This window comes from Bidens hawaiensis, unplaced genomic scaffold (assembly GCF_021521415.1).
Source record: "Bidens hawaiensis isolate Kalapana, Puna unplaced genomic scaffold, B.hawaiensis_p1.1 tig00001960_1, whole genome shotgun sequence".
NCBI classification, from domain to species: Eukaryota; Viridiplantae; Streptophyta; class Magnoliopsida; order Asterales; family Asteraceae; genus Bidens; species Bidens hawaiensis.
In genome coordinates, this window is record NW_027491108.1 from 1,963,865 (window position 1) to 2,035,953 (window position 72,089).

The 72,089-nt window shown below is 35.8% G+C and overlaps 5 protein-coding genes across 5 annotated transcripts; all 5 read right to left on the reverse strand.

Moving 5' to 3' along the window:
- Positions 1-13,589: 13,589 nt before the first annotated feature.
- On the reverse strand, positions 13,590-17,529 carry LOC143602099 (B3 domain-containing protein Os01g0234100-like). Its single transcript, XM_077079329.1, has 6 exons — positions 17,470-17,529; positions 15,482-15,565; positions 15,202-15,236; positions 14,951-15,107; positions 14,657-14,869; positions 13,590-14,251 (listed from the first exon to the last, which is right to left on the reverse strand). Exons 1-6 carry the CDS (start codon positions 17,527-17,529, stop codon positions 13,658-13,660), a joined length of 1,143 nt encoding a protein of 380 aa, XP_076935444.1. The 3' UTR covers positions 13,590-13,657.
- A 77-nt stretch (positions 17,530-17,606) lies between these two features.
- LOC143600650 (B3 domain-containing protein Os01g0234100-like) lies at positions 17,607-19,470 on the reverse strand. The gene is made up of 5 exons (XM_077078280.1): positions 19,408-19,470; positions 19,185-19,319; positions 18,637-18,843; positions 18,478-18,547; positions 17,607-18,366 (listed from the first exon to the last, which is right to left on the reverse strand). Exons 1-5 carry the CDS (start codon positions 19,468-19,470, stop codon positions 17,654-17,656), a joined length of 1,188 nt encoding a protein of 395 aa, XP_076934395.1. The 3' UTR covers positions 17,607-17,653.
- A 1,595-nt stretch (positions 19,471-21,065) lies between these two features.
- LOC143600658 (B3 domain-containing protein Os01g0234100-like) lies at positions 21,066-24,363 on the reverse strand. The gene is made up of 7 exons (XM_077078285.1): positions 24,313-24,363; positions 24,178-24,231; positions 23,385-23,419; positions 23,067-23,226; positions 22,779-22,985; positions 22,130-22,208; positions 21,066-21,821 (listed from the first exon to the last, which is right to left on the reverse strand). The coding sequence occupies exons 1-7, from the start codon at positions 24,361-24,363 to the stop codon at positions 21,112-21,114; spliced, it is 1,296 nt and encodes a 431-aa protein (XP_076934400.1). The 3' UTR covers positions 21,066-21,111.
- Positions 24,364-33,080: 8,717 nt separating this feature from the next.
- LOC143602110 (uncharacterized) lies at positions 33,081-36,386 on the reverse strand. Its single transcript, XM_077079333.1, has 7 exons — positions 36,217-36,386; positions 35,856-35,913; positions 34,949-35,029; positions 34,823-34,858; positions 34,506-34,745; positions 34,280-34,421; positions 33,081-33,621 (listed from the first exon to the last, which is right to left on the reverse strand). The coding sequence occupies exons 1-7, from the start codon at positions 36,384-36,386 to the stop codon at positions 33,140-33,142; spliced, it is 1,209 nt and encodes a 402-aa protein (XP_076935448.1). The 3' UTR covers positions 33,081-33,139.
- Positions 36,387-45,905: 9,519 nt separating this feature from the next.
- LOC143600666 (cyclin-dependent kinase inhibitor 7-like) lies at positions 45,906-46,795 on the reverse strand. Its single transcript, XM_077078292.1, has 4 exons — positions 46,512-46,795; positions 46,368-46,420; positions 46,110-46,289; positions 45,906-45,994 (listed from the first exon to the last, which is right to left on the reverse strand). The coding sequence occupies exons 1-4, from the start codon at positions 46,770-46,772 to the stop codon at positions 45,925-45,927; spliced, it is 564 nt and encodes a 187-aa protein (XP_076934407.1). The 5' UTR covers positions 46,773-46,795; the 3' UTR covers positions 45,906-45,924.
- Between the last annotated feature and the right edge of the window lie 25,294 nt (positions 46,796-72,089).

Below are 72,089 nucleotides of genomic sequence, written 5' to 3' on the forward strand. Positions count from 1 at the left end.
TTCTAAGACTAAAATAAATTAACTTAACAAATCAAATAACCAAAAACCCTTTTAATAAACCCAAAATACTTTTTCTTTATAAATTGTTTTGTCATAAACCGAGCGTCCTTGTCAAATTATTTTCTTTACGCAACTTCTTTTTAAACCTAGCTATTTATTTATCTAGGGTCGTTCGTTGAACCGAACTTTGTCGGTTCACTCGCTTAAAGCCATTTTTCGCTGTTGACTCGTTTACTTAACAAGTGAGTTTACATACCCCTTTTTCTATCTTTTATATTTTGGGTGTAGCATCTATACCTTATTCACATCATGTTTTTATTACCACATTTATTCAAAGCACAATTCAAATTATGTCTATGTGTGATGATTACATGATTTATGATTATGCTCTATGTGTTTAAATGTTTATTTTATGTTTGATGGTTTGTTATCACATCCTCATCTATTCTCATTTAATATGATCATAAATTTACCCAAGAACATTGATTTTGTATCAATGGGAATGGATCCACATCATTTAATTGTTTACATTTTCATAAGAATTGTAATGCTCATCATTAACATATGAATTGTGATTTTTATCTCTCTCTCTCTCTCTATATATATATATATATCAACTAAACTTATGTATTCTCATCAACATTCTTGTTGACAAACCATATTTTTATACATGCTACAGGTACAAGTAGTTGATATTGTTTAAGATCGAAATCATTAGTTTTACCTTAAGATATTCATTTTAAAATGCAAAATTATGATGTATTTGGTCTGATTATTGAATTTATGTACTTGTTTAATGTTAATGAAATTAAATAATTATTAACGCTTTAATTAGTGTCTTTTAAGTTACTATCCAATCAATACGTTATGCCCCGGCATGCTCTGCAGCCTTTGGTCAGGGTGTGACACTATAGGGATGTTCCAAAAATCCGAAATATCCGAAAATTCAGATTCGGATTCAGATGGCCATTCTGGGATATTTCAGACAATTCGGATATCCGATCTATCCGATAAATTAAATTTAATATTTTTTTTATTTTTTTTATGTACAACTATAACACTTACCCCATCTCAAAACTCCAGCCTCCATCTCTCTCTCTCTCTGTTTTTCAGCCCAGCAAGCAACACCGCAGCAGCTCGCCTCCACCTCCCTGTCGCCTCACATTCTCGGGCCCTCCACCACAACTCGTCTCAGACTCTCCGGTCACCAGTCACTAGTCACCAGCCGCTCAACGAATGAGTTTTACCATTGTCTGTGTTTTACCGACCTGCCTGGCGCAACATGCCGGGTAAAAGCTAGTTAACTACATATTAAAAACCAAACTATTTTTTTCCTCACACCTTTTATTAGTCAAAATATTTTGTTTTCTTTTTTCCTTTTCTTTCAATATACAAACAATAAAGGGTGAGAGTGTTGGTTCGGAACGGTCGCTAGAGGCGGATCCAGGCAATCACTACGGTGCACCGTCCAGCTGGTGGAGTGCCGCGTTTGGGAATACGCATTTAGTATGTTATGCCTCAACAAACAGTCCATGCCCACCGTTCGCTGCTGGTCCGTGCCCACCGTAGGTTAATATCATCACAGATTTACAAAGAGGTATCAACCTGCAGCAGTGGTCCGACGACACTGTTGAAATAGTGTGAAAACAAGAGAGAGAGAGAATTGGAAATATGAAAACCGGAGAATTTGTTTTTTTTTATTTCTTCAAGTATGCATACTTTATTATTATTTAATTATAAAGGCCCCACTATTATTTTATTATATTGTTTTTATTTTATCTAGCTTATTATAAACAATATTACATAAGGACCTAATAGCTCATACTAGGGGTGCAAACGAGCCGAGCCAAGCCCGAGCTCGGCTCGTTTAGCTTACACAGAGCTCGAGCTCGGCTCGATTCGAGCTCTATTTTCAAAGCTCGAGCTCAGCTCGTGAGTAGATTTTCAAGCTCGAGCTCGGCTCGTTTACTATATATCAACTATTTTTTATATAATTATAATTATTTTTATATGATTTTTTTCTATTATACTTTATGTATAAAATAATATATATTATTTAGTTATTTCTATTTATTTTTTCATAACATTATATATATTAATTAATAATTATTAAATATATATTTAAAAAAATTATAAAAAAGGTAGGCTCGCGAGCCGGCTCGAGCTCGATAAGTGAAGCTCGGGCTCGTTTATTAAACGAGCTTATTTTTAGGCTCGAGCTCGGGCTCGGGCTCGATTAAGCTCGGCTCGATCAAGCTTTTTAACGAGCCGATCTCGAGTAGCTCGGCTCATTTGCACCCCTAGATCATACGCCTATCCTCTGTTTAGTTTCTATGATTGACGACTTAATAGTTTTATTTTTGTCATTTTATTAACTTTGTTTAATATATTTATAGCATTTGGGTATGAGCTTTCTTCTTTTATGTTGTACGTTACAATTTTATAACAATTATATTATTTGGTTTGATAAATAGTCTTAGTTTGTCAAAAAAATATAATTATCATTATATGTAAAAACGAGTTTTTGAAAAATTAATTTGTGACCCTCCGATTATTATCAACTCGTGAAGTATATACAAACGAAAAATATATTATGACTCACCAATTAAAAGTTTCTTGCTCCATTACTGAAGGTCGCAATAATGATAGTGACCTGAAAACATCGGTTTACCCTCTCACTTGCCCCGAAAGTTCATTCAACTATGGGTCTCCAAAATGGTTGGTCGGCGTAGTTCTCTTTGACCCGACCCGTTTTTACCCTATCCATTTTGTGCCCACCATAGTGAAAATTTCTGGATCCGCCACTGACGGTCGCTGACCATCACACTGGTGGAATCATGGACCGGTTCGGGTTAATCAATACGGCAAACTTGGTTATGACCCGTGAGAGTTACACCGTGAGGTAACGAGCCATTGACCCTGCTTAAGTTAGTTAACAAGGTTAGATACTTTAACGAGATGAAATTACATGGAGCCGGCTTTGGAGCAAGAAGTAAACTTGTTGGCCCATTGGGTTTATAACTAAGTTAGTTAAACCTAATTATAGGTTATATAAACATATGATGTTATGGACATAACCTTAACCCTAAGCTAATCAACAAGTCCATCTCCTTTCTTCCTCCACCCCATCGCCGGCCAACCTGCACCACCGCCGCTGCCCGACCACCGGCGCTGTCCAGCCACCGCCGCCGATCACCGCCACTGCTCGCCGCCTGCCGCCGCCGCCGCTGCTGCCGCCGCCGCCGCTGCTGTCTGCGGGCTGCTGTCCGCACACCACCACCGCTGCCGGGTTGCCGTCGTGCACCGCACCGTTGGTCGTTGGATCTCGTTGTGTCACCTAGCTCGGTTCGTTAGCTTTCGGTGTCTCAACCGGTTAATTATTAACCGAGGTAAACTTAAATATGTTGTTAGTTTATATTTAATGTTTTGTCTCGTACTCGTATTGTTTGTAAACGGATCCTGTCGGGTTTAGTTTTCGGTGCTGCTTAATTGTATATATTCCGCTGCGTATAATTATTAATTAATAAGATTAATTATTATTAATCACATTTATTAAACCGGATTTAATAAACAAAATTTTAATTGATCACCACTGAAACCCATCAGTGGTATTAGAGCCTTGGTTACAACATACGAGTCGAATCCGGTATTTTCACCGGTTCTACATCATAAACTTCAAGGTAGTTGACGCTTTTTATCTAGATAAAATATTAGGGCAATTTTAGTTTGATCAAAATTTTATTTATTTTATTTGACCAAAATATTGCCCGACTTTTTTTCATTGAATATGTAAATATGGCCCGACCTTGTTTGTTTGGTTGAATGATTTTATTTTGGCCATATGGATGGTTCAAATGTTGTATTTAGTTTTCGGTTTTAGTTTATGGTTTTTGGCCACCTTGATGATTCAAAATTGTAATAGATAGGGTTTAGGTTTTCATTACTTGTATTATTGTAATTTTGTAATGAAGAAGACCCGAAGGAAAACCGAGGACGAGCTCATGAAGTCAGTGGGAGGTACCAAAGATGACGGGATGCGCCAAGAGTCCATCCTTGTGGTTGTTTTGTGTTGTGACCCTTGACCCGATTGATCTTGCTAATAGGCTCTAGCAAGATCAATCACTAATCTTGGCCATTTAAGATTTACATATTCTGTTTGCTACTTTGGTTGCTTGCTTGATTATAATAGGATTATAATACCACCAACCTAATACCAAACATATTAAAATAAATCAACCAATCAAGTTTTGCAAAATTAAACTATATTTAATTTTCCATAACTAATAACTTAATAGGTAAAACTACTAACTTAAAATTGGTTGGTATTATCGCAACAAACTTAGTTTTAATAGGCTATATAAAACTAAGTGTCCTGAGAGATGAAAGGGTTCATCAAGTTGTCTCGATCAATAAAGTAAAACTGGACTTTTACTCTATTCGGTAATATTTAAAATTAATCTCAATTTAAATCAATAGTCTATGCCATCCTACTATAAGTCACAATTGAGGCATACTGCGAAATTTCAAGTGTTTGGAGCTACAGCACCGCACTTGATTTCTAGCCTATCCCTTCAAGGTGAAAGGGTTTCGTTGACACATCCGGCTCTTTCACAAGTGACTATATTAGGGCGACTATTACTTTACTCTCTTGTTACGTGCTACAGCTGTCTGGAGACTAAGGTGGGTATAGATGAGGCTAAACGTATCTACTTAGGCAAATGTTGTCTTAATAGGCCTCATAAACGAGAGTTGTGCTCTATCCACAATTAGCAATCGTTATCTGTCTGCCTAACCACTTACTAATGTTGTGTGCTACAGCTACCATTAGTAACTGGAAGCCAGATTCTCAAGTTCCTATTTACTAATGTCATTGGGTTATTAATAATAGGATTAAAACATCGAAAATACTAATAAAATTTACTTTGCTTAATTGAACAGATGTCTACTGATAATAAATCCTCATTCACCCTCAAGGCTATCTTTGAGAAAGAAAAGTTGAATGGCACCAACTTTCTTGAGTGGCACCGCAACTTGGGACTTGTTCTCAAGATGGCAAAGAAGCACTATGTTCTCGATGGACCAGTTCCAACCGAGCCTGAAAACAATATTGCTGATGCCAAGAGGGTTCTTGACAAGCATATGGATGACTCGGCTGAAGTCGCCTGTATCATGCTAGCCACCATGTCTTACGAGCTTGCAAAAGGCTTGGAAGATTTTGGTGCCTATGAGATGCTTAAGCAACTCAAGGGCATGTTCTAGAAATAAGCCCGTCAAGAACGATATGACACCATGAAGCAACTCATCAGCTGCAAAATGGAACAGGGATCACTTGTTAGTGCGCATGTCGTCAAGATGAAAGGGTATATCGAACAACTAAGGAAACTTGATTATCCCCTGTCAGATGAAATGGCAGCGGATTTTATCCTGAACTCTCTTCCCAGCTCTTACGACCAGTTCGTAATGAACTTCAATATGAATGGCTGGGTGAAAGACAATGCCGGAGCTTCATGGAATGCTCAAGACGGCTGAGATGAATATTCCCGCTAAAAACAATCAACTCCTTATGGTTCGATTTGCTCGTATCGTCAAGCCTAAACCCAAGAACCGGGGTCATAACGGTAAAGGCAAGAAGAAGGTTACTGTTGCTGCCAGGAATCCCACCAACACTAACAAAGGTGTTGCAAAGGTACCACCGCCGCCTCCCGAGGAGCGCCAGTGCTACAAGTGCAACAAAATGGGACACTGGAAACGTAACTGTCCTGACTACCTTGCTGAGCTGAAAAGGCAGAGGACCAATGGTGAAAGCTCCTCTAAAGGTATTTCTATTTACGTTATTGAACTTTTCACTGTCTCTAGCAACACATGGGTATTTGATACCGGATGTGGTTACCACATCGTTAATGTCTTGCAGGAGCCTGAAAACTGGAAGAAGCTGAAACAAGGCAACATGGAACTCATCGTTGCTGATGGGAAGAGAGTCCCGGTTCTTGCAACTGGCACATATCGTTTTGCTTGTCCGTCTGGCCTTGTAGTTACTTTGGATAATTGTTTGTTTGCATCTGGTTTGACCAAAAACATTATTTTAGTTTCTTTACTATTTGAACAAGGATTTAAGTACGTTTTTAATAATATTGTTATTTCTGCCTACTTGAATGATATCTTTTATTTTGACGCTAAACCTCAAAAAGGTATTTATGAGGTTGATTTTCAAATAAACAATAATGTATCTAATCTTTCTAAACGTATCAGATCTGGCATCATTGATACATTTCTATGGCATTGCCGACTTGGCCACATAAGCAAGGCACGAGTTAAGAGACTCCAATCCGAATGGATTCTTGAATCCACAGGACCGAACTCTTTTGATGATTGCGAATCCTGCTTAGCTGGCAAACTCGCCAAAGGCTCCTTCACTCATAAGAATGAACGAGCAAAGGATCTGCTGGGAATCATACATACTGATGTATGTGGTCCCTTTAGAACCATGTCTAGGAATCATGAAAGATACTTCGTTTCTTTTATTGACGATTACAGTCGATATGCCTATGTGTATCTCATGAAACACAAGCATGAAACCTTTGAAAAGTTTAAAGAGTTTCAAACGAAGTGGAAAGCCAACTCAGGAAAACCATCAAAATGCTTCGATCAGATCGAGGCGGAGAGTATCTCAGCTCAGAATTCATACATCATCTGAAAGAGCGTGGAATTGTTTCACAGCTTACTCCACCCGGCACACCCCAACACAATGGCGTGAGCGAGAGGAGAAATCAAACCTTGCTAAACATAGTCCGATCGATGATGTGCATAACTAACTTGCCTCACTCCTTTTGAAGTTTTGCCCTTTTGACTGCCGCCAGCATTGTCAATCTGGCTCTAACTAAAAAGGTAAGCAAAACCCCATATGAGATATGGCATGGGCGAAAACCTAATTTGTCTTTCCTTGGAGTATGGGGATGTGATGCTTATGTCACTAGTGATTCTGACTATAAGCTCAATCCTCGCGGCGTAAAGGTTGTTTTCGTCGGATATTATAACCAAAGCGGATATTATTTCTTCCATCCTGATACAAATGTGATTTCTATCAAAAGGAAGGGCCACTTCCTCGAGAAGGAAATTTTCGATCGAGGAATTGAAGATAATATTGTCGATCTTGAAGAAATTCAAGAACTACAAACTACCGCTGAGAAAGTTGGAACGTCTGATCAACAAGTTGTTGTTGCTGATACATCCGACATGAACACAAACGTTCGCAGAAGTAATAGGACTCGCGTACCAAACTCTAAATACCTATGGAATCTACATGGTCCCGAGGTCCTCTTAGTAGCCGAGTCAAGCGACGAACCTACTAATTAAAAATCTGCTATCTTAGATCCGGAATCTAATAAATGGCAAGATGCCATGAACGCCGAGATGCAATCTATGCGTGACAATCAAGTCTGGAACTTGGTTGAGCTACCCCCCGAGTTTCGAGCAGTAGGGAGCAAGTGGATTTTCAAGAAGAAAACCAACATGCATGGAAATGTATACACCTATAAAACATGCTAGTAGCGAAAAGCTTTACTCAAACTCAAGGTGTTGACTTTGGTGAAACCTTCTCGTCCATTGCTATGATCAAATCGATCAAGGTGTGCAAACTGAATAAGTCCATTTATGGAATTTTTGTTTTGATTAGAAAATCAAAGAGGTTGGTTTTGTCAAAATGAAGATGAGTCTTGTATTCATTGAAAGGCTAGTGGGAGCACTATATCACTCCTCATCCTGTATGTGGATGATATACTGATCATTGGAAACAACATCCCTATACTTAAGGAAGTTAAGAACTGGTTGGGCTCTTGTTTCGCAATGAAAGATCTTGGTGAAGCTGCTTATATTCTAGGAATTAAGATCTACCGAGATAGGTCTAAGCGGCTTCTAGGGCTGAGTCAAAGTACATACATAGACAAAGTAATGACACACTTTTCTATGGTAACTCCAAGAAAGGAGCTCTCCCCATGGCTAAAGGAACCGTGTTAAACAAATCGCAACCTCCGGCAACGGACATTGAAACTAAGCACATGCAAGCGATTCCATATGCTTCAGCGATTGGTTATATCATGTATGCTATGTTATGTACTAGACCTGACGTCTCGTATGCGCTGAGCATGACTAGTCGTTTTCAGCAGAACCCTGGCATTGCCCACTGGACTGCTATGAAGAACATTCTGAGGTACTTGAAAAGGACGAAAGACATGTTCTTGGTGTTTGGAGGAGTGGAAGAAGAACTCATTGTAATGTGTTACACTGATGCTAGCTTCCAGAATGACCGAGATGCTTCTCGCTCACAATCTGCTTGGATGAAGAAATTCATAGCCCACCTCGATCTTGTTCCAAGTTTTCTGAAACCGATTGACGTAATCTGTGATAACACAGGAGCCATTGCTCAAGCCAAAGAGCTCAGATCTCATCACAGGTCCAAGCACATTCTAAGTAAGTTCCACTATATACGAGATATGTTGGAACAATGAGACATCATAATAAGCAAAGTAGACACAGATCAAAACCTAGCTGACCCATTCACTAAGCCGATGACTCAGGACAAGCATGATCATCACATAAATGCTTTCGGTCTTAGATTAGCTAGTAGTTTGTTTTGATTTAGTATTTGGATGTGTGAACATTTAAACAGTTATACTTTAAGTTCTCTTTTGATTTAATGGCTAAATGCAAATGTTGAATAATATAACTGTGTTCGATTTTAATACGTTTAATCCATAAATATTGTATTCTAAATTATCCGTAGTCGGTCAGACTCGTGGGAACGACTCTGAATTAAGACTATTTTGACTTTGGACTCAAGGAGTTGACTTCCAAACTCACAGACCTCATTATGAATGACATTGGATGTAACTCGCATCAAATCATCTTCATGGATCTTAGTCATAAGATGTTTAGATACTGGTATACTCATTTAGTATCCTTAGACCTAAGATACATATTAGAACTTTCGTTTACTAAAGGCTATTCTTTGATCAGTGTTAACCGCTGTCGCGTAACTGCCAGCTATAAAGGCATTGGTTGGGAATAATCTGAAGTTCAGTGGGAGTTGTATGTATTCAAGATGGAATTATGTACTATTACATGATATGTAACGGTTAGACATCTTGGCGCCCTCGTTGATTCAAACTGGTAAAGTGTGAGGCCTCACCCAAACTAACTGTGTGTTTGATTAGACCACTTTGATTCTTGATCAAGAACTATAATGATTGAACGCCATATGAGATTGAACCTGATCCATGTCTCATTGTTCAATTGATGTCTTAAACAGAAAGGATAGATGACAACGATTACCATAAATTCGTTATCTTGCAATAGCGTATTCCAAGATTATTTTGGTTAATGAATTTAAAATGTTATAACCTGTTGGGGGCAGCTATGTGTAGCTAGAACACCGCTGGCTGTCAGTATTGAGTAACTTAACCAGAAACCGTCCAAGTGGGAGACTGTTGGAATTATGGACCGGTTCGGGTTAATCAATACGGCCAACCGGGTTATGATTCGTGAGAGTTACACCGTGAGGTAACGAGCCATTGACCCGCTTAAGTTAGTTAACCGGGTTAGATACTTTAACGAGATGAAATTAGATGGAGCGGGCTTTGGAGCAAGAAGTAGACTTGTTGGCCCATTGGGTTTATAACTAACTAAGTTAGTTAAACCTAATTATAGGTTATATAATAATATGATGTTATGGACATAACCTTAACCCTAAGCTAATCAACAAGTCCATCTCCTTTCTTCCTCCACCCCATCGCCGGCCAACCTGCACCACCGCCGCTGCCCGACCACCGGCGCTGTCCAGCGACCGCCGCCGATCACCGCCACTGCTCGCCGCCTGCCGCCGCCGCCGCTGCTGTCTGCACACCACCACCGCTGCCGGGTTGCCGTCGTGCACCGCACCGTTGGTCGTTGGATCTCGTTGTGTCACTTAGCTCGGTTCGTTAGCCTTCGGTGTCTCAACCGGTTAATTATTAACCGGGTTAACTTAAATATGTTGTTAGTTTATATTTAATGTTTTGTCTCGTACTCGTATTGTTTGTAACCGGATCCTGTCGGGTTTAATTTTCGGTGCTGATTAATTGTATATATTCCGTTGCGTATAATTATTAATTAATAAGATTAATTATTATTAACCACGTTTATTGAACCAGATTTAATAAACAAAATTTGAACTGATCACCACTGAAACCCAACACACACCATGGCTCCTTCGCCCGCCTAGATTTAATCAGTCTTTTTTATTTGTTAATTGACGGAATATGACAAAAATACGGACCACCAACACCACCACCAAGTGTGGTCGCCACTGCCACTACTACCATCCATATACGTTCTGATATAGTTTTTTTTATATTAGCGTGTTGGAATGTGTGAGTTAACGCGGCCAACCCATATGCGTGGTTTAACGTTTTCACGTCTGTTTTATTATGGTTTAACTGTTCGGCGCAACACGCTGGCGTAAAAACTAATAATAATTCATCATCAATGTTTTGTATGGTTTTATATCACAATTTGCTAAAAATAATATGTAACTTTTTCATCGCTCTGTTTCGATGTGTAGAGGTGAGTCGTCGTCACAACGGTTTCATCAAATTTGTGTGGTACTTATAAATGTTTCACATAAGTACATAACTAATTTTTTTTGTATTCAAATTTTACAGCACGATTTCATCCTTCACGGCATCACACCAACTGTTTTGCAACCTTTGGGATCATCCATTGCAAATAAAACATAATGAATCAGAGTCTGCTTCGGAGCAAGTAAATCAAGAAAGGAATTTTCGAGGGTGTAGGTGTGTGATCAATAGCTAGCTGGAGGTGAAGGTGGCATATCCCAACATTGTAGTTGGTCGAATTAAATTTGGTTACATCAGGAAAGGAATTTTTTTCCAGAAAAAGGAAAATTAGACTCGTCAAGTCTAACATGCTTAGTAATGTAAACAAGAAGAGGGGTCTCATCATTTTTACTCTACTTTAAATATATGGACCGTTATATACCTTGGAAAATTATCTGCAGCAGCTCAAGTTAGTGCAGAACCGGGAAAAAGAATAAGGTGGTTTGTTTTATTTTATTTTATTTTATTAAACAAATACAACTAACATCTTTTCTGTTTTTTCTCAAATTCCTCAACAAATTTTTGCACATTAAAGCCCCTGCACATGTTATTTTTTAGCATAATAATGCTTTTCTTTTCTTTTTAATATAACAAACACTAACACTCACAAAACATTAACTTAAAAATATGTATAGCATCTAAAAAAGTATGGATACTAACTGATGTATGCGAAGTAAGGGCTGTTCACATCTTCATTAATATTAACACTGCCACTGCAGTATATTCATACAGAATAATTTAAAACCAATAATATTTTATGATGATGAATGTGGTTATTATATAAAACATGAAAACTAAATTATGACTTGAAACTCCGTTCCAAAAGATAAACTTATGCAGTAGCCACCACGTATCTCGATCCGAAATCAACATTTTTAACTTTCTTCTTATCATGTCAACAAACTATATAAAGCTAAAAGCCCCAACATTCTACGCCCCACAAACTACTCTTACTGTATTAAGGAAAATGGCAAAAAAATTATATTAGTTCTGGTTCTTGAATCTCATGGTTAAAGTCTAGATCCAACGATTTAAAGAATTTTCATGCGAGATTGATAAATAAAATTGCAGAATTATGAGATTGATATTGAAAAAATTACTTGTATCCTATCATTTGTAATTTTGAAATGATCTTTATGATTTATACGAACTTAGCGGTTAGTTGAATAAGTTGTCAAAAAAAATTCGCATTTGTGTTCAAAATTAGCATGTACATGGACTTTAATGTGCCAAAATTTGTTGAGAGACTTTTATGTAAAAAAACAAAAAGTATTTTAGTTGTTTGCCCTATTTTATTTTATAAACTAACGTTAAAATAACTATCATTTTGGGATATGAGAATGAGAAAAGGGAAATTTGATGTAGAAAATGTTGATCATCTCAATGGTTTAGAGTTGTAGTCTCACTTAGTTTGTCTTACGGAATCAGATGAAACAAAAAGAAAAAAGAGGCAAAAAGGTGGCGTAGGCGCCTACAGGTATTAATGTATTATGACTCCAACTCGAGTTTCAGAAGCTTTAATTTAAGATTGGAGACTTTATTGTCAAACAAACTGTACATGTCAAAGTTTTAATTTGTGTATCTGATAGCAGTAGATTGCAGAAAGCATGGTTTAAGCAGTTTTCATTGACGGGTCAAAGTTACATAATTTGACTATCAAGGACAATTCTGGAATTATTGATTTTGGGTCAAATTTCAGTATCTGGCAGGCTAAGATTTTGATTGTTCAAAACCCAAACTGAACAAAACTTTTAATCGGCAGTAAACAATTTATGTAAAACGTCATTCCATACAAATAATAAATTATAATTTAACTATTGTATTTTGTTTATAATTCTTCTGATAGCAAGACTAATGTGGATGTTAATTCTCAACAACCAAATTCCATGCATGCAGCATCACTTTACAATTGTATCACAAGGCCCACCACTTGAAGCACATGTTATCTTTTTATTATTATTATTATAGTACTATTTTATTTGTTTTGTTTATTTCCTTAAGTTGTAGTGCGTGCAAAACCGTTTTAGTTGGTTATTGTTTTTCCTCTATGTAATGGACCACTTAATGGAAGTAATGGGAGATCAGTTATCCTTGAATTTGGTCTACTTGTGTAAACATTTCCATTGCTAGTTCTTACCATGGCAGGTTCGGACGGTGATCTTTGGACTCCGATTCTTAATCCGGTGGTGTGTCTGTATCCGGGTTCGGTCTCGGATTCGCCCTACAAGTTGTTTGTGTGGTGAGTCTGTATCACATTCAATTTTGTAGTTCTATTAAAGATCCGGGAGTTGTAGTTTACCTACAACATCTTCCAATCTAACATTTCAATGCTTAATAACTATATGTAATTTCTTTCTTAGTAAATTCATGTAACACACGGGTCTCACCCAATTATTAGATACGTAGTAGTGGCGGTGGCGACCCTTGTGACATGAATATCCGCATCCACTTTACGTATCTAATAATTGGGTGAGACCCGTGTGTTACATGAATTTACTAAGAAAGAAATTACATAACTGTCTTTCTGAGGGGATATACCGCATCCACTTTGCGTATCTAATAATTGGGTGAGACCCGTGTGTTACATGAATTTACTAAGAAAGAAATTACATAACCGTCTTTCTGAGGGGATATATTTTATTCCCACGCTTACTGATTTTGCACCAATTATTCAAACACACGGGTCTCTCCCAATTATTAGATACGTAAAATGGATGCGGATATTAAGAAAGTTACGATACATCAAGAAAATGAGGGGAGACATGAAGACAGTTAATTCGTATAATAGCAATCTATTTTGAGATAACAAACTGCAAACATATAACACAGCCATACAATTTGTAACATTCATACTCTCATCCTAATCATGTACATAGAACGATCCACGTCATCGCCAACAAGCCGACCAAAATACCCATGCAACCAAATACCCACGCACCGCGTATACAGAAATGGGACCATTCCCACAGAAAGTTGTAAACACAAAACTAAATCTTTAAACAAAACTGTCACCAAGGTGCATTAGCCTCTTTACAAACAACTAATTCAAGATCCTTGCCTTTAAGCTTCAGAGTTTCAATCTCAACATCAAGATTCTTCATCACATCTTTAAGCCCATAAAGCTTTTCACTCATAATTCTCATCTCATCTTCTACTTTCACTTGCTCATTCTTTTTGGCTTCCAGAAGCTCGTTTGATTCAAACAAAAGCCCAATAAGCTTACTGATTCGGGCTCTTAAAAACCCGACTTTCATACCCAATTCTTCAAAGGCTTTAAGGGTTTTATCCCAAGTGTCAAAATCATCACGAGTAACACCGACTTTACAAGCTTTGATTGCATCAGCGATTGTAACAGTTTGAAGAATTACCCCAGCTGCTAGTTTAACATTGAGACCTTTCACAAGGTTTTCATGAAGATATGAGTTTTGACTATGACATAATTCATAGTATTTGACTTGAAAATCCTTTGGTATTTCAGAATCTATGATTAAATCGTCAACAACAATACTGAAATCATCAATGTTCATGTCACAAGAAACTATGTTTAGAAGGGCAAGAGCTCCGTCAATTTCATTTACACCATTTACCCTTACAACGTAGACCTGCAAATAACATATATATACATTTAAAAATAAAGCTTAAAAAAAAAAGGGGGCAGTGTAATAATATCTAGGGATTTTTTCCATATTTGTCAATGTTTACAACAAACAGGTATCACATTTATCAAAATTCAACAATAAAGTAGTAACTTTAGTCTCAAAGATGTAAAATTAATAGAAAAAACATGCGTAACAATTTCACCCGTGAAACTGTGAAAAGACAAAAACACCCTTAACGAGCTGTCAAAACGTTATCTGATGAAGCATGCCCGAAATGATACTTATGTAGATAGAAATTGAGTAATTATACATGTAATTATGTTTGTAAACTTTAGCAGACATGTGTGACCTATGTATGCATTATTCTAATAAAAAGCATGTTTATAATGGAATTTTTTGCACATTTACCTTAAATTTCCAATGGCCAACCAACTGAAAAACTAGAGCGTCTCCTTCAATCAATTTATGAGCAATAGAAAAGCCTCTCCAACCGCCACCTAATCCAGTTTTATTTTTACAAACAAGAAACTTTGTGTAAAATTCCTGTTCATCTTCATCCACCAACACAACCGTTTCATCATGTTTTGGCATATGAGCGTCACAAAATTTTTTGGGAAACCCCTGTCACATTTAGCACAGATAAGTATATGTGCACAAACTTTTGTCATTAATTGTTATTGATCATTAGATGGAAAAACCTACAAGCCAAAAGCTACCAGTAACATGTGATGGCAGCATAAGTTTAACAAAACTTGGTAATTCACATGGTAGGCTTGCTTGAACCTCATTGGCTTGCTCAATTGCTGACTTGACATTTAAATCAGGGGTTTGAGCCAAATAATCTGAGCTTGGGTCATACCTTAATTTTTGCACAATAAATCAAATGCATAGTTAGAAATAATCACTAGTAATAAATGAACATATTGGCGAGCATTTACAGACTATGAACTAACCTTACTATTGTGTTGCATGAAAGATCAAAATGCACCTGCTCAGAGAATAATTGAAGAGATTAGTTATAGTAAGTAGTATTTTTAATAGTTGGTATTCAGACAAGTCCAAGTATAATTTTCATTGTAACAAACTCCATTATCATGTTTCCTTCACCAAAAACACTCAAAAAGTAGTTATCTGGTTTCATAAAAGTAGATATTTATACTTATATAGCTTCCAGAGCACATGCAACAAAATGCTTGACAGCAAATAGCGAAGAAAAGAGATAAAGGGTCTCACTTTCTTATCCCTCTGCTTAACATTCGTAGCTTTTTTCTGTAATAACTTTCTCCTAGTCGTTGTCATTGTCTTTGTCTGCTTCCACTACAAACAGATCAAACAAACACATTATCCTAATATTACAACTTACAAGTTTAATACGTAACAGAATTCGCAGTTAATCGAAGACAAAGGTTTTGTTACATTTTTCTGTACCTGATCTCTCACACCTTATCAACCTTATTAAATCGATTATGTGATGTATCAGTAAATATCTAACACTAGCACGATTGATCATGATTAAAGACAAAAGATCAAAACAACTAGAACAATAATCAATTATCTTAATCAACAAGTAGCTTTGCTTTTACAAAAGCAAAAAAATCAAAACATGCAGCGGCAATGGAACGAGTAGAGTGCTCTTAACTCATACTAACAAGCAAATATCTTTCTAATTTTAAACCATTGTTAAATACGCAACAAAAACTCAATTGTAACATTTAGAAGATAAGATATATACATATTGAATCCACAGTCAAATCAATATGGATCTATCTACTCTCCACTTAATTTTGCTATAAATTGCCGATATAGGTTACTTTAGATATCAAAAGATGTTCAACCACATAACTTAATTCCACATTTGGGTTAAAAGTCAACGTAAGGAAAAATTCTTAAACTATTCGTGTCTGATTTGATGTTTCTCATGGCTATCAGTCACAACAGTATAGTATCATGATATTTTTATACTTGATACGGTTATTGTTAATCCCTAAATTTATGAAACCGTTTAGTAGTTACGACCATCCTACATTCGTGTTCGTTTACAAGCCTAAGTCCTGAATATGTACAAACTTAAGCACAAATGTAGATTACAATATAATGTAGTATGCACCAATATCATTAATACAATAAGCACACAAAAGCTTATCATACACATGAATATTAATCTGACATATCATTAAGTAAAAACAGGTCAGTCGTTGATGTACATTTCACATAGCAAACTAAATAAATCATGTATACTACTCATCTTCTGTAATTTATTCAATTCAACAATTGCAATAAGTAATTGTCGGAGAAAGAAGCAAATACAGTTAACTGATAAACATTCGAAACAGCTTAAACGAAGACGATATGACACTAGATCCAGCAAGTACGGAATTAAGAGCAACGGTAACATCGCAATGCTGAGTAATAATGCATATAGAAACCCTAATGTGACGGAGAAAACAAAAAATAAAATAATGTAATGGCGGATTGCAGTTACCTCTTCGTTAACAGTGGCGATCGAGTAGAGTACAACTGCTTTTTGCGATGGGATGATAATAGGGATTTTTACAAGCTAGACTCAAGGATTGAAAAGTTACACTTTTGCTCCTTCAAACATGTATTAGGAGTTCAATAATTCTTTTTTTTGCGGCTACGTATTATAAACAAGGCCCAAAACGTAACCAAACAAAACATTCAAAGAGGAAAAGAGAAAGTTGTTTTTTATGCTTACAAGTACTTACTGATTAAGCTACAATTACATTGTAGAAAATCTACTAATTAAATATGTTTACATCATGCACACACAACGACAACGACGAGTCATGTTGAAGACCAAAATATCATGATGTGTTAGTTAATATAATACATACTGTTTTACTTCGTATTCAATAACAGTCATTAGAAACATGGTGTTATTACATTGACTGATGTAATAGTTGATATTCATGGTGGAGGTGTGTACAGGTCAATTTGGTTTGGTTTTGCACTTAATCAAGCAAAAAAGCTTAAATTTAGCTTTTTAGTTTTTAACAACAGTTCGGTTTTGATTTTATTTATTTGAGGTTGGTTCGGTTTCGGTTTTCTAGGTGTTCGAGTTGATTTCGTTTTGCCTTTAGGAAATGAGAAGATATAACCACTTAAAAGAACTTAAATACCACATAATAATTAATTTCCCATAGTAATAGTACAAAGAAGGATTACCAACTTTAAAGTAACAAGTTGCAATTACAAAATACATCCATAGAACACTTGCAACACTCATAGTTCCATCCTAATGTACGATCAACGATCCACATCGTTGCCAACAAGCACGCCAATATATCCACGTCATTGTCAAGCAACCCGTGTATGCCAAAACTGGATCATCGCCACAAAAGCGTTCTCTTTCTAAACATAAAACTAAATCTCCAAGCAAGACTGTCACCAAGGTGCATTGGCCTCTTTGCAAACAACTAATTCAAGATTCTTTCCTTTTATCTTTAGAGTTTCAATCTCAACATCAAGATTCTTGATCACATCTCTAATCCCACTAAGCTTTTTACTGATAACCCTCATCTCATCTTCTGCTTTCACTTGCTCATTCTTTTTTGCTTCCAAAAGCTTGTTTGATTCAAACAAAAGCCCAACAAGCTTACTGATACGAGCTCTTAAAAACCCGACTTCCATACCCATCTCTTCAACGGCTTTCAGGGTGTTATCCCATGTGTCAAAATCATCACAAGTAATGCCAACTTTACAAGCTTTGATTGCATCAGCGATTGTAATAGTTTCAAGAATTATCCCAACTGCTAGCTTAACATTGAGACCTTTCAAGAGGTTTTCATGAAGATAGGTGTTTTGACTATGACATAAATCGTAGTATTTGATTTGAAAATGTTTTGGTATTTCAGAATCTATGACTAAATCGTCCCCCACGATGCTAAAATCACCAATATTCTTGATGTCCTTGAACTCAGGAACAGATTGTGAGAATCTGAGTCCTTCAGAAACTGGTGAATCTGCATAATCAATGCTGTCTTCTAATTGTTCAAACACTACTATACTGTTTTCTTGAACATTTTGTTTGTGTAAATCAATATCCATATCTTCAGCTTTCTGAAGATTCTTTGAGCCGTCTTTTATCTGATGTTCGTCTGATCAGGTTCAAGATGGAGAATAAAATAAGTAAAAGTATATTATTAGAGCCAATTGTTTATCGTCATGTTATACTCGTATTTAAAGAAACTTACAAACATTCATGCCACAAGGAACCAAGTTTAAAAGCCCAAGTGCCCCATCGATTTCATTCACCCCATGGGCCCTTACAATGTAGACCTGCAAAAACAATTAAAAAGGATAAAGCTTTAAATTTAAAACTTTTACATATTGATTAGTAAATGTTACAATGAAAACGAGTCATATACTCTAAATTTCCAGTGATCAATCAGCTGAAAAACTAGAGCATCTCCTGCAAGCAGGTTATGAGCCATTGAAAAGCCTCTCCAGCCACCACTTAATCCAGTTTTGTGAGCAAGAAACTTTGTGTCATATTCGTGTTCGTCTTCATCCAATAACACAACCGTTTCATCTTGTTTTGGCATATGCAAATCACAGAATCCCTTGGGAAGCCCCTGGTTACATGTTGCACAAATAATATTTCATCTTCATACTGCTTAAATAATATAGGATAACTGGATTTTAATAACCCAAACTATCACTTGTTGGCCAATAATAATCCTAACTTTTAACTTTGGTTGCCAAAAGCAATCCCGATGGCATAATCGTCAAGAATTTTACACTCAATTTACATTTCATTATACGCATTTCTCCATTTTTTTCTTAATCATTATTGTGAGAGAAATCAAGGTTTTTTTTTTATTTTGATCATGAAGTAACTTATCACATAGATCACTAGATTTTTTTCAAGTGAAAATCAATAATTATATTATGATCATAAAAATAATGAACTGACCAGCCAAAAGCAGCTACTAACATGTGAAGGAAGCATAGACTTAAGAAAACTTGGTAGCTCGGGTGGGAGGCTTGCTTGCACCTCTGTGGCTCGATCAATAGCAGTAGATTTGGACTGAGAATAACGATTTTCATCCTAATAATAGTTATACTTTTTTAAAGGATTAAGATATCTAAATGCACAGAAGGTGTTTGACTGAAAATAACAAGAAAAGGGATCTCACTGTTTTGACTCTTTGCTTAGGATTTGTAGCTTTGATTTTCATAACCCTTTGTTTAATCTCCATCGCCTACTGTAAACACCATGTATGAGGAGGTGAACGAATGGAAGATGGATGACCGTTTGTTTTTAAAATGAAACAAGTTTTGTCTTGCGAGTAGTGATGAAACTGTGATTGTGGAGCCAAAATTTAAATTTCTTTTTAAAAAATAAAATGTTTTTTAAGTCATTTTGGTAGCAGTCTAGCAGACCAGACCAAGGCATTCTCAATCCGTCCATCAAATTATGTGATTGGATTTTTTATAATTTAGGGAGTGTCTTAGGATTTATAAGTGAAGGAGAGAGAAACCAGTGATTTTTTCTATATATTTGAAAAGTCATGTAGCATCTTATAAATTTTTTAATATTTTTTTAAGTGGTTCTGAGTGAAACAAAGAGAAAATATATTGATACAAAAAATTATTATTTAATTGGAAAAAAGAGAGAAAATATAATATGTTTTAGTATAATTTTGGATTTGGAGCTAAGAAAAGGGATGAGAATACCCTTATATATGGAGAGTAATAGTGGTGATTAACCCGCACATTACGATGGGGGACGTAGCGGAAATCAGTCGGTATTGGTTTGGATTTCTAACTTCTAAACAAAAGGAAGGTTAGGGTTGTTTCTCTAACTTCATGAAAATTAATGTTTTTTATGTACGACATTTCAGTGAGGGATTGTATAACCTTAGACTATTAGTTATGGCTGAGATTTTAGCGCCCCTCGCCCATGACAAGGGTGCATTTCATTGATTTGTAGTAGTCATATGGAGAAATGGGGTGTTAGTACTTTGGCGAGTGAGAGGAAAAGAGAATGGCAGGCCGTTGGATGCAATGCAGGCATTGAAGCCCTTGTTTTTTATCATAAAAGTCTTACAGAGCTTTAAAATTACTATATTTTATAAAATATGATAGAAAATTTGTTTTCTTGAAAGATGAAAACATTCTGGCTTTATTTTTTCTAAAATGATTTGCAGTAGTCATATGAAGAAATGGGGCGTTAGTACTTCGGTGAGTGAGAGGAAAAGAGAATGGCAAGTAGTTGGATGCCATGCAGACATTGAAGCCCTTGTTTTTTACCATAAAAGTCTTACAGAGCTTTAAAATTACCATATTTTATAAAATATGATAGAAAATTTGTTTTCTTGAAAGATGAAAACATTCGGCCTTTATTTTTACTAAAATGGCACTTTGTATTTCAAAAATAATCATTTTAGTGTTCTCTTTATAGAACATAATACAGTCAAAGCCCCCCCCCCCCCCCCCCCCCCCTTCAATTACAAACACTAAAGTAACAAACAAAAGGATTTTAAAAAGTGCAGAAGAATTCTAACATTCACCCATTTATGATTCATGACCAAAAAAACAGATGAGAAGATATAAGCACTTAAAAGAGCCTTGGTACCCCTTAATAATTGATTTCCTATAGTAATAGTACAAGGATAACCTACTTTAGTAACAAGTTGCAGTTACAAAATACAACCATAAAACACTAGTAAGTAACACTCATAGTCCCATCCTAATGTACAAGCAACAATCCACATCATCGCCAACAAGCATGAAAAAATTCCCACGTCATCATCACACAAGCCGCGTATGCCAAAATTGGACCATTCCCACAAAATGTTCGCTTTCTAAACATATAACTAAATCTTCAAACAAGACTGTCACCAAGGTGCATTAGCCTCTTTACAAAAGGTTAACTCAAAATTCTTGCCTTCTGGCTTCAGAGTTTTAATCTCAGCATCAAGATTCTTGATCACATCTCTAATCCCACTAAGCTTTTTACTCATAATTCTCATCTCATCTTCTGCTTTCGCTTGCTCATACTTTTTGGCTTCCAGAAGCTCGTTTGATTCAAACAAAAGCCCAAGAAGCTTACTGATCCGGGCTCTTAAAAACCTGACATTCATACCTAAATATTCAAAGGCTTTAAGGGTTTTATCCCAAGTATCAAGATCATCACGAGTAACCCCAACTTTACAGGCTCTGATTGCATCAGAGATTGCAACGGTTTCTAGAATTATCCCAACTTCTAGCTTAACATTGAGGCCTTTCATGAGGTTTTCATGAAGATATGCGTTTTGACTATGACATAAGTCATAGTATTTGGTTCGAAAATGTTTTGGTATTTCATAATCTATGATTAAACTATCCACAATGATACTGAAATCATTAATATTCTTGATGTCCTTGAATTCAACTGCAGATTGTGAGAATCTGAGTCCAGAATTTGGTAAATCTGCATACCCATTATCTTCTTCTGATTGATCAGACGCTACTAAACCATTTTCTTGAACATTTTGGTTAGGCATATCAATATCCATGTCTTCATCATTTTGAACTTTCTTTGAGTCATTTTCAATTCTACATTGGTCTGATCAAGTTCAAGAGAGAAATCAAAAGGGGGAAAAAAGCATTATAAAGATGAAAACGACACGCTTGTTATTGGGTGAAATTATGAACTGCTAACATAGGAACAAGTCAAAAGGATTGAAAGTCATCAGTCTATTTTCAATGCATACAGCAAATGATTTCTTTTAAAGACCAAGAATAAATCGTGGAAGAATTAGTAAACACCTTTTTATAAACGATTGTGGGTGGGCCCAAACCAACCCGGCCCCGTTCTGACTTCTGACCCGTTTATCTAGAAAATAATAGAAGTCGTTAGAGGCTTACGAATACTCATGTTAGAAGGAACTAAATTTAGAAGGGCAAGAGCTCCATCAATTTCATTTGCATCATTTAACCTTACAATGTAGACCTGCAAATAGCACATATATAAATTATATATAATGTATAATAAGAAAAGGAACAGTGTAATATGTGTGAATGCCACCCATATTTGGCAAAGTTTACAGCAAACAGGTAACACATTTATCAAAATTAAACATTAGGCCAGCCCAAGTTTAAGATTGTTTAAAATTTAGCCAAATTCAACCAGAAAGTTGCCAAATCTAGTCTCAAATAGGTTATTTAAAGAAAAAATGATACAGATGTGTATAAATCCCACCAAAAGTTGACGGATGACAATCTTATCCTCAAATTGTTGAAAGACAAAAATATACTCTTATGACATTTCATGCCATTGGAAAAGAATCGCGTTTGTGTTGTGTTGTGACGTAATGATTTCACCCGTGAAACTGTGAAAATACAAAAAAAGAATTCTAACGAGGTGTCAAAGGCATACAAGAAATGACACTTGTGTAACTTGAAATTAAATTTTTATACATTGTAACTTATGTTTGTAAAACTTAAGCAGCCCCGAGTGACCTATGAATTCATCATTCTAACAAGAAAACAAATTTATAATGAAAAGTGTTTGCTTATTTACCTTGAATTTCCAAGTGTCAATCAACTGAAATACTAGAGTATCTCCTTCAACCAATTTATGAGCAATAGCAAAGCCTCTCCAGCCGCCACTTAATCCAGTTTTATCAACAAGAAACTTTGTGTTAAATTCTTGATCATTATCATCTACTAACACAATAGTTTCATCGTGTTTTGGCAAATGTGCATCACAAAACTTCTTGGACAGCCCCTTGAATATTGTTTAACCAGTTATATGCTTTATCATTAAGCTTTTTTGACAATATTTTTTCTTATAAGATGATAAACTTACAAGCCAAAAGCCACCAGTAACATGTGACGGGAGCATAGGTTTAACAAAACTAGGTAATTCAGATGGTAGGCTTGCTTGAACCGCATTGGCTCGCTCAATAGCTGCTGACTTGGCCTTTGAATCACGGGGTTGAGACAACCTAGCTGATTTTGGATCATACCTTTAATTGTGCACAACAAATGAAATGCATAGTTAGAAAAAATGAACAATCACTAATGAAATTGCATATTAAAACTAGTTTTTTGCTATTTTCTATAAGTATTCCCAGACAACCCATAAAAGAACATTCTGAAGAGTATTTACAGACAATGAGCTAACCTTACTATTGTGTTGGATGGAAAATCAAAACTCACCTGCTCACACAGCAAGTACTTGAGGATTAGTTGCAGTGAGTGGTATATTAAAAGATCATATGAGTACATGATATACATGGTCCAAAAGTTTGACTTTCCCCAACTCAAACCATTTAAAATAGTAACAATAATGGTTTGTTGACTTAATAAAAATTGAATTGACTTTGTGTCAATTGGAAATGCAAAGAAATTAAAAAACTAAAATTAAAAAAGCACAACAAGTTTGGAAATAAAAGAAGTTTTGAAATCACTGGCTAATTGAGCACCTCCAGGCCTTGCTTTTTCGCTCTGTTCTCTTACTCGTTATCCGAAAGAAATCGGCTCGTTTAAAAACGAGCCACGGCAAGCTGGCTCGATTTGAAACAAGCCTAGCTCCAGAGAAGGTATGTTGACTCTTTGGCTAGCTTGTTTGGATAACTTCATGTCAGCCCAAATTCTAATGCATTTATTACCCAAATCCATATAGAATAAGCCCACATAATATGGTTTATGAACCCACTAAAAACCTTAAGAAATTAATTTAATATTTAAAAAACAAATCAATATCAAATACTAGTTCAAATTCACAAGATGATGACTCAAGCTCTTTACGAGCTGAGCTCGAACTCAAATTTCAGATCCTAAAGATTAAACAAAGCCGGCTCGTTTGATCTAAAATAGCTCATAAAAGTAGGTATTTATAGTTTGTGGTGCGCGCACAAGGTGTTCGACAAAATGCTTGAGAGAAAATAACAAAGAAAAGAGGCTAAATATCTCACTTTCTTAACCCTCTGCTTAGCTTTTTTCTTAGTCACTGTCTTTGTCTGCTTCCACTACAAACAAGACGCATTTAATTAATAACATTACAAGCTTAATACCTACGTATTAACAGAATGCGCAGTGTAAATTAATACCTTGGAAGACAAAGAGGGTTTGCTGGGGGGTGAAGAGTGTGGAATCGCCATTAAGCTGCTGTTGTTGAAAGATTACCGTTTGAATAATAGGAAGTGGATAGAGATTTAAACGGTGAGGTGATTGATGGCAGTAAATCTTGGGAGATGAGACGATGATTTTGGAGCCAATTTTTCAAACATGGTAATAAAAATAATGTATGCTTAATCTAATCCTTTTAATTTTAATTTTTTGACAATTGGTAAGTTGAAAACTTAATGTTGGTAAAAGTTTCTATAAATAATCCTCCAGGAAAAGGTTTTCAATGTGAAGATTAGGGATTAGCAAAACGGGTACTATCTGGTATTGATTTGGTATCGAATCGGTGTTGAGATTTGAGTTTTCACTACCGGTACAATACCGATATTTCTCAAATTTTGTATAAAATACCGGTACCATATCGGTACCGAAGTGAACATTTCGGTGCCGGTATTTTCAAATTTTAGGATAGGTGCCGGTCGGTACTGGTACCGTCCCAAGCTCATCCCTAGTGAAGATGAATTTTGTTTCATCGGTCTATCATGAATATGCAATTTATAGGCATTGAAAATTTAATCGTTGAAAAATAGCAGTTAGAAAGTATGATCGTTGATAATTATAGCCACTGAACAAATAGCCGTTGAAATTAATGAAATTTTATTTTAGTGATTCTAACTTGATAATTTGTTTTGATTATTTACCAGATATTTTAATGTCTTCTTATTTCACAATTTTTTAAAAATAAACATTTAATTTCTTTAACAACATAAGTTAAAACATAATTGAAGATTAAAAATAGGGGAAATCCTAGTATGTCCATTTTTTTTTTGTTGACAATTCAAACAAATGCCCACAAACATTAAAACAAAGGTATTTGGTATCTGCAAAAAGGGATAAATCCATAGGAAAGTAACTAGGTGTTCTAATTAGACCATTTATTTTTTTTGACAAAACGGTAAAAGACGTCCTTTATGTTTGAACGTTTTTTTAATGGACGTCCTTTCGTAAATGAAATGGCAGAAGTCATATTTCATGTTTCAAATCTCTTTTACGTTACATCATTTGATACTAACCCAGTTAAATTTTTTCGTTAAATATGATCATATGCATTGCACGTAAGGGTAATTTGGTCTTTTTATTCTTTAAGAGACTATCTATGTAATTAACAAGAACAATAATATCTATCTTCTGCTCTCTTTTTCACCTCTTCCTCCCCATCACCATACCAACACCCAACACAACCTTCAAGCCATTAACACCTAAATACAACCACCACACCATATACCTACTTCTCTCTTTTTGCCGACATACCCCAACCACCACACAAGATACCTACTTCTCTGTTTCTACCAGCGAGCCCTAACCACCACACCATTTAGATCTGAAAACGAAAACCCTAATCGAGCTTGTGCAGTTCGAAGTGTTTAAATGCTATATGGCCTGCAATTGTACCAACCACTGGCCACCAACATCAACAACGCCGCCGACAATTAAACCAATAGCGCCGAAGAACGGAGCTATGGCGTCAAAACCCTAGCCTTTGCTGCCGCCGACAATTATACCAATCGGTATAATTTCAGTTTTGTGACTTGAAATTGATGTGAAAACCAAAGTGTTAATTACACCGGTTGAGATTCTCGAGGTCGCCGGAAAACGAGATTAAGAACTGCGGCTTCTCAAGGTCGCCAGAAAACGAGAGGGTTTGGTGGCGGCGATAGGATATGGTGGTGGTTGGGTGTGTGTTTGTGGCTGGAAAATGCGAGAGATATGGGAGTGGTGGCTGGAATCGACCGTCGTCTCGCCGGCTAACCCCTCACCCACTCTGTATTACCGGCAACAGTAAGAGGTTATTGCAGGTGGGAGGTTGGTGTGGTGGTCATGTGAAGAAGAGATGGTGGTGGTTCGGAGTGGCGGTTGTGTAGTGGCAGTTATGGTGGCTTAGTTCGGGATGGTGATGGGGCGTTGGAGATGGCCGCTGTGAAATTGAATCTGGCGGTGGTGGCGGCGGTGGTGGCGGCTAGGGAAGGTGAAACAGATTTGTGTATAAGAGAGAGAGAGGGGTTTTTATTTGTTAGTTTTAGTTATAAAATAAATTATATATAAAATTACAAAACCACCTCATGTGCAATGCATATGACTAGATTTAACAAAAAAATTTAACTGGGTTAGCATTAAAAGACGTAACGTAAAAGAGATTTGAAACATGAGATATGATTTCAGCCATTTCTTTTACGAAAGGACGTCCACTGAAAAAACGTTCAAACATAAAGAACGTCTTTTGCCGTTTTGTCTTATTTTTTTCTTTGAACTAATTAGATCACTTAAGTTTAAATATATAGTTTAATCCTGAGTTTTTTATACCTATATAACAAGTTACCATGTCTAGCAATTTTTTCTTTTTCTTTTTTTTATATGCTATGTAAATTATCATTTTCTTTTATTTGTTGCAAATTATAAAATTATTTATTAGTTAAATAATATTGTACAAGAAAAGGCTTGTTCTATTTCATGCCCCTATTCAACTTTGTGAAAACCCAGCACCAATTTACATGCTTCTGCCGTAGATCTTTAATTTATAGCACAAAATGAATGAATTCTAGCATTTCTTCTTTATTATTCACCATAGAACGCCATCATCAACGCCTTTCTTCTCTTGCCACTAGGGGTGGCAAATGACCCATTGGTTGAATGGGTTGTCATAAAATGTATATAATGGGTCATAATGGGTCAAGCTAAACAAAGAAAAGGATTGAAATTGGTCAAAACGGGTTGACATCTCTTGAGGTTCTTTTTTTTATGTAACGAGAAAATCGGAGGAAATTTTTTAGTTTTTTTTTACCTTTTTAGGTTTTGATTTATATTTCGAGTTATAATTTTTAATTATTTTTTTAATATTTTAGTGAGGGGTTTCTGAAATCTCAACCCATTTTGACCCATTTCAAAAACTCCTCATTAAAAAATAAAAAAAATAATTAAAAAATCATAACTCGAAATATAAATAAAAAACTAAAACGTTTACTCCGTTTTTCTCGTTCCATTAAAAAACACCACTCAAGAAATGTCAACCCGTTTTGACCCGTTTCAAACATTGTCTTTTTTTAGCTTGACCCATTATATACATTTTATTACAATCCATTCAACCCATTGGTCACATTTGTCACCTCTACTGGACACCATCGAGCATTGCCTTTCTTCTCTGGCCACCATCGTCACCCACCACATCGCCACTCTCCTGTTATCTCACCTCCCAAACAACATCTCCAGCCACTGCTCCTATTTCCCTCTGCCATTGTCTTTGTGGGAAACTCCATCTTCTTTGGCAACTGCTCTTTTTCTCCCAATGGCTCATTTAACCCCTTTCTTATGTGGTTGAGACAGCGTAGACAATCAAAATCCACCTTCTTCTTGCTCAGCCGCGAAATGTTGTAAAACTCCCGACTAGGCGCCCGAGTACTCCCCGATTACTCCCCGCCTAGATCGAGTACTCCCCGCCTCGGCCGAGTACTCCTCGGGTATTTTCCAAGTAATCCCCGAATACTCCCGAGTACTCGCGACTCCCCAGTCGACCGCCTAGGACCACCTAACGACTTTTACAACCTTCTCTATCCACGATCGCGACATGGAAGGTAGTTCATACAAGGCTTCGGGAAGGGAAAATTACATATCAAAGTCCGTTATCGCCGATTTTAATTCTTCAATTTCGATACAGGAGTGTCTCCTCTTTTTGGGCTCAGTAGTGTCTCCTCTTGTTGGGCTCAGGGACTGTGGGTTTGTTAACGGTTCAATTTTTGTTAATGAATCAAATAAATTGAATAATTCAAAAGTTAATCGAAGGCAATACAAAAGGCCTCATGATTTTTACTTCGCTTTAGACCTCCTAAATGGTTGGGCCACCATTGGTTGTGGGTCAGCCTAATCAGGCAAAGTTGTCAAACACAAGAAAACTTGTTTAGAGAATCAACATGTGTTTCTCCCTTTTGCTTTTGATACATTTGGGTTTCTGTCTCCTGATGCCGTGAATTTTTTGAGCAGGGTTTAGCGTGTCGTACATGGTAATTTTTCGGCTCCGAAGTCCCAAAGCTTTGTTTTAGTAGGGTGGGCTTTGCTATTCAAAAAGGGGTTGCAGTGCAGCTTGTTACCCGTTTGTCTGCCACTTTACTATAATCGTTTTGAGTTTAATGAGAAATAACAAGCATTTCGTTGGGAAATGTTCTTAAGCCTTACGTACCATTAATTCGCTTGAAGTCATGTATGAATTAGGATTTTGAAGATCCTGTTGTGAGTATCTGGAATTTTTGCCGGAAACTGAAGAGAGGGAGGGAGCAGAAGCGTCCCGGTGGACTTACGGTACTGGCCGTGGTGCAAAAATTGGGAGCTGTATTGTGGGTTAGAGAAAATTTTTAAGATTCAAAAGATAAAAGAAAATAATTTACACAACATATAAAAAAGAAAAAGAAATAAAAATGCCACATAGACATGGTAACTTGTTATATAGATATAAAAAACTCAATATATCTTTAAAATTAAGTGATCTAATTGGTAAAAAAAAAAAGAATAAGTGACTAAATTAGAACACCCATCAAACTTTGTTGCTACTCTATGGATTTTCCCCTTGCAAAAAGGAGGTCGCCGGAATACACAATGCAAAATTAATAAAAGAAAGAACTTCGGTTTTGGTCTTTGTGATTTTTTATTTCATTTTTTGGTCTAATAGTTTATTTTATGCTTTTATGATACGATAGTTTCAATTAACTATCAGTTTTACTCTAACTCAATAACATCGTCCACAAACCGTTAGTTAACACAACGTTGAGAGGCTTTTCTATATTTTTCACAATCTTTTAATTCATATGAATATTTGTTCTTTCTACTAAATATAAATTTTATACCTTTTGTTATTTTATAACTATTATGTTTTATTATATTTATTTATATATAAATATATACTTTCCTTTTTTTAAAATATTTTTCTTTAAAGCAAAGCTTTTATGCAACTGTATTTCCTGATACTTCCTAAGATACGGTGAAAATACACATTTTATGATTTGGCTGTATTAATAAAGAAAATATCTCTACAAATGATGGTAAAATCTGATAATCAATGAAAACCCTAAATTTTGGACCGACCCCCATTCTTTGGATTTATAGACGTTGTGATCGATAGCTAGTTCATAATCTTAAACCCTATTTTATTTTTGACAAACATAAAAATTTTGTCCTTTAAACATAGCCGATTTATGAATCAGATCCTTTAAAAAGTTTGCCTTCATGTGGTGTCCTTTATACGACATGTTTCTTTGCCTTTTGTTCTTTTAACTAACCGCCATCCAATTCTCCCGTTAAATCCTGAGCCCATGAGGGTATAAAGGTAATTTCAACCATTTATTATTCATAAATATAATAATATTAATTTATATTATAATTACAATATTAATTTATACTATTAAACAATCTGAACCAAAACTAATACTCAGATCAAAGCCGCCACGGCCACCACCACTACGTCTCATTCCACAACCACCACTACCGTCGGAATTCACAGCCCCCACCATTAACCTAAAGTTTCAAAACCTAATCTCTCTTTCTCTCTCTGTTGCCGGCAACCACCACACCTTCGCCGACCACGCTATCGCTAAGCACACTATCACCGGCCACACCGTTTCCGGCATCGAACACACGCGGCAGTGGGTTTGAGAACCAATAGCAGATCGAATGGAGATCTTAATGACTAATGAACTCGATGGCTTCTTGTGGAATTTGGACAGGTGTCGGCCATCGTTTTTCCGGCCATCCTTCACGGCGGACCAACTTGAGTGACGACAAGTAGCAAACTCCAACCATAGAGGGTAGCGGTTGTGGTTCCAAGGTAAATATCGGCGGCGGTGTAGTGGTTGCGTTCGTTCCACATAGTGAAAGAAGAGTCGGAATCATTTGAGCTTTGAATATTGAACCATGAAGAAGATGGGGTTGGTTGGGTACAGGTATTGGAAAAGGTTGTCTGGTGGGTCTCATCTACAAAAATTATATAGTCCATGACTTAATTATGTTGTAGGAATGGTCCTTTAAAGGTATAAAGACTAAAAAGCTCTCACATACCTTGCATATGTTAAGATTTAACGGGAGAATTTGATGGCAGTTAGTTTAAAGGACAAAAGGCGAGGAAACATATTGTACAAAGGACACCGCCTGCAAGTAAACTTTTTAAAGGACATATCCATAAATCAGTGATTTTTAAAGGACAAAATTTGTATTTCTGTCTTTATTTTTATTCAACTCCAATTTCAACCTGCCTTCCTGTTACAATTAGTTTCTTTCTTAATTTCAGTTGTTCTTCCGATTGACTCCATCAATGGTGATGACGAAAGAAGAAACAGGCAGAATATACATTGCTCAGTTCTTGGCTGCCATGACGTATCACGATCCAGACCTTCAAAACACCATCAAATTCATGCGCAACAGACTCCTTGAAATCCAACAAAGGGAATCCGTGCTGATCAAGAAACCCATTCGTAAGATTGTCATCAAGTGCCGTGGTTCCGAACCGGTCGTTCTTCGTAAGCGTACACACTCCGAAACCCTAGCTGCTGTTAATAATACTAATGATGCCGTTGAAAAAGATTGTAAGCGACAGAAGATGATGATGATCAAGAAGACCAATGGCTGCACGCAGTCAACAAAAGTATGCGATCAGAAGACGAAGGAGAGCCTGAATGTGTTGGATTTCATAAAGAGCGTGGGCGGGTTGGAGGCTGAGCTGGTCATCGAGAAGAGGCTGACGGTGTCGGATGTGAGTGGGAATCTGGGCCGGCTGTTGATACCGGTGTTACAAGTCAAGAACCCGGGTTTCTTGACGGGAGAGGAGAAAACAATACTCGGAGAGAAGCAAAACGTAAGCGTCTTCGTGTTCGATCCAGAAAGGAGAAAAGTGGCGTTGAATCTTGGCAAATGGAAGATGAGTAAAGAATATTATGTTCTGAAAACCAAGTGATACACACAAATGGGTTCAAGGAAGAGATGGTGATAAAGGGTTTTGTCATTTAGGGATGTTCATCACCAACTGTGTTTTGCAATTGATCGTGTTGCATGATGACGTAATCAAAGAACAGCAATATTATGTGATTAAGATGGTATCTAACTAGGAAACTTACACTATTGTGATGGTTTTGTTTATTCAAACTCCTATTGAATATATGCATATGATTCTTGAATGTTGTCTAAGTCTTAATTTCTTTATATTATATTCTTGTTGCCAGGTTTTCTTTAGTTTCCACGTATTGAACATGGAATTGTTGCACTAAAATGAATATTGGTGCTATTAATATCATTTGATTTTTTTAATAGTTCAAAGTGTTAAGTGTTTTAATGGTGACTTTGCTCATTAATTATGAGTTATAATATACATTCAATAATCAGTATATGGAAATTAACCATTAGAACAATGTGAGTAAACTTGAAAACTCCATTTTTTAATCACACCAGCCACCATAATTCACTACTGAGGTCCTCTTCTTAATTAAACCGTCATTCTGTTATTTTGTTCTTTATAACAGTCAACAAGGTTTTACTTGCAAAAAGTTTAATGACCAAGAAACATTTGGCAACAATTTTGATCGGCGAGACAAATGAGGAGGCTAGAATCGTTCAACAATATTTATTGTCGTGATCTACTCGAGATCCGTTTTTCAAGTGCGAGTTTTATGGTATTGATTTGGTATCGAATCGTTGTTGAATTTTGAGTTTTCAGTACCGATATTTTCCGAATTTTGCATGAAATACAGGTATCATTTCGGTATCGGTATTTTCAAATTTTGGGATTGGTACCGGTACCATCCCAAGCTCATCATTTTGGGATCAGTACCGGTACCGTCCCAAGCTCATCTAGTGGTATGAAGATGAATTCTGTTTCGTCATCTATCGTGAATATGCAATTTATAGGCGTTGGAAATTTAACTGTTGAAAAATATAGCAGTTAGAAAATATGGTCGTTGGAAGAAATAGTTGTTTGTAAATATAGCCACTGAACATATAGCCGTTGAAATTAATGAAATTTTATTTTAGTGATTCCAACTTGATAATTTGTTTTGATTATATGCTAGAGATTTTAATGTCTTCTTATTTTCATAAGTAAAAAAAAATATTTAATTTCTTTAACAACATAAATTAAACATAATTGAATATTAATATTAGGGGAAATCCCTAGTATGTCCATTTTTTTTTTTTTTTTTTTTTGCGATTAGTGTTCTAGTAAGATCACTCATTCTTTTCTTTGTATCAATTAGATCCCTTAAGTTTAAAAAGACGGTCTAATCCTACGTCTTTTAGCTATATGACAAGTTACCATGTCTATGTGGTATTTTTATATGCTATGTATTAGCATACTTAAAACTTTTCTTATGAAATGGGCTTAAGATTACAATAATATGTTTTTTCAATTATACTTTTAAAGTTTGTAAGTTCTGTTTTTTCAATTATGTAAGTTCATCGTGATTGTATCTTGATTGATGGGGCGTGCAAATTTAACCATAGTAACTGCCTCAAGTACTATTTTCACCTAAGGCTTAGCTACTTAGGGTAATAACCAGATAAATCGAACTATAAATTGATTTTGGTGTCGCTCACTCGCACGCACATGCCACTACAACATATAGAGAAACATCCACAAGTGGTTTTCTATATAAACTTGAAAAGGTCATATAACATAGCATCTACTGCAATAAACACACATACCTATACATTTTCATGCCGGCTCCTTCCAAAATTAATATATACATGATCATACAAAGTTAAAAACTCACCCTTAGATTCATTGTTTCACAATCTTGACCGTCTCATTCGCTTTAAAGGCCATGACCGCTTACTCCTGGTCTCTAACTTCTTTCTGTTTTCAAACTTAATATCCCAACCTTCAATGTTTTTAGGTACACACACATCAAACAACACTTGACCAAGAACACTATGCGGGCTCAGACCCGGTGGGCTTGCTAAATGGACCATTGTTTTCCGTTCATTTTCTTCATCTTGTAAAGAACCCGACTCTTTTGTGGGCCGAGACTCGGCTGAACTGGGCAAGAAAAAGTGGTCATTTGGCCCAGTTGCAACTCTTCTAAAACTTTCATTTGAATCAACTGCTGCGTTTTGAAGATCACAGATTAATTCACATATTGTATCGTGCATTCCCTCCATACCAGTTCGTTCGCCGAGGTTTTGAATTTTTTGGTCAAATATTGAAATTGACTGGTCAAGAAATTCAGTTACAGCTGCTCTGTATTGGATGGGATTGTGCATGTAGTGACCTATGGCAAAGCAAAAGATAAGTGAAAACTCAAAAACAGGTAAATTTTGGAGCCAGTCCACACGGTTCAATTTGAGAACCATTTGGCAGAAGGTTCGTGTGTATTTAAGAGATGAACGAACATCGGAACATGAACAACTTTTTGTACACTTAGTTAAACAAACGGACATGAACACAAGCCTCGTTCATTCGTTCATGTTTGTCAGCTTTCATATATCTAAATTCGTTTATGTTCATTCAAATATGGTTGCTAGTTTACAATTGTTTAAGTTTGTTCGTTAATATACTTTTTGGCCAACTACCAGTCTACCACTTAGTTTAGTTTTAATAACTTTTAGGCCCAGGCCCAAGCGCCCAACACAGTACTTTTAAGAGGTTTTAGCTCACTTATATTCGTTCTTCTATGCTCAGTTATGTTCGTTTATACTGTTAATAAACGAGCATAAACAGGCTCATTTTCTTAACGGACGAACACGAGCAAGAAAACCCCATTTGTTTTACTGCCCATGTTCGGCTGTTCGTTCGCTAGACTGCTAGAGACTAGAGTTAACAAACGAACACAAACAGGCTCCATTCATGTTCAATAAACGAGCTTGAGCCTAAATGGGTCTGTAATAGGAATAGTAATGAGTCATACGAGTTTAAAAGTCAAATCTAACCTAAATGAGGAGAATCCTTCCATCCAAAAAGTCGAATATGCCCTCCTAATTCTTGCACTTGTTGAGCAAATGAGCAAATAACTGGATAAGGGGCTAGATCATCATTTTCCGAACACAGTACGAGAAACGGTGCCCCTAAACCCTACAAATTAACATCACAAAAAGCAGTGTTACAATAAATGATACGAAATACATGTGTATAAATTTTAATATGCAAAAAACTTACAACTGAGGAATAAAGCGTTTGCCAATATTCAGAGCGGTGGGACCCGAATCTGGTTAGAAACAAGGCATCCAAACCAGATGTGACACCTTTTGCAACCATTGATAATAATTTTGATGAACCGGGCACATTCAGAACAGAGGAATTAAGGGCAAACCGGGCACCCAAATCACCGGTCACATTGACCGGACCAGAGTCATACATTTGACCAGAGATGCACGCCATAATTAAACGATTATCATCCTTCACAAAAAGAAAAAAAAAACAAATAAGAAAATGAAAATAGACAAAAGTAATAAATTGTAGGTGTGCATACGTACCAGGTTAAGATGTGCTTCACATGTACCTTCAATAATCTGAAACATAAGTAGAAATAATATTTACTCGTGTGATCATAAAACTTATAAATTAAAAATTACGTTTGTTATAAGGTTAACAAAACTCACTTGTAAAACCTTGTACATACAAGCTTGTGAACCACCGGAAAAGGATGCAAAGACTAAAGGGCATGGTCTAGCCCTTAACTCCTACACCCACAAAAACATAGTAGGCTTAGTTAATAAACATATACAAGTTAGAGAAAATTGCATAAATGGTCCCTGTGGTTTGCCCATATTACAAGTTTGGTCCCTGGATTTTAAAAATTGCAAACTATGTCTAAACATTTGTTAGAGGGTTGAACGTTTAGTCCCCAACATTAATCCCAGTTAGTTCTGAACGATACACAAAATTACTCTCACAAGAATGGCACATGACATCATTTTTCCATTAAAAACGAACTGAGATTAAAGGTGGGTACTGAACATGCAACCCTCACAAAGGTTTGGACTAAGTTTGCGATTATTAAAACCTAAGGACCAAACCTTTAATACATTCCAACCACAGGGACCATTTGTGCAACATTTTCTAAAAGTTATATTAAGGGGATGTTTGGGATTGCTTATATCGTGAGAGTAAAATTTCCATAAGTTACACTTTTGTAACTTATTAACTTAATAAAAAGTTACAAGGAGGTAAAATAAGGAATCCCAAACACCCCCTAAACACACCTACTTAGGGCACTAGGGGCGCCTGCGGGTATCCCCTCACGGGTAAGGGTTGCCGAGCAGGTACAACGCCGCCACCTATGCTCGGGTAGCAGTCGCCAACAAAAAAACTGAGGAGGAAGAGATGTGTTTGTGCACGGAGAGGGAGAGAGAGATGGGTTGAGCTGGTAGGCGGTAAAACTGTCGCCTATTGATGGATGTGAGCGGGTTCCTTCGGTTTGCGATGAGTTGCCGAAAGATGGTTGATTTTGGGGAGGGTTCCCGAGAGGAATGCCCGAAAATAAATTAAAAAAAAAAAAAAGTGTACCTCTAAAAGCTCGTTGAGGATGGAAAATGCAAGTGATGTGGCTTGCTGTGGAAAAAATCTACACAATAATTGGATTGGTAAATTAGAAAATCCACATAACACAAACTGGTGAATCATGTATATCCTAAACCAATAGCAGAAATTGTAACATAAACTAAAGCACTTTTAACTCAAAGAAGCCACAAATCAAACCCCATTAATAATCAAAAGTCCCAATTTGAAAAAGGCAAATTACTATGTTTTATTATTATTTTAGATTTAACATTCCAGAATAGAATACTATCCCACACAGAATCTACACTCTTCAAATACTAGAGGTAAAAGTAAAACTCAAAATTGAGTAGAGTAGAGATGAGCTTACGGGTTGAAAAAATCAGCAACAACAACGAGAGAATTCCAGCCACGAGACGAATACAGATTCACGTAGTCCTTCAATTGGGACTCTTGAATCGAACCCCAAGCAAAAACCAAAACGATTCCTTTCGTATCTTCATCGTTTCTGAACCAGTAGAAGCTTCCGCTACTGAACATTTGATGAAACCCTAATTGAGATTCACAAAAGAAATTATTCTTCAATAATGGGGAATTGAATTGGGTTGAGTATTATTATATTGGTGGTGGTGGATGCTTGGGTGTGGCTTTCACGAGCGTTTTGTATCTTATCGTTGAAGAAACACTAAGTGGCCCCGGGCAGATTACGGATAATCTGGGGGTTATATAGATGTTTCCCACGAGGATGAGGTCCAGCAAAGAAAGTTGTTCTTAAGGTGACCTGCAAAACAGACACCGTAAGCTCGTCACTGAGAAGGGGGGTTCCTCCTTGTGACCACCCTCCGGCGTGAGAATCAGACTAGATTGCTCTGAATATAAGTGTATATTAAGAGATTGCTAGAGAAGATAAGATAATGAGATATCAGATGATGTCCTTACCATTCCAAGGTGTTGGAGTATTTATAGCCGAAGGTAGGTTTCCAAGAAGGTACAGCCGGCTGAATAGTATTCCTGTTCTACCAACAGTGGGCTACGCACAAGCCATGCTGGTTGGTGGATAGGCTGCGGCCGATAGTGACAAGGCCGGCTGTATACTGTTCCTTTACTGCCGGCTATGCACTGTTCCACCAACTGTAGGCTACGCACGTCCCATAGTAAGGGTTGGTGAGTAGGCAGCGGCTAATAGTGACAAACAGTACTAGAGGTTGCTCCTCCTCGTACTGTTGTCGGTGAGCTGTCACCCTGTGATTGGTTCATGGGCTGTTTTGGTCAGATCGTCTGTTTTGCCCAAACCTTGGCAGGTATAGTACAAAAGATCTTCCAGAAGCATATGGACTGGCTCATTTGGGCGGGAGTATTCCCGCCTTGCTCATTTCTTCAGGTGACATTACTGAAGTATCAAGAGTTAGTGCCTTGTGCGTGTAGCCTTGTTATCAGTGCGGGTAGCCTTCCCTGATGGCTTGTATCCGCAGCTGCGGGAACAAGCGGGGTACTTTACCATTGGGAGGCTTTCCCTGCGGGAACAGCTGGCGTACTGCGCGTAAGGTCTTCATCTCTGAGCATGGTGGGTCCTGCGGAAGCAGTTGGTCGTTGCGCAGACGTCCCTCTTCAAGGTGAGTCTTGCGGGTCCAACTGGGCTCTGCTGGGACCTACCTCTTCAATCGTGCAGGTGAGGTGTGCGGTCCGGCGAAGACGACGGCGATGCGGCAGCAAAAAAATTGCTTGGTGGAGACGTGCTTTGGGTTTTTATTTCATCCGCGTGGCAATATGATCCATTAATGTCAAATAATGTTACCACAATAATACATTCAACTATATTGTTTTTGTCACATTTAGAGCATTTCCTTCCTGTATCTTATCATATCCATATAATTACATTAAAAATTAATACACTACAAACAGTAGAAACCTATATTTAACTTTTTCGTATAACATTTTCCATTTTTTCTACTAACAATCACTCATAACCATATCATATAATTTATAAATATCACTTACATAAATATAAGAAACGGACTAATAATGCTCTTACAACTATATAATATATATTTATATGGTGTATTATAGTGTTACATGTTATCGTTGTATAGTATATAAGTATAAACCTATAGTATCATAAATTTGTAATCTACGTTTGTTTTAGACCGATAATATGTTAGAAATAATATATATGATAATTATAAATAGTGGAGAAAGAAAAATATGAATGATTATATAATTATCTTGTGCATCGGATTATATATTAGCTCAGGGTTTATCGCATGTCTTTAGTGGTTGAAACAAAACGTTTATCTATATCATACATATGGCAAATATGTCACGTAGGACATTGAAAGTATGAAACTAGACGAGTTACAAGTTGTTTTAATACCAAACTATCTTGATTAGTTAAATTGGTAGTGAGTTATGTTCGTTTTTGAGTCAAATGATTATTGGGATACACAATGTATAAATAAAATGAATAGTGTTTAACTATATGCAAACAAATATGAAATCACAAACGAACATATGTTCTTTTGTTTGTTTATGTTTGTTCATTGACATGCTAACTTAACTCAAACAAACTTAAATGAATTTAATCCTATTGTATGTGCATTACATTTATGCTAGTATCTATGCAACCAAGCATAATAAACTTTTTTCGTCTAACCGTTCACTGAAAATATGATTTCCCTCCTAGAAATATATATATTCAAGATGATTATAAAGTTTAAATAAAATCCTAAAAGATTATTAAAGGTGATTGTCACTTGTCAAGATTTTTCTTTAAAGTGAGCCCACGAAACTTAAAAGCAAAATAATCAGCAACGTGATTCATGACTTCACTTGCTAAAGTTGTAAGAGATATTACAAGTAATTTCATTATCGAATATATATTTCCTTTTTTTTCGGTTTGAATCTTAAAATGTTATTCGGTCTATTTAACTAGTTAAAACTCATTGAATTTTATTAATTGGGCTTTGAACATTCCCGGCAATATAAGCCTTTGTCTCCTCTAATACTGGCTCAAAACAACTTGAAAAGGTCCAACACCGAAACCACTTGTCAAGTGCGAATTGGCGAATCACACATAAAATATTTAAGTGTTTTCGATGTTCGAATTGTGTGTTTGAAATGGACAAAGTCGCGATAAACTTTTGGAAAAGATATAAAAAACCAACCGATCCGGTAAACAAAAACCCTTTAGAACATAAAGCTCATCAGTGGGCCTCGATCTAGTATGGGCCGTTTACATAAAGGACGACTGAATCACTTACTTCAAGTAAGTTCATACTTGGGCCGGCCTGTTAGTTGTCAAACATTATATTAGATGACCAACGATCTAATGGTAAACGGAGTTACATCATTCTCATCCAACCCCTCATTTAATGTGAGAGGTGTTTTTATAATTTAGAGAGTGATTCAGAATGTTGTGAGTGAAGAATTTTTATATTTTAGAAAAAGTAGTGATTTTTCTGTATATTTGAAAAGTTACTGTTTATCCCTATAATTTTTTAATATATTTTAAGAGTGGTTGTGAGTGAAGAAAAGAGAAAAGGTAATGATAAAAGGTATAAAAAGTATTATTTAATTGAAATAGATATAGAAAATGTAGTGAGTTTTAGTGTAATTTTTGGTTTAGAGATAAAGGGTGGGATGAGAATGCTCTAACGGAGACAAATTTATGGGAATATACCTTTATATCAATTCACATACATATATTCAAAGTTTCAAACTTACCTACGTGGTGTAGGCAGGTATGGCGTATGGGGAACGGGCTACAAATTTTTTTAGTACCATATATTCATGTATTTTGATATCGCATCTGTAGAAATTTTGACACCGAACCTGTAGAAACCTTTACACTGAACCCTTAGAAACTTTGACAATAAACCTTAACCCAAATTTCAATTTAAAACAACTTGTTAAGCCAATAATATTTATTTGATAAACATAAACCCATAACCATCTAACATAACCCATAGCCATTTAAACCTAATTGAGTGATTAAAAAAATATGGGCTTAGCGCGCACTTTCACAACATCGACAAACTCCACGGCACCAGTGCGACGGTTGTTTGTTGAAACCAAAAAAAATACGGGACTCGCACTTAAGTTGGTTTATTGATTATTAAAGTTAGCTCTCGTTTACATGTCGCAATTGCAATTGTTGAGAGATGTATTTCAGCAATAAAGTACGTCAAATCCGATTTGTGTAATCGGATTATTGATAAACATTTAACTGACAGTTGCATTTGTTTTATTGAAAAATATTTATTTAGAAATGTTTCAATATGATGTACCAGATAGATTTTAAAAAATGAAACTCCATATAAGGCAACTTTAATGAATTTATATTATTGACTTTTCATATCGATTGACATAATATTTTCATTACATGACTTGACCCGAACCGCTTAACTAGACCGGAAAGAAAAACCCGAATGAAAAAAAAACAGTCATTCGTTCCTCGAAAATTTTCAAACCCGAATGAAAACGATCATGGCTAACAGAGACAAGTTGGCAAGATAAGGGGGTGGCGGCGATGCCACGACGATCGACTGTGTTACAATGTGGTGGCGGAAAACGAATAAGTTACGTGATGGTGAGAGGCAGAGCAGAGGTTTGCAATGATCAGTGAGTGTGATGTGTGTCTACATCAATGATGTTTTTAAGGTTTATGCATGATTGTATAGATAAAACTGGGAAAGGTAAGGTAAAAACTGTGGGACCCAATTTACACCTTTTAAATTATTGATTTTATTTTTTTCTTATTTATAATTATAAATACTGATAAGCACTGTATAATGATAGATTGATAATATAGTTTCTATTTGGTTTCGTTACTTGGTTTTCGTCCTATCGTGTGTTAAGCCAGATAGTTCTGTTTTTTTGTTGGCATAACAGCTGTCAAATGGCAGCCGGCAATATAGTTTTTTAGGGCAATGCCCAAGCCAAACTAAGCCAAACTCTGAAAGCTAATGTGTGTCCAGTTAAGACAACATATTCTGACCAGAGTAGGGGCAACGGGACTCTCCAAATCTAGAGAGTGCGGTAGCCTAAATACAAAAAAGGTCGTTCTAAAAAAATAATTAATCATCAAAATATTACTTGCTATGTTTACAACAAATAACAATTGGCTATTTCATTTTTATTATTTTGTGATTGCAAAAACAAGTAATTGATATTTTTTGATATATAACCATATCACTTTTCTATCCTTAATATATAAAATCTCATTCGACAAATTCATCTGGCTAACACGAGCACTGCCTGTTTTACTAAACGTGTTCATAGGTTTGACTATAAACTAAGTTGGCCCGGTTTAAGCTAAAAATTCAAACCCATAAGTTTAAAGTCAGATTCATGTCTGTATTAGAAATTCATGCTATTACATATAGCATGCCCTTGGTGAAAGCTTAAAACCATTACTCTTGGAATTAATGAATACTCTACGTAATATATATAAATAAATAGTGAAAGTTAATAACCAATATGGTTTTGTACTTTAAACATATAATGGACTTAAAGATCACCACGATGATATAATTAACGAAATATTTCATGTGTGATGTAACTCTATATCAATTTACAACATGTTTCTAAAATTTATTTATTAAGAGATTTCATGAACTATTAAGAGATATATTTCAGTTAAACAAGCCGACTTGCTCTGACCGATTTAGAGTAAGCTCTTAATGAAATTATTTAAAGACTACAAAACTACGCCTTAATTTTATTAAAATAATAATAATAAAAAGAAACATGATCAAATACATTTTATTCTTAACATGAAAACAGTGAGAACCAATTTGCTGTTATTATTAAGTTTATTTTATAAGTGTTTGTTGTTATTTTTTGTTCGTATTTGCTAATTTTCGATTATGAGACATTATAAGTATTTGCTTATTTATATTTTGTTGTTATTATTAGATTTTTTCTTTTGCTGATATAAGTATTTGTTGGTATTTGCTGTTATTATTTTGTTCTTGATTTTGATTCTTTTGTTGTAATTTTTAGGTTTTTTTCTTTGTTATTATAAATAATTGTTTATGTAGATTGGTATTGTAGTTGGTATTGTTTCTTACGTTCTTATTTTTTTATAAATTGGTATTATTTCTTACGTTCTCATGTTAAGACTAAAATGCACATGAACATTCCCCATAATAATAATAATAATAAAACACGAGTGGAATGACCAGCTAGTGTGATGATTTAATCAAGTAAAGGAACTCATATCATGTGTTCATCCCAATTTAACCCAGGTCACATGAACTATGGATTATGTATGAATATGTTACATTTTGTTAAGAAGAAAAGAAAAGGACAAATTATATTTTCTTTTTAAAAGATAAGTCGTGATGTCTAATCCAAGTGAAAAGCAATGGCATCTAAAGGGCAACTTTTGTGTAATTTTAGAATGCGATCTCTGTGTTTTTATATAGAAAATCCTGAATAAGCTACATTCTACAAACTAGTAAACAAAAGCAACAACGGGTATTCGAGTAATGGTTTATGAAACTTGTAACGGCTTTCGAATAAAACGAAAAATTCGTAAATTGTGTTGGACATCTTTATAAATCAGCATGCATTAATTAATTATACATGTAATCATAAATTGAAAAGCTTGTAGCATAGATACAAAGACGTGTTAGACAGGTGACTCCTTTCACGAAGTTGAAGGTCCAAATATTAGAGTAGATAAAATGTCTGAATTTACGAGTAGTATTAAATGGTACGTGCTAATTAAATTATCTATAAATTGATGTATAATACCTATCTAAAAAGTTATTCTTATGATTAACTTTGTATAATAGTAATCTACTTTTCTATATTTCCTATTAAAATCCTATTAGGGTGACAAAGGTCAATAGCGGAATCAGAAAATTTTCTTATAAAGTTTGAAAAATTTTTAGGTCAGTACTCGGTTATATAAAATTTTTTGGGTCCGGTTAGATCGTTCCGGTCAGGTCGGTTATATAAAAGATAGATGATCAAACAAAATCTCATATAATAAAGTGTGTAAGACGTCATTCGAAAATGTATAATTAAAATACCATATATCTAATGTGCACTAGAGTTTGGGCAAGAGGGAAGCCGATATAGGCGGAGGATGGGAGGATTGACACCGACAAGTAGGTCGCAACATGAGTGATTGATTTATGAGATTAGAGGTCAGGTCGACGGACAAAGACTAACTAGCCTCAGACAAGTTAGAATTTGGACCCCACTTATTCTAATTAGGTTAAATGTGGATTAGGTTGGGTATTGAGCTTAAAAGTTGGATAGAAATTGATTGAGTTGGGTATTAGGTTTAAAAAATTGGGCATAGATTGATTGGTTGGGTATTGGACTAAAATTATGTATTAAACTCAAATCTAATAGGATAAATTATGTACATTACACTATTTAATTTTGTAAAATTCTCATTTTAAATTTAATTAGAATCACTTTCGATCTTTCAATGGATCTCTCTTAAAATTTCACAAGGCTTGGTGTTAAATTTTCAAAGGATTAATTCTTTTAAGAGAATAATTCCTTATTTATAAAAACATATTCAAAGTATTTAATTATTGCGAGTCGTAAGCAACATTCTCTTGTATATTCACGTCTCGATTCTACCGTTGGAGCATTGGAAGTAATCATCCAGGTCACAGATCCAAAGCACGATCAAAGTTAGCAGCACACTCTACCCCACCTTGCACGTGCCTTTGTTTCTTTTTATTTTTCAATTGATTTCTCAACACATAAATTATTCAATATGATACCCTTTTTGAAGTATATTTTAAAATACAACTTAAAATGTCAAACTTGTTAAAGAGTGAAGCAGGGCTAGACCAATAACTAGTGGTTGTGTTAAGAATTCAATTGAATTCAGTTCAAGGTTGTACATTTATTAAACCGTTGTTTAAGAATTATATAAACAAACATATATAAAAAATCATAAAAAAGGTAAACCCCAACAAGTCACTAGAAGACTCAAGGTAACTTTTACAGACTCGTATATATATTCTGTAATAAATACTTAAAACAAAAGCGTGAAGGAATTTAAGGTTTATAAAATGTTGAGATCGACTGAACTACTTAGACTGAAACTGGTCAGTCTGTTTGCTAGTTGACGATCAATCTACACATTTTGTTTCATTGTTCTTTTGGTGGTTTAGTAATTCAGTCAATTTTAGGGCTTGAAACCAGTCGTGCAAACCGAACCCACAGTTTAAGTTTTGCTTTTCATTTTTGGAGTATGTATTATAATCATGACATGTCTTTATATTTCTAAAAACTTTGAAATTTTGAAAAAAAAAAGTGAGTTTAAAAGCTAAAGTCAATCGTTATTAGATAAAAATCAACCAATTTAGCCCATAGCTTTCATCAAGGTCAAAACTAAACGACAAACACCCAAACAAGAATCTTAAGAAATAAAAATAAATATTTTCTTTTGGATATGATTTTCAAAGTTATTAACTATGATTAGCCGAACCATTAACTACGGTTTCAAAAAATGATACAGTAAACAACCCGGGTTGTTTGAATCTTGCGAAAAGATACACTTAACACACAAAAGATACATTAAACTCCAGGAATCTCCTATGGGTTTGAGTGATTTATTCTCTCCATGGGAACGCTAGAACCATAAGAGTTGTTCCGGTTAAACGTCTCTCAGGGTATGAAAGTTTATAGCTGAGATAGATAAGGATTTTGTGAAATTTAGCGTGGACCTTCATAGAAATTTTGTGTGCAAGCTTGGAAAAGGTGATAAAAGTCATTTTTGGGGGGGATAATTGGAGCGGATTGGGCCTATTTAGCGACATTTTCCCTTCCATTTTCAAATTGGCAGCTCACAAAAAAGCCTTGGTTATGGATTGCTGTGAGGGTACAGGGGGGATTGTCTCTTGGAAATGGCGGTGGAAACGAAGCCCATCTACAGCTGAAGAACGAAACCAACTTCAACAGCTTATGGAAGTTTTAGCTCATAAATCTCTTTTGCAGGTTGAGGACGAGTGGGTTTGGAAAGATGGGTTACACAGCGGGTTTGAAGTAAAAATGGTCCGTCTTGATTTGGAGCAATCAAAAGGTAATATGTATCAAGTTCATCCTTTTGTTTGGGATTGTTGGGCCCTGTCCAAGGTAAAATATTTTGTTTTGCGTGCAATCGATGGTAGAATTCCAACCAAGAGCGCCCTGGTCTATAGGGTTATGACGTTTTTTGAGTTACTTTGCCCCTTTTGTTCTTTGGAGGATGAAGACGCAGATCATCTTTTGGCGAGTTGTCCGTTTTCGATGGCCATTTTGGATGAGGTTTATAGGTGGGTCAAAAATCCTAACCCGGGTATTTTGTGGATGTCAAGTCAATCTTGTTTTTAGGGAATGATTGGAGTTCAAATAAGGTGAAAAGGAAATTGATTATTACTATTTTCCTCGCTACATTGTGGAGTTTATGGTATAATCGTAATAAGAAGATTTTTGACGGCAATGATACTTTGGTTCATAAAGTATTCTTGTGACTCTCTATACGGTCAAAGACATCTATAAGAGAGTGGAGGTTATGGTTTGGGTTTAACTTGAACGGAATGATGTATTAGGTGTTTTGGTTTAGTTTTTTGTTCTCTTTGAACTTTATCCTCAGCTTCTTGCTGAGTTTCTGCTATCATATACTCTCTTTTTGGTTAATATAAGCCTTGCTGTTGAAAAAAACACACACAAAAGCTAATTGCAAAGGACCCTTCAGAAAAAGGTACGGTCACACAATTCACAATGCATCTTTTAAAAGCATGATCACAATTGACAATGAAACCTTTTACTAAAGCCTTTTTCCATCAAAATGATATCATATTTATCGTCATTCTTTTGCAATCCCACAAATAATTCTGATTCATAAAACATGTATAATAAATAAATGATTGTAAGAAAAGATAGGTAGAAATTGATCTCTTTGGAAATTTATTACTACAGAGTGTTGGGATTTGTGGCAGTGATGGCCCCCACAAAATTACAGTCAGTTAATGTTGCAGCAGCAGCAGGAAAGAAACTTCTAACAGTGAAGTACAAAACAAACCAACCCTAAATTATTACATTAGGAGGAGTCAATTTTGTGCAATTAAGGCTTCAAACGAACCCATTGGTACCTTCCTTCAATTGGAACGTCTTTCACGATATCATAATTGTACCTGTTTCATTTGATCAAACAGTAAGACGAAGAAGAATTAGTTGAAATTCTGTTTGTACTGGTGTACTCTAAAATGCGCATGTGCAGAGAGGTACATGGTAACACCGACTGCTTACTTTTTTGCGAATCGTTTCTGCTCGTACTCTTCTGCTTTTGCGAAAAACTCTTCAAGCTCCGCCGCTGACGGCATGTCCGCCGCCGGTGCCGGCGGTTTCCGGCGAGATGTAGCTTCGTTCAACGATACCGATTCAATTTCTTCGGTTTCCAAACAAACTACAGTTGATGCACTTGTATCTCTACATACAATAATAATAATTATAAGAATAAGTATATAAAATTAATAATAAGAAGTCGGAGTAATTTAGATATTTGACCTAAAGCCGCCATTAACGGACATGAAGCTTTCAGTTTCAGGAAGGCACACAGCCTGCAATTAAGCATCAATGAATGAAATTGAACGTTAATAACTCAAATCTACATGACGAAACGTATAATTACGAGAAATTTGAGTTTCATACCTTCAGATCTGAGATCGAATCGTCATTTACAGAATTAATAAACGACGACGAGTTAACGTGATCGGAGGTGCCAGATTCCGCCGTTGATTCTACATTCTTCTGGAAACTGACGTCAGCGTCACGTTGAGATTGAATTTGAAGCTGAGAATCGTTATCCTTATCAGCTTGACAGTCAATCTTTCTTCTCTTAGCGGAAGGTGAAATTGCGTCTGAATTTGCACTCCGGTGGCGAACGGTTCCATGTGAAATTGAAGGTTCCATTGCCGGAATTTGTTCCGTACAGTTACGTTTGTTGTGAATGATGTATTAATACCTGATGCAGATTCCTGTAAAAGGTTGGTTGTGAAAGTGAAGGAGGCTACTTGAGAATTGACAGTGGAGGAGAAAGGAGCGGAAATAAAGGTGAAGGGGTGGACCAAGGATATGATCGGATGGTGTATAATTAATGAGTCGGTTGCTTTCTATTTTAGATTAAATTATTTACCTAACAAACTTGATTTCCTTTTCTTCTTTTATTTTTTCTTACTGTTTTTGAAACTATCCTAATATTTAGAGTTAGAATTTTCGAAACGGGATGTCATCATATCATTTGTTCGTCTGATTTGATGTTCTAGACCTGACTTATTCAATAATATAAGAAAACAAAAAAAAAACCTATTGAGTTATGTTTCATACCTAGCAAACATGATTTCAATATCTTTATGAATTACACATACAAATAATGTTTATATTATGTTGTTTTATGAAAAAACAAAAAAAAGTTTGTAATCATTTTCCCATGTATTAATTAGGATTCTTAGTAAAAAAAACATACTCGCATATGAAATGTCCCCAAATCTAAACTTCACATTACTCATTTGAATATGTTGAGCCAAAACTAGCGTGAAGAAACGATGCATGAAAGGATACGCGGAGACTGTTACCATCCGAAAAAAAATGATTTGCTTATAAGTAAAGAAAACAAAATGAATCTCAAATTGTGTATTGTAAAATGTGGTTGATAATACAACATATTTAGAGAACAGTTATACGTATACGTAACTATAGATATATAAATTTGTCGCTCAAATGCTAATACACAATGTAGTAAAAAATGTATGATTAGAATGATTCTTCCCTATAAATTTGTTAAATCAAAATATTACCGGTGAATATAATTATTTCAAATGTGCATAAACAATTCTGTGAAAAAAGTTGATCGGGTTTTTGGTCGTTAAAAATAGTTAATGGGCATTACTTTGAGCATATCAAATAAACTTTAAATGTTTGATGGAACGTGATTGAAACTTAAGGTGAGATGATAATGATGGTGAATGGTGGATAGAATTTTATTGCGCACAGTGGACCCATCTACAAGATTAATGTTCTAAACTTCTAATACCATACTTTATGGCATTCATTGATTTCATTCTACTATAAAATTTTATACTTTATAAAGAAAATGTTAATTCTAATTATTAAGGATCAAATAATTTTGGTGATTACTGTTTATCTTAGATCACGCCACAAACATCAAAGAGGATCATTAGAAATGATGTGAGCCCGTAGCATTATTTTCGCTGAACCAATCAGTTAGGCAGGAAACCATTTACACAACCAGTCTGATTTAGTATTATCGGATGTATTTCATTATTTTTAAAACATCGTCATACTCGTTCAAAAGTAATATAAAAACATAAGAAGTACGCAAAACCTGTTCACATCACGTATTTGGCACATTTGCACGTATATGGGAATGTGCATCTAACTTATTTACAAGGCGCAGATATTTATCTAGATATGTAGATCGTTTTAATAAAGCATTAAATGACGTCTTTTTAATGTACCGGAAACTCATGTACATAAAAGACGCGACACTAATACCACTTGTATGTAAAACCCATTCTTATACATGTGTTGGCTATTCATGTCGTCATGCCGTGCTGCCGTTTTAAAAATAATAAATTGTTTCATATATAGAGAGAGAGAGAGCAAGGTTAAAATAAGAAATGAAGTTTGTCTAAGAAGTGTAGGAAGTGACCTGGACAATTAGATTAGTTATAACACATTAGGGTAGTATTGTCCATATCAATTTTAAGAAGGGGCTGTTGGCCAAGAATGTGATGGCGGAGAGACGGCGGGGGAAGAAGCTGAATGATAGACTTTATATGCTCAGATCCGTTGTTCCCAAAATCAACAAGATTAATAAATTGTTCTTTATTTAGATGGATAGAGCTTTGATTATATTATATTATTTGTGTTTTATTTAGATGGAAGAAGCAGATTATTATATTATATTATTTAGATGGAAGAAGCTGCTATTATATTATGCTCAGATCCTCATCTTCTTGTTTGTGTTTTATTTAGATGGAAGAAGCTGATTATTATATTGTATTATTTGATTTGTTTGTGTTTTAGCTTCGATTCTTGGTGACGTAATTGATTAGTTGAAGGAATTACTGCAAAAGATTCATGATCTTCATAAAGAATTAGAGGCAACATCGTAGGCGCCGGAAACATGGGGTGAACGGTGGTAGGGGCGTTGGAAACCATGGAGTCGCCGGAAAAGGTGGGGGCGCCGGAAACCATGGAGTCACCAGAAAAGGTTATAGGTGCCGGATCGGGTTGTTTTGGCCATTGCCGGATTGGGTTGGTGCCGGAAACCATGGAGTCGATTGTTTTGGCTGTCGGACTTGTGACCTAGCTTATGAGTGAGTTGGAAAACCCTAGCGCTGGAGGTTGCACTCCAAATGTTTGATGAAATACCGAAGAGGAATTACGTGTCGTGGAGTGTTTAAAGTGGATGTATTAGTATGATGTTTATTGTGTTTTTGTTACTCATGTTCAACATAATGTGTTGCACGCCAACTGTTTGATGAAATGCCAAAATGAAATAACGTGTCGTGCAATGTTTAAAGTTGATGTATTAGTATGATGTTTATTGTGTTTTTGTTCAACATAGTGTGTTATTGTTCTTAATGTTCTTGGTCTTGTGTTTAAAAATTATAACACACTGGATGAATATGCCCCTGGAGTGTTATAAAACAAGTATTAGAATAAAACACACCGTCTAAAAAACACACTTTTCATCTAGACCATCAGATCATCAAATCTAACGTACCAGATTACTTACTACACTTTCTAGACACACTCCACTTCTTATTATAACTCCACCCTATATATATATATATTAAATACGAACAGAAACAAACACATTACCGAAAGTTTTCAAGCACAATTGAACAAAATTGGTCTTTCGTCGTGTAGATTCAATTAATAAGCCAAACGAAATTTTCATTCATGTTCCTTTAACAAACAAACACACCTAAACAAACATTTTATTGAATGACTCGTAAACGGTATATTGAATGTCTGGTTCATTTACATACCCAACAGAGCACCTTCAACGTTACTTTCAAATAAAGTAGCTATGGTAGAATATACTTGTATAAAGTTTATAATTAAAAACAACTTATGTAAAATATATAAAACAAAATTAAAATAACTAATAGAAAACGAAAAAATTTGTCTTCTTTTGATAAAATAGGAGACATTTGCACGTAGTAAAAAGCACAATTTTAATGAACATCACATCATCTATTGGTCCCCTTCTAAGTTCTTATTATATTATGGAATGTGACTAACACTTTCTAAATCAATATTCATTCTTTAATTTAAAACTTATAAATAAAGTTGAGAAATATAAAATAGTAAAATTAAATACAATATTTATTAAATATATTTATAACAAGGTTATAAACTTTATTTTAAAAGGGGGAAATATTTAAAAATGGCCAATTTTAATCTTGATTGATAAGTTGTACCACTTGCGTCTATCATTTATTGTTATTTATGGTGTTAGAAATTGTAGTCGATACACTAAAAGTTGTTACTATCATGGGCTTAGAAACACCCCAAGGCCACCACCTTGTATTCTTGTAACTAATATCAATACCAAATGATTAGTGGCGGATGTATAGTATAAGTAGGGGTAGCGTCCGCTATCCCTTAACTTTCCATCGATAGTGTAATTTTTTTCCATTTTAGGTCGGTTTCGTATTTCGTTACCTCTGAAAAAATATTTCGTTACCCCTGTTTGTTTAAAACTCAACCAATTTAAAAGTTCAAATTAAATAAAACCCAAACAAAGTTGATAGGCCAAAGCAAAAAAAAAAAAAAAAACCATTAACTTTTTTTTCTCTTTTGTTTGAACAAGGAACATCAAACAGAAATAGGCTCAACAGAATCATTATTTTTTAAAAGTTCAAATCATATAAAGCCTAAACAAAGTTTATAGCTCAAAGCCAATAAAAACCATTTACCTTTTTTTCTTTTGTTTGAATGAGTAACATCAAACTGAAACAAACTCAACATAATCATCATTTTTTGATATGCAAATTCAAGAACATTGAAATAGATTCTGTGAAGTCTCGACTAGTTTGTTAGAAAATATGTCCGGTTAAATCTATGAGATTTGTTTTCCAAGTTTAACATATCTAAGATAGTGGTATTTTCGGAGATGTATCCGAATGATTTTAGTATGAAGAAAGATGGTGTATTTCAGGTGATCGTACGACCTTTTATTACATTGTAAAGGAAGAAGATAAATTTGCAAGATTTGGTGGAATGTGTGACCTTGCTTATGTAATAGTGGAAACCGAAAAGCACGCCACTTTTTCTATGGTTTATCGAATATTGAAACTAGTGTTAGTTTTACCGTTTGCAACCGCAACTGTTGAAATATGTTTTTCTAAAATGAAGCTTATCAATGCGAGTTTGTGCAAGCAAATTGGTGATGAGTATTTGAACAATGATTTAATTTGTGTGGTCGAAAGAGAAACACTTGATAAAATAAAAAAAATTAAAAAAAAAGGAGGGTGTAATGACTCGATTCCAACTTTCAAAAACCGAAAAAAAGGAATTTGCACCCATGATTTTAATTATATTTATTATCGTATTTCTACTTTTGTTTCGTTTCCATTGTATAAAATACAATAAAAAAAATTAAACGTTACCCCTGAGATTTTTGGCTAGATCCGCCACTTTTGAGTAACATCTATCACAAATTCAAAAGTGTTAATGATAAGTTTGAACTCTTTAACATTTTCTCATTTACGTTGTTTATGTCTTAATGATTATGAAGGTTTTTCAGTTAATGATGACGACTCGTGTCATCTTAACATCAATGATTAGGTTCGACTTCTTGGTTCATACTTTTTATCTAGGTTGTGGGTTGCGAAATATGTCCCATTCGCTTGTCATTGTCTCTTTTCGAATATTTATATGTAATTATCAATAAATGAAAATAAGGTGTTGTGTTATTTATTTTACACGAATGTGTGTACTTATAAGGTTTGTTTTATAAACTTTAGTATGTAGCGATAATTGTTATTTTGTCTAATTCTACAAATAAAAATCAACTTATATGGATCCTAAAAGTGTTTTTAACATATGAGCCTAAATTTTTAAGTTTAACACACTGTTTTAATGGGTTTGACACATTGTGACACATTACTATAAAGTTGTGCATCAAAACTAATACACAACACCAAATCAAACATTTAAAGTTGGATACACTATTGCAATAATGAGTTAGAAACATTCTTATATGCAGTTGTTATATACATTCGCATCCAAATTAATTATAAAAGAGATTCAAAGCTAAAAGGTTGGATAGAATATTTTAATGGGCTAGACACATCACCATTCGTTTAGGATCAATGGTCAACTAATCGATTTCCAATCTTTGTTTACTCTTTTTAATTGTTGATGCATTTCTAAACTGGTGAAGTTAATATTTTTCTTTTTGTTTCCTTACAAATTCCAAATATAACCTTGCAACATGATTTTTTATTATGCGAAATCGGCCCAGCGCACAAGTGTTTACCCAAAAAATTAGCTTGTGAGTTGTGGCATGTTTCAAAATAAAGTGTTATGTAAGTTAAATAATTTGGAGCATTGGATTCCTCATGAATGTGACTGATGATGACCAGATGAGTTTGGTTTTTGTTTACCTTATTTACGTGTAGTCAACTCCCTTAACATTAAAGGTATATCGCTACACATCTACTTTATCTACTTTATTTATATGCATTATTCTTATTATTATTACATGAAATATTTGACGTAAAAAGTTATAAAAAAATAATAAATATTTAAAGCTTTTTTAAACAACTTAATCCAATTATAAATGTTAAATGGGGATCAATAACCTTTAAATACCCCAACTCTATGAAATATTATATTAGCTTTTATCTCTCGTATTACGAGCTAGGCTGTTTACATTATTCATTTATAATATTTAAATATTTTTTTGGATTTTAATTTAATTTATTATGATAAAGTTAATAATATACTTATAATTTGATGATGAAAAATAAATTAGATGTTATAACCGGTTTAAATACTATATGGGTTTGATGAAACCCATGACCCGCTTAATGTTTTTATTATAAAGTTGTTTCTTAATTATAAGTAATATCTTTTTTTTAATCGGATATTAATTTGTAGTATATTTATATTTTATGTAATTTTCACATCAAATTTTTGGTGATATTAATATTTAATTTGATGAGATGTTATAACTCGTTAAGGGCTATCTGAGTTTGGTGAGACCTATTCCCGTGAATTCGGGTCAAATAAAACAATCTGGTGGCTTGAGAGTACGTAAAAAGAAACCAGAGAGCTTTTAAATGTTTCGTTTATATATATATTTAAGATTAAGATTAAATACTGCACACATGTATATATGCATGTGTCTTTAGGTTTGATTTCCTTTAAGAATCTAAAAAATTTAAGAACTTTAACAACTTTAACAACCTATCGTTTTAATTTATTTTATATGTTAACATTATTTGGGAGTAGTTTCATCATGCTTTATATATACTTTGTGATTACATATATGAATCACAAGTTTACATATGTGTAAATAAACAAACTAGATATATATAAAATAACCAGTATAAAAACTTTGCACGTGCGTAAAAACTTAATTTCATAATTTTAATTATATATATGAATATAAAAATTGATAAAACTAAGCTCAAACAATATTAATATATAATTTTTTTTAAAATAGTTAGTTGTTAAAAGTTATTAAATTTCTTAAATTATCTAAAAATTTTAAAATGAAACTCATCCTCTATATGTGTGTGTGTATATAACACTAGATTTTATCCCCCGTATTACGGGGGTTGTTTTACATTATTCGTTTTTAATATATATATATATGTATATATTAGGATTTTAATTTTATTTATTGTAAGAAAGTTAATAATTAATATACTTGAGTTTGATGATGAAATGGTTTCACAAATAATGATATGTTATAATCCGATTTAAAAGCTATCTGGGTTTGTTGATACCCATTACCTGCTTATTTTCTTTTTTATAAAATTGTTTCTTAATTATAAATAATATCTTTTTAAAAATAAAATAGGATATTAATTTTTAGTATATTCCTATTTTATAGGATTTTCATATCAAATATTTGATAAGAATATTTTTTAATATAATGAGATGTTATAACCCCGTTTAAGAGCTATCTGGGTTTTGTGAGACCTTTACCCGTGAATTCGGGTCAAATGCGTGAGAAACCTTCATTAACAAATAAAGTAATCTGATGGCTTGAGAGAATGGTTGTTTAACATTTTTTGTTTTTTAATATTTATTTTTTGGATTTTACTTTTCTTTATTGTAAGAAAGTTAATAATATACTTAGGGTTTGATGATGAAAGACTTTCATAAATAAATGATATGTTATAACCCGTTTAAAAGCTATCTGGATTTGGTGACCCATGACCCGCTTATGTTTTTTACTATAAAATTGTTTATTAATTATAAATAATATCTTTTTCTTTTTAAATTGCATATTAAATTTTAGTATATTCCTATTTTGTAGGATTTTCATATCAAATAATTGGTAAGATTAATTTTTAATTTAATGAGATGTTATAACCCGTTTAAAAGCTAACTGATTTTGGTAAGACCCATACCCATGAATTTAGTTTAAATCAATGAGAGGTCTCAATTTAAAAATCAAGAAATTTGGTGGCTTCCATAAAAAGAGGGAGCGACCACATCGCGACACATAGGATTTTTAGGTTTTCTTTTATATATATATAGATATAGATATATAGGTATGTAAATTTAGAAACATGAACAAATACATTTTATTCTTAACATAAAAAAGTGAAAACCAATTTGCTGTTATTATTAGGTATATTTTTATAGGTGTTTGCTATTATTTTTTGTTCGTATTTACTAATTTTCGATTATGAGATGATATAAGTATTTGCTGATTAATATTTTGTTGTTATTATTATATTTTTTTTCTTTTATTGTTATAAGTATTTGCAGTTATTATTTTGTTATTGATTTTGATTCTTTTGTTATAATTTTTAGGTTTTTTTCTTTGTTATTATAAATCACTATTATGTATACTGGTATTGTTTCTTACGTTCTCAATTTTATGTTAAGATTAAAATGTACATAAATCATTCCCTATAAATTTATAATGTGTATTTTGAAGAAACTAAACATTATATATTTCATATGTTTATTTGGGAAAACTTAAAATACAAAGAGAAACAAAAATGAGAATGATGAGAAGGATTTGTGGCCACACAAAAAACCCCTCAAAAATAATTCCAAAAAAGTTAATTATAAAAATCATAACTCAGAATATAAATAAAAAATGAAAAAATTAAAAAAACAAAAATGTTTCCCTCATCATTCTCGTTTCAAACAATAAAAAATAAAAAAAACCCTCGAAAAGACACAATGCAGAGACAAAAGACACAATGATGAAAATGAACAAAAGACACAATTATAACTAAAAAGACACAATAAATCGCAAAATATAACACAATGGCAAACAAAATATAACACAATGTTAACTAATATAACACAATATCAAGGAAAAAAAGACACAATTAATGACAGAATGATAAATAAAAAGATAGTATGATCTTTTTCCCTTAACATTGTTTTTTTTTAAGAACGAGAAAGAAGGTGAAAACATTTTTGGGTTTTTACTTTTTTTGTTTTTTTATTAACTTTTGAGTTATGATTCTTTTTTGAATGGTTTTTTTATATGATTATAAATCTTTTACATCCTTTTCATTTTTGTCTCTCTTTATAGGATAAGTTAAATCTATTTATTTATGGATAAATAAGATAGTTTTAAAACACTGTCCAATTCTCGTTCACGTGTCTATTATGTTATCTTCTTTGTCAAAAAAAAGTTAGTATAAATACAGTAATGAGGGAATTATTTACACTTGGATTTGTACGAGGATTAAAAGGTTATGAATTAACACGTTTGTTGTTGAAAGGGATGATTAAGTTAGGGGTTTTCAGTTTTTGTTGGTGCATGATGTCAGTAGTTCAGTATCGAGTGTCTGTAATCGTGTTAGTTAGATTTGAGTTTTGTATGTAAGCGAAGTTGCTAACAAGTTCGCTGATATAGGCGAACTTGTTAGACAAGCGAAGTTAGTGACAACTTCGCCTGAACATGCCAGGCGAAGTTGTCGTGAATATATAGTTTAGGTTACGGCTTAGATTAAATAAGAATTTGAGAGAGTTGATGTTTTGAGAGTTTGTATTCGAGTCAGAGAGTTTGTACTCAGTGATCATAGTATCACGTGTTTACGGTTGAAATACAACGTGTGTTTGATTATCGTATCGTGTGTTAGCTCGTATCGTTTTCTATACTCGTAACGTCTTACGTAGGGATTCCGCACCTACGTAGAACGCGATATCTCGTGTAGATCCAGCTGGGAACCTACAATTGGTATCAGAGCATTTGCTCGATTGTGTGGTTCGGGATTATCACGCGGGTGTAGAAATCGTTCCGTTCGACTATTCGCGGGACGAGTTTTCTGAGTTTTTGTGTCCTACTCACCTCCTACAATCATAAACAACCCATAACACCTTCACAAACCTCGTAAAATCCAGAAATCTAACCTGCATATTCATCGTGTTCATCAGGCGTCACTGTTCGTAGGGTTTCGGCGAAGATATAAGGTTAAGCGAAGTTATCCACAACTTCGCCTACGTTCTCAAGTTCGCTTATCTCAAGCGAAGTTACCCACAACTTCGCCTACTTCACAACTTCGCCTAATAAGGCGAATTTAAAAAGGAAGCGAAGTTCAGAATCAGCGAAGTTCAGACTTATGCGAAGTTATCCTCAACTTCGCCTACAGTACTGTTTAAAATAAAATTTTTATTTTTTCGAGTTTCTTTGGATTTCGTGAAAGATGTCGTCAATCAACATTACGGAACTAGTTAAGATGGAAGTGGAAGCAGGTTCGGCTACAAAGGCACCGAAGATGCTTAAGAAAACTGATTATGTAGCATGGAAAGATCGTTTTGAACAATATGTCAAGTACCAAGATGCTAAGATGTGGGTATGCATACAAGATGGTTACATTCCACCTACTACTGAGTATGAGGGTCGTGATCAGATCAAGAAATACAAAGAGATGGAAGAAGAAGAGAAGAAAATGTATGAGGCCGAAAGCAAAGCTCATGCAGCAATTACAATGGCTCTTCCACAAGAGATTCTGCACACTTTCAGAAAGTATAAAACTGCCAGAGAGCTTTGGGAAGCGCTTGAAAACCGGTTTGAGGGCAATGTGGGAATTCGTGCATCGAAGATTAAACTTCTAAAAACCCAGTTCTCGGTCTTCAAGTACTTGAAGAATGAATCACTTGATGATATCATCACTAGATATTATCATTTGATGACCGAACTCAACAATTATTCAATTGCTTACAAAGAAGATGAAATTGTTGAAAAGCTTCTTGATGCTCTCCCACCGAAATGGGAGATGTATACTGTGTTGATGAGAGAAGACAAAGACTTTGCTGACTATGACCTGGAGACAGCAGTTAACAAGCTAAGAACGTTTGAACTGAACATGGTACGAAAGGAGACACCTACCGATCAGGTTCAAGATCCGGGTATGTATGGTGCAAAGGTTAACTCAGGATCAAGTTCGAAAACTGAATCATCTGCTTATTACTCTAAGGGAGAGTCAGGCGCTAGCTCAACACATGAAGGACATGTATCTCTCAACATGAACGGTGATGTGTGCTTTGTAGCTGGAGGATCAAATGCTTTTCAACCTCAAGCGACCAAGAGTAGTTTTTCCCCAAGTGTTTCAAACAACAACTACTCGAAGATGCCCATGAGTGTTAAATCTGCTGAACAGCAGTTTGCTCTCTATGCATCTTTTATTGCTTCGTATGAGAATTACATTCAGGGTAAGATTGTTAATCCTGCAATTTTGGATGAAGACTATGATCAGATCGATGCTGATGATCTGGAGGAGATGGATCTGCAGTGGCAGATGGCTATGATTGTGAGAAGGGTTAAGAGGTTCATGAAGAAGACTGGCAGGAAGTTTGTCGGTGAGAGACTAGGGTTTGATAAGACGAAGGTTCGCTGTTACAACTGTCAGCAGAATGGCCACTTTGCAAAAGAGTGCAAAAATGAACGTGTAGAACGCAGTCAAAACAGATCTACACAGCAGAGTGGTAGTGATAATGACTATAGAGCCATGATTTCCAGACAGAACGAGGAGTACAACTGGAATCTGCATGTTGAAGAAGTATTTGAACAGGCCAATTTGGCCAACATCGAAACTGCAGATAGTGAGAAGGGGGCGAAAATGAAGCTTACATGGCAGATGTGGCAGACCAGCTCTCCGAGGTAAGTACCGAACTCCCTTGTACTAAGTGTGAACATCTGTCTGAACAACTGACAACTTTAACTGATCAGTTTGTTAGTTTGGATGCGCAATTTAAAACATTAAAAGAAGATCATCATTTCACTAAAGCTAGAGAAAATAGTTACAAAGTAAAAATTAAAGCTAGTGAGAAAGATATTAAAAGTCTTAAAGCAAAGCTTGCTGAAAAAATTCAAATGATTGATCTTAGCTATGAAGTACTAGAAGAGAAAACCAAACTAATAGCTGAAAGGGATAAACAGATAGCTGATCACCAGGTGAAAGTGGTGGAACTTAACAGGAAACTTGAGAAATTCAGAAATTCCACTGCTATACTTGATCACCTCGTTAGTGATCAAGGTTCCCCAGTTAAAAGGGGAGGAATTGGTTATCATGAAGTTCCACCACCTTTCAATCATAATTACACTTATGACCCTAGTAATCAGAAATCTGTCGATGTTGACTATGATCAGACAGTTCCGGTTAAGGTAACGATTAAAGAACCAGAAGTAAGTAAAGGCGAAACGAGTAAGCCTGTGTCTAATGTGAAAATTTCTGTGCCTAGTCCTGTCTCATCTAACTCGGACAAGTCTTCTGAGTCGAGTGAGACAAAACAAGAGGCAATGTTACCAAAAAGTGGAGAGAAAAATAAAACACCTGAAAAGAAGTCTCCACTAAACCTGTATGTCCCACCATATGTGAGACAAACAGGCAGTAATACAGCTTCAACATTTAAAACAACTATGGAAAAGAAAGTTGAACACAGGAGTTGTTTCAGATGTAATCAATTAGGACACCTAGTTGCTGATTGCCCTCTGAAGCAGAGATTCAGAGGTGTGAGGCCTTCGAGAACTGAGAATAGAACTAACGGAAATGTTAAAACTGAAAACTCATCAAAATTCAGAAATTGGTCTAATTCAGGTTTTCAAAAAAATAGATCTCAGTTTTTCACTGCTAACAACCAAACCATAAGTAATAATTCTTTTAATTTACGAAGGTTTGGATGGCCTCATAGACAATCCACAACGAGGTATCCTGTTAGGACTCACAGAAATTATTATGATACTAACTTTGGACAGCCAAGGTACGGGATGTATCGACCCAAGACCAATCGGTCTTGGGTCCCCAGATTTTAATCATCTGCTTTAATCGTGCAGGAACAGTTGAACAGGGCTGCCAACAATCAATGGGTTGTGGATAGCGGCTGTTCCCGGCACATGACGGGTAATAAGAAATTGTTACACGACTGGAAACCTGTTCAAGGAGGAAGAGTGAGTTTCACAGGAGAGAGCGGTGGAAGGATTACCGAAATAGGGACGGTGTCGAATGGAAAGATGACGTTGGAGAAAGTAAATTTTGTTGAAGAACTGAAGCACAATCTGCTGAGTGTTTAGCAGATTTGTGACAAAGAGTACACCGTACATTTTACAAAGAATGAGGCGATCGTGCTATATCCTGGTTTCAAGATACCAGAGAATTGGATTGTTATGAAGGCTCCAAGAGTGAAGAATACGTATATCATGGATATGAGGTCGACTGAGATGGCCACAGAAGAATCGTGTCTTCTGTCAAAAGCAACTGAATCGGAGTGCGAGTTGTGGCATAGGAGAATGGGGCATATTCATCTTCGGAAAATGAACTACCTTGTCAAAAATGGGCTTGTGCTGGGTGTTCCCTTGAAGAATTTCAACTTTGAAGAAAAATGTTTATCATGCAAAAAGGGAAAGCAACACAAGAAATCCCATCGCACCAAGAAGGTTAACTCAATAGTCAGTACCCTAGAATTACTTCACATGGATCTCTTTGGTCCCGTGAATGCAAAAAGCCTAGGAGGAACATCTTACTGCTTGGTGGTCACTGATGATTTCTCTCGATACTCTTGGGTCTATTTCTTGAAGTCAAAGGATGAAACTGTTCAGATGGTAAAGAATTTGATTACCAAGGTTGAGAATATCATGGGAAAAAGGGTTAAGTACATCAGAAGTGACAATGGGACTGAGTTCAAGAACTATGATATGGAGCTCTTCTGCTTACAGAAAGGAATCGAACACCAGTACAGCGCTCCGTATACTCCGCAACAAAATGGAGTGGCTGAGAGGAAGAACAGAACTTTAATTGAAGGAGCCAGAACCATGCTGGCTGATTCGAAACTTCCCGTGGTGTTCTGGGCTGAAGCTGTTGCAACAGCCTGTTATATCCTTAATAGAGTGTTAACTGTTAAAAGATTAAATAAAACCTGTTACGAACTTATGCATGGGAGAAAGCCCAACTTGAGTGGTCTTGAACCATTCGGGTCCCCGTGTTCGATATTAAAGACCAATTCTAAATTTGGTGAAGTAGCCGACGAAGGAATCTTAGTCGGATACGTTGTTGGGACTCCCAACAGACGGGTCTTTAATACATCGACCAGCAAGGTTGAGGTGGTGTGTAACACTGATATCACAAGTTACAAATCACCAAAACCAAGCACGGGACCCGCTGGGGTTTTCGACTATGATAGAATTTTTAAATCTTTTAACATACCTTATTTGGATTTTGCAGAAGTTGAGGAAAGAATTGCTACGAAGATGATATGCGATGAGGAAGACACTTTGGTGCAACGACCACGGTTTGATGAATGTCAGCCTTCCTCTTCAAATGCTGTCAATACCCCTGTTGCCTCTACTGAAGAGGAATTCATCAATCCGTTTCACTCTCAACATCAATCACACATTGATGAGCTATCTTCGAACTTGGAAGATAATCTGAATGTCAGTTCGGTTCCGACTACGAGAATTCACAAAGATCACCCTTTGGAGAACGTGATAGGTGATCTGTCCGCCGGTGTACAAACAAGAAAAAGCTTGAATGAGCACACCTGTGTTTACACAAGCATTAAAGACACGGGCATTATCAACGAATGCTTGTAAACCTGCTTCATCAGCCAGATTGAACCAAAGAACTATCAAATGGCTCTTAAGGACAACTCATGGGTCGAAGCCATGCAAGAAGAGTTAGCTCAGTTTAAGAAAATGGAAGTATGGAATTTGGTTGAAAAACCGAAGAATGTGCATGCGATAGGCACGAAATGGGTCTTCAAATGTAAGAGAGATGAGAAAGGGATTGTTATCAGGAACAAGGCGAGGCTGGTTGTTAAAGGCTTTAATCGGCAAGAAGGGATTGATTACAATGAGGTGTTTGCTCCTGTGGCAAGATTGGAGGCCATTCGTTTGTTTTTGGCATTTGCTGCTCATAAGGAGATGAAGGTCTTTCAGTTGGATGTGAAGAGTGCGTTCCTAAATGGTAAAGTCGATGAGGTTGTGTACGTTGAGCAACCTCCGGGTTTTCCTGACCCTGACTTTCCCGATCACGTGTACAAGCTAAGTAAAGCGCTGTATGGACTACATCAGGCACCTCGTGCCTGGTACTCAACGTTATCTGATTACTTGCTTGAGAATGAGTTTGAAAGAGGTAAGATTGATAGCACATTGTTCTTCAAGAGAAAAGGGAGCGACTTACTACTGGTGCAAGTCTACGTGGACGACATTATCTTTGCTGCATCAATGGTCGCCATGTGTCAGGAGTTTGAGGCCGTCATGAAGAAGAGATTTGAAATGAGTGCTATGGGTGAACTAACCTTTTTTTTAGGATTGCAGGTTGATCCGAAGAAAGATGGTATGTTCATTCATCAGACGAAGTATGTTCATGATGTTCTCAAACGCTTCAAGATGGAGGACAACACTCCATATGATACTCCAGTCTGCGTCAATCACAAATTGGGTGCTGATTCAGACAACGATGCAGACGTAGACCCAACCCAATATCGGGCAATTATAGGTTCTTTAATGTACTTAACTGCTTCTAGGCCTGATATAATGTTTGCTGTTTGTCTTTGTGCACGCTTTCAGGCAAACCCAAAAGAATCTCATTTGAAGGGTGCGAAGAGGATACTGCGGTATCTCAAAGGCAAGCCGAAGCTGGGGTTGTGGTACTCGAGAGGAGGAGACTTGGAGCTAGTCGCGTACACAGATTCTGATTATGGAGGGTGCAATCAGAGTCGGAAGTCTACAACTGGTGGATGTCAGTTTCTTGGTGGCAGACTAGTGTCATGGCAATGCAAGAAGCAGACCTCAGTCGCCATTTCAACCTGTGAAGCAGAATACATGGCAGCATCCAACTGCTGCTCCAGGTTCTTTGGATTCAACAACAGTTGCGCGATTATGGTCTGAATTTCTCACTTACTCCTATTTGCATTGATAACACTGCTGCTATCTTAGTAACTAACAATCCCGTAAAGCACAGTAAAACTAAACATATTGACATTCGTCATCACTTTATACGGGATTGTGCTGAGAAGAAACTGATTGTGCTCGAAAAGGTTGATACGCTAGATAATTTCGTTGACATGTTTACGAAAGCGTTTGACAAAACTAGATTTCAAAACCTTGTTGAGCTGAATGGGATGATCAATCCCGAGTAACCCTGCTTTTTGTCTTAGTATTAAAAAAAAAAGAAAAAGAAACGTCACTATCGCTTAGAACAATGTCAGGTTGCCTCAGTTTGAAGGACATGTCTTCGGATATGTTTGGTCCTCATTTCTTCTTGTAGAATATGAGGATAGCCATTAACCAGATGACTGAAAGTGACCGGGGCGGTTTATGATGTGTTTTTATTCTTTCACTGAAAATTAGTCGATCATACTTAATTAGAAGGACAGATACTTGTATGTGGTCGGTCCAGCTGATCCATTGGATCTTCAGGATAGCCGTTTACCTGAAGACTTTGACTTGATCGGGGCGATTGAAGTTAAAAAATTTTTTTAAGGGAGATGAAATTATTTTTCAAGTCTACTACTTCGTAAGAAGTTACTTTACTATGTTTAACAGAAAATTGATCCAACCTTGGAAGGTGATAGATATACTGATTCTGTGTGCTTAACTAGTGAAGTTATTAGGCCTAAAAGACTTTAGAACGGTCATTGTATGTCATTGTAGCTTTTTATGGTGCGTAAAAGTAGAAGTGATACTAACTAAATCTACTCGATTTTATGTGGAGACTCCTTAAGAGTTGTGCATGTCTTCATACATATCTTTCCGAATGATAGGCAGAAAAGCGATTACCCAGTCATACACGAGCCCGTGAGTGTTCTGATTCCCGTAAAGATAACGTGTCAAGAAACTGCAGTGATCCAGATTTGGGACTTGCAGTTGTTTTCTACTTGAAGTTGTGTATATACATGTTAAATAAAAAAAAAATGTTTTCTAGAGTTCATACTGTTAATGATTCTCAATCAAGACGCAAGAAGGTGAACTGGAAGCAGAGTCTAAGATCGAAAAGTAATTACTACTTAATCAGACACTACGGGTCAAGGTCAATTCGGGATGACTTGGGGAAAGCCAAATACGCTTTGAGAATAGATAGGAGACATCATAATCTCTGAGTTGTTGCCCACTTAAGTTTTGAGCTTAATTGAACCTAACTCGTATCACAAAAACGATGAAAACCATTTTAAGTATATAACCTGCTTACAACCTGTTTCTTTATGTCATAATACAGCTGAACACGGATCTGTGTGACAGTCACGTAATTAGTATGATTCCTGTTCGGATCTTTTCTAAAACATGGTAGTCCCTGTCAAGACTGAAATTTGATCCCGTGTACTTTAGTTTAAAAAGTTTTTCTACTTATGCAGTTTCATTATTTTATATGTGGTTACTTGGTCTTGATCGTATCATTTAACGCTTTAAAGGATGTTTTAAAACTTAATTGCAAAGTATAGGGGTCTGTTTTGTAAATACCGGCGAACTTGTTCATAACTTCGCCTGGTATAGGCGAAGTTATCGATAACTTCGCCTGTACTAACTTTGACCCTATATAAAGAAGTTTTAAGGTCAGACTTCATTATTTTCAAAATCTCAGCGAACTTATCTCCGTATAAACTAAGCGAACTTATCGTTATTCAATCTGTGTTAACTTTCTTTCGATTCAATCCGATTTCAAGGTGTGTAGGGTTCTTTTATCGTATAATCTCTGTCTATTGAGGTTAATCATCGGTCGTTTCGACTCGATTAACGACCTCGTTCTTTCGAACCTTAAACACCCGATTTCAAACTTGTTATTACGTGATAGTAATTTACTTGAACGTCTAAAACTTCATAAAATCATGTGTTACGGAGTCCTCGATCTCCAATTTCATCATCTACACGTCGTTTGATACACCTAACTGTTGCCGATTCGAATTCGGCGAAGTTACAGTTTAGGCGAAGTTATCCGTAACTTCGTCTGAGGTTTAACTTCGCCTGTTTATAGATTTTGAAACAGTTTATGAAGCGATGTTGTGGTTAGGCAAAGTTACCATTAACTTCGCCTGGACCTTTTTACTTAACAGTTAACAGACGAAGTTAAAGTTGAAGTGAAGTTGTTTCCCAACTTCGCCCCATCTTTAACTTCGCCTATACAGAATAGATCACAACTTCGCTCATGGTAACAGGCGAACTTGTGATTTGTGTTGACGTGTATCTAACTTAGTCTGTTTGATGCAGATATGGCTGCTGTAGGTGGTGCAGGCGGTGATGACGGTGGTGATAACCAGAGACAGTTCTTCCCGGGTCATAACATGTATATAACATTAGACCCGGAGGCGAGCGGAGTTGATGATTTCCGCGAAATCATCACATTTCTTTTACACTCGCGGATATTCCACGCGATTACAACAACTCTGCCGATATTCTTGCCCAACATTGAGGATTTTTGGCAGACCGTGGAATATGACTGTAGAGTCGAACCCCCGGTGATGCGCGCAACAGTAAACAATCAGATTGTTCAGTTCTCTTCTGAACAAATCCGGGCGACTTTACGTTTTGGAAATGAGACAAGGGATGACCCGACAGAGTTTGTAGCTCCTTTCCGTGATGGAGCGTTTTTGAGGATGGGATACTCTGGTCCCTTGGGGGATACGCAGAGAAGGAAAGGATTTTTGCTTGATCAGTGGCGCTTTCTCATGCATGTCATGATTGTATGCATGTCAGGGAGAAAGGCGGGCACTGATGGCATGGGCGCGACCATGCAGTCTGCGATGACTGCTCTGACTTACAACAAGAGATACAGCTTTAGTCAGATGGTCTTCTATGAGATTGATCGTCAGAGAAGGGCGATGGCGCGTGAGAGATTCATCATGTATCCAAGATTCTTGCAAATGATCTTGAATCATGTTGCTCCTACGCTACCTCAGCGCCGTCCAATCAGATATGTAGAGAGTGTGAACAAAAGAATCTTCGCCCAATGCAGATCTTCAAGTGCGAGGAGCAAACCTGAGCTCCGTCCTCGACATACTCCACTTTTTGGGTACTTGATCAACCCGGGGTATGTGCCTGCTCGAGGGGACGAGTTTAGGGACCCGGCACCACAACAGGCAGGAGCACCTCAAGCTATACCTGCTGCTCCTGTTGTGTCACCGGAGGAGAACGTTGACCTTGACGCAGAGTTTGGCGGTCAAGGATTTTTTGACATGGAGAGGGTAGACCCAGAGGAGAATGTACAGGTCCCGGTTGAACGTGCTTTGGATGTGAATGTTACTAGGGCATCTACAACGGTGGCTGGCTCAGATTCTGATGATGAAGTGGCAGTAGCGAGACAGATTTTGGTAACACATGAACGGACTCATGGGAAGAGAAAGAGAACTGATGATGACAACGAGTCAGATTATGAAGAAGAGGTACAACAGTTAATACGGAGGTCGAGAAGGGAACGGATAGGTGCAGGATCGGGAGTCGGTGAGAGCTCTAGGGTGGTACGTTTCACTCCACCAGCACTATCCGGTATGACAATGGTTCCCTCATCATTACAGGTTACAAGGCCAAGCGCTACGGTTGTTCCCGTGGTGGCTACCTATCTACATTTGGCCTCCCACCCACTACTTTCCAACTTTCGGCTCCTGAGATCGTTTCGTTGCCGCCGCCGACTGTTACTCCAACGGAGGTCGTGGCACAATTTATCGAGTCGACTGTTGTGGCCACTGCAGGGTTATCGGTGACGATACCACCTGCGGTTACGTCTTTGCCTACTTCTGAGGTCCCGGTTACATCGGAAATCCCTCCTCAGTACACTCAAGATATATCACATATGAGGTTCGATTTCGATGCAACCTTATCCGACTCAGACCGAATAGCAGCACTTGAACGGGTCGTGGCAGAACAATCCAGGGTAAATCTTATCCAGACCCAGGCTATTCAACGCCTAGTTGCAGAGAATCAGATGCAGTCGTCCCTGCTGGTAGAACATGGAAAAATCATAGATGCCCTGAAGGAGTTCTTGGCATCTCAGGGGGAGACGAGCTGTAAAGGCGATGAGTTGAGGACGAAGAAGCGCAATGATAGAGACGATGATCCCAATGCATCGAAAGGTGCGGGTGGTGAGTTGCCAAGAACTGTACAAGCTCTTGGGACTTCCACAACTCAGGGGGAGTCGACAACTGCAGCTGGTGGTGATGATGTGGTGGTAGTGGAGGTTGAGGAGATGGATGATGAGTTGGTTGGTGATGATGATGTATTACCAGTGGAAAAGATAGAGAAGATTAGTGAAGAGATTGTGATTGATACAGAGATAGAAGAGGGAGAGATAGTTGAGGAGAATGTAGAACATGACATTCCAGATGTTGAGAAAGCATATATGAGTAAAGAGATGGCAAGTGATGAATCTGAATGGGAAGAGCAGCCTAGATGGAAAGAAGGCTATGCTCGGTGGTTCGTCAAAACGAAGAAACCAGCGGTTCCTACAATGTTTAAGAAGAGTTACAACATTAAAGGTTATGCTGAAGCGAAGAAAGGGATTATTTGCTGGATATATGATGAGCAGTTGAGGCTCTTCGTGATTATAAGATATGACGGTGTTCAGTATTTCAAAAGACTTTTAAGATCACTGAATACACTGCCAGAATGTGAAGTGAAAGACTTAGCCAGATTGGGGTTGATTAACCAAAGTGATGATAATATGGCTAGAGTTATTGGGAAAATTGTGTGGAAAGAGAGTATAAAAGAGAAGAAATTTGAGCTGTTGAAACCACAAAAGGGAAAACTTGTTGAAGACAAGGATAGAGGTTTGAGAGCAGATGGAAAACCTTGGATGATTATGAAGTATAAGCCGATCCGGTGCCTTAAAGAAGTGCCGATAAAACAGATGCCCAAGGATGTGCTCAAAGATCTAAAGTGGTGGTTTGTTGATTGTGAAACAGCTGAAGCAGTGATGGAAGACGAAGATGAACAAGAGCTGCTAAGAGTTTATGATCCGATGCATCTAGTGAACTTGTCGCAAGCTGATCTGCAGGTGCTGAATGAGAAGAAAATCTTTTATATTCCTGCTTGGAAAGACGAAGCGAAGAAATATCAAAGAATTGTATCAGTTTGTGTACGCGAAGGAGTTCATGCTTGAAGATGAAGATGCAAGATTGTTGAAGATTACAAGACACGTGTTTGAAGCTAAAGAGATGAAGCTACTGCCAAGGGGGAGTCTGTTGGTGCATGATGTCAGTAGTTCAGTGTCGAGTGTTTGTAATCGTGTTAGTTAGATTTGAGTTTTGTATGTAAGCGAAGTTGCTAACAAGTTCGCTGATATAGGCGAACTTGTTAGACAAGCGAAGTTAGTGACAACTTCGCCTGAACATGCCAGGCGAAGTTGTCGTGAATATATAGTCTAGGTTACGGCTTAGATTAAATAAGAATTTAAGAGAGTTGATGTTTTGAGAGTTTGTATTCGAGTCAGAGAATTTGTTCTCAGTGATCATAGTATCACGTGTTTACGGTTGAAATACAAGGTGTGTTTGATTATCGTACCGTGTGTTAGCTCGTATCGTTTTCTATACTCGTAACGTCTTACGTAGGGATTCCGCACCTACGTAGAACGCGATATCTCGTGTAGATCCGGCTGGGAACCTACAGTTTTAGGGGCACTAAACACCCCTTATACGCCATGTATATTATACGCAGTGGTGAAGCTTGGACTAAGACATCGGGGGGGGGGGGGGGCGGCCACAAAATGTATACAAAATTTCACAAACGAAGGGGGTCGTGCTCAATTTTTCGGCCGTAAATAGCTAAATTTACACTACGAATAAAAAATTTCGGCCGAAAAAGACTAAATTTTACACTACGTATAAAAAATTTCGGCCGAAAATGGCTAAATTTACACTATGTATAAAAATTTTCGAACGAAATCGGGTAAATTTACACTATTTCGTAAAAAAACAGGGGGGTCGGGGCCATCCCGGGCCCTAACTATCCTCCGCCATTGATTATACGGGGGCTATACCTTGCCCGTATAAGCACCCGTATAGCTCTATACTGGGCGTATAGGGGGCGTCCCTAATAGAACCCTTAAGTTATGCTAGATTTATATCTATACTATAATACATGAGAAAAGGTAAATCAAAACACTTTATTTTAAAAGTTTTACACATGCTAATGTATAAAGTACATGTGTCAATATAAGTAGACTTTTCTTTTAAACACAACTCATCCAAATTACAAGTTTTGAGTTAAGATTCTTTTTGTTTTTTTATTAACTTTTGAGTTATGACGTTTAAGTAGACTTTTCTTTTTGTTCTTTTTGCCCCCCGTATCTTTAATCATATTATATTTTTAATTTAAGTTTTAAACTAGTCTATCTCACCCATGATTTTTAAACGACACTAATTTTTTCATACGTTAATACTTTTTATAAAAAAAAAATTATACCATAAAAACGATCATTTTATTCTCCTTAATTCGAATATGATATTTTTATACTTTCTTCAATTTAAGCAAAGTAATATGTTACGTAAGGTGTTCAATTCCGGTTTTTATGGTTTTTGAAGTTAAACTTGTGAGCCTAACCGTTCGTACCGCTTTTTTGTCGTACAAAACTGAAACTGAACCACTGAAAATTGAAACCAAACTATTACTTACGGTTTGGTTCCGGTTTGGTTTCATAGTTTAAGCTTTGATAATAAATTTTGTTTAAAAAATTATTAATTTAACTGTACCAACAATCCTAAATAAGGATCAACAAAATATGATTTGTTAGAGGATCATAATATGAAGAATGATAATTTTAGCCACACAAATGGAATACCTAGGAGACGAAATAATAACAAGAACATATATTACTACAAATCATACTAAAATTAGGTTAATATAAAGTTGTTCAATTGTATTTTAACTATATCTAAATATATATGACAAAACATATCTAATACTAAATAATAAAAAATATTAAAATGCATTCGACATTAACAGTCTAGTTTGGTTTGTAGGGGAAGATTAGAATTAGAAATTGACAGAAAAGCAAGGATATAGGTTCGTGTGAGTATGCAATAAAAACTATCTATTCTAGTTCAATTATTAGCAATGGGGTTGAATATAAGAGAAATTCTAAAAAATATTTGCTATCTTGAACTATTTTTGTCTTTTCTGAATGATAAAAAAATAGGGTCAAAAGAAAATGCTATTTTGGATTTTTATCAACGATTTGCTTGTGTAGAGGGAGATCTGGTATTTTCTGATCCCTTATCTAAGGATTTACAAAAAAAATTCTTTCAACAAAGATGTGAATTGGGAGGGATTGGTCGACGAAATATGAATCGGAGACTAAACCTTGATATACCCCAGAACAATACATTTTTGTTATGGTTTTCGGTATAAACTGCGAACCAAATCGTTCGCTATGGTTTAAAATTTTTGAAATCGACCGTGAGTGAAAAAATCAATTGTGATCCCACATCGATAGCCTGTTTAATATGTTTCAAGGTTTTAAACTGAACGATAACCATGAACACTCATAATTGTTACATGAATAGCATGGTCTGTGTTCAAACACCCATCGCATCACATGCGCACCTGTCTAGCAGTATATAATGCATCATTGATGGGCAATTAAGGCACCTACTTTTAAGTAATTTACAACTTGTAATGCATAAGGCTGTATGTTGTAGGATAACATGCAAGAGCTAGTTATCGCGCCACGTCACTGTCACATACGCAATGGAGTTTTAACTTAACTAGCGTGTTGTGGGTTAACTTGGTTTAACTTACATCTAAAATAAAAGAAAAAAAAATAAAAAGCAAATAAATATGCGTGTGTTTGAATATTAGTGGTGAGTTTGGAGTGGACCCCATCTACCAGGGGGGGATGGCTTCGCTATTGACATAGCGATGGAAGGCAAAAGAGGGCTAGGCGCCAACATGATGATCGTGTTGTTGTGGTATGGCGACGTTACGTATTGCTGATTGGACCCATAATGCTTTTTTTTTGTTACCACAACGAAGAACCTAAGATACATTTTATATAGCATGTAAGATAGTGGCAAGCTTGTCAATTAGAAAACATGCCTATAAATAGTTATAACATTCCCCCATCCTCAACTTTACTCAACTTTTATAAATTTAAGAAATAGTTACAAACTTGGACCTTCATTTTTACCCATACACTCCTTTTACTTTTAATTGTAATCCAACTTCTCACCAACGATTTTCCAACGACCGTAACTTTTTCAATAGTTAATCCTTTTTTTAAAGCACTATAAAAATGAGCATTTTATTGTCTTTAATTTGGGTATGGTATTGATATAATTTTTTTCAATTAAAAAAATAACATGTTTCATATGGGTGTTCACAATTCGGGTTGAATGGTTTCTAAGTTAGACCGTGAGCCAAACCATTGGTTCGATTTTTTTTTCATTAAAAACTGAAACAGAACCTTTAGAAAACTTAAACTGAATCGTTATTAATGGTTTGGTTTCACGCATTGAGCTTTAATAATAAGTTTACCGTCAGGTTCGGTTTTATATGGCTAATTTTAGGTATAAACCGTAAACCAAACTATTTGCTATAGTTTGAACATTTAGAAATCGGCTGACCAAAAGTGATGATTGATTTAAGCGTTTTCAAGGTTTCAAACAAACCTTAAACATCCATAATTGTTATATTTACACGATAACAAGGATTTTTGTTCTGTGCCACAACACGCAGGCACCGGTCTAATATGTTTAAACATTAAAACCTTCACTTAAAATGTCAGTTTGGAAACTAATTTTTGAAAATAAAGCATTAACCCAATGGGCTGAAGTGGCTAAGCCCATCAGCTACTAGCCATCAAACAAACAAGCCACAAGTACAGCCCAAGATACACGTGTTAACTGATATAAAAGTAACTAACGACATTTACCAGAATTCTTATCCGGTTTGTATTTCTCTTTATTATTTGATAATTAAAAAAATTCAATTACAATAGAGAGTCGGGTAAGGGGGCAATAAGTTGCGTCACAACCCCCATTTGCATGACAAATTCGATCCTACTGAAAACAAAGTTACAGTTCTTTGACGTCAATATGCTAATGTGCATGACCCGCTGAACTCTTATAAAAAATGTAACAACATCTAAGTCAAATGACCCAAATGTATTAAAAGCAAAACCTTCACATGCATCATATTTTCAAAACCCTCATCTTTCATGCGTCAATCCTTCTATCATTTTCACATCAATATTGCCTTTATATTTAATTATTAAGTATTTATTTTATTATAATTTAAATGTGTCTTTAATTTCCGTGTGTTCGATAGAAACTTCGCATTTTCAACTTGTGAGGGTTCAAAACCATTGATGACAAATAACAAAGAAGACGTGTTAAAAAAAAGCAACTTACTATAACTTGCGCTTAACAGTGAATTGTATTTAAATTCCAAAAAGCTTTTAACATTACAAAAGTCTTGATATTAAGTTTCAATGTATCAACAATCAACTTCATAAAATATGTAACGCTTGCAATATGATAGGTAATCCTTAGAGCGGATTAGGCTCCAAGCAATAGAGAGAAATGAGAGAATACGTTGGCACAATTTTCTTTCTTTCTTTCATTATG

Bases quoted from the DNA above. Each gene is read 5' to 3' on its own strand.
- LOC143600658 (XM_077078285.1), bottom strand. From the start codon at position 24,363: ATGGCGATTCCACACTCTTCACCCCCCAGCAAACCCTCTTTGTCTTCC. The intron at 24,232-24,312 runs GTATTAATTTAC...TCTTGTTTGTAG, and splicing joins AACCCTCTTTGTCTTCCAAG to TGGAAGCAGACAAAGACAGT. The intron at 21,822-22,129 runs GTATTCGTAAGC...GAACTTGATCAG, and splicing joins TTTAGTTCCTTCTAACATGA to ACCAATGTAGAATTGAAAAT.
- LOC143602099 (XM_077079329.1), bottom strand. From the start codon at position 17,529: ATGTGGATCGTTGATCGTACATTAGGATGGAACTATGAGTGTTGCAAG. The intron at 15,237-15,481 runs GTGAGACCCTTT...TTCTCTGAGCAG, and splicing joins TTAAGCAGAGGGATAAGAAA to GTGCATTTTGATCTTTCATG. The intron at 14,870-14,950 runs GTAGGTTTTTCC...TAAATGTGACAG, and splicing joins TTACTGGTAGCTTTTGGCTT to GGGTTTCCCAAAAAATTTTG.
- LOC143600650 (XM_077078280.1), bottom strand. From the start codon at position 19,470: ATGGAGATTAAACAAAGGGTTATGAAAATCAAAGCTACAAATCCTAAG. The intron at 19,320-19,407 runs GTGAGATCCCTT...AACTATTATTAG, and splicing joins CTAAGCAAAGAGTCAAAACA to GATGAAAATCGTTATTCTCA. The intron at 18,367-18,477 runs GTGGCATGAATG...GAACCTGATCAG, and splicing joins GCTTTTAAACTTGGTTCCTT to ACGAACATCAGATAAAAGAC.
- LOC143600666 (XM_077078292.1), bottom strand. From the start codon at position 46,772: ATGGAACCTTCAATTTCACATGGAACCGTTCGCCACCGGAGTGCAAAT. The intron at 46,421-46,511 runs GTATGAAACTCA...GCTTAATTGCAG, and splicing joins ATTCGATCTCAGATCTGAAG to GCTGTGTGCCTTCCTGAAAC. The intron at 46,290-46,367 runs GTCAAATATCTA...TATTGTATGTAG, and splicing joins TCCGTTAATGGCGGCTTTAG to AGATACAAGTGCATCAACTG.
- LOC143602110 (XM_077079333.1), bottom strand. From the start codon at position 36,386: ATGTTCAGTAGCGGAAGCTTCTACTGGTTCAGAAACGATGAAGATACG. The intron at 34,859-34,948 runs GTGAGTTTTGTT...CTTATGTTTCAG, and splicing joins GTATGTACAAGGTTTTACAA to ATTATTGAAGGTACATGTGA. The intron at 34,422-34,505 runs GTAAGTTTTTTG...GTTAATTTGTAG, and splicing joins AAACGCTTTATTCCTCAGTT to GGTTTAGGGGCACCGTTTCT.